The following is a 72,089-nucleotide window of genomic DNA, read 5'->3' as shown; positions in this document are numbered from 1 at the left end:
AAAGAACACAAATTTGTTTGCGAGCAAATAATGCCGAAATTTCTTTATAACATAAATCATTCCTAACCCCTCTCGTTCGGTGGTTGTATAGTTCTTTTCCGCATTATTTAACTGTCGGCTTGCGTAACAAACTGGAAAATCCATTGTTCTGTCTCCAGGTTGAGCCAAAATACTCCCAATTGCATATGCAGATGCATCAATGTGAACATGGAATATCTTTTCCCAATCCGGTGCTTTAAGTACAGGTGCTGATACAAGGTTTTTCTTTAGCTTTTGGAATGAAGTTTCACACTTCTCAATCCAATCGAAATTGACTAACAATCGATACAGAGGTTGTGCAATGACTGCATACATATATATGAATCTTCGATAATACCCGCAGTGTCCCATGAAGGATTGTACTTGTTTCGCATTAGTAGGTCTGGGTAGGTCTACGATGACTTTGATTTTGTCTAGGTCAGTGGTTATGCCATTTCTGGAGACAATGTGTCCTAAGATGCGGCCTTGCCTAACCATGAAAATGGACTTTTCTGGGTTAAGACAGATTCGATATGTTCTGCATTTTTCAAATACCTTTTGCAAATGGTCAATATGTTCCTCTCGTAGACGAGAGTGTACAAAGATCATCCATGTATATTTCTAAGAATATTCTCAGGTATTCTTTGAACGCATGCGTCATTAACCTTTGAAAGGTGGCTGGGACATTAGTTAAGCCAAAACGCATAACTCGATACACATAAATTCCCCATTCTGTGGCAAACACTGTTTTGTGTTGATCATCTATTGCAATTGCCAGTTGGTTGTATCCTGAAAACCCATCTAGAAAGGAATAAGCCCGTTTCTCGGCCACCCTCTCTAGTACATGTTCTGTGATCGGCAAGGGATAATTATCCCTTATGGTGGCTGCATTTTCCTTTTTGAGGTTTACACACACTCGCAGTTTTCCATTCTTTTTGGGGACTACCACAATGGGTGACACCCAATCTGTATGTTCGATTTCATAGATGAATTCAGCATCCATCAGCTTGTCAATCTCCTCTGTGATTCGTTTAGCAAATGTGTCATTATATGTATAAGGACGTTGTTTGCTAGGTTTGGCATCTGATTTCAAAGGAATTATTTGTTGGCATATCGATGGATCAACTCCTTTGAGGTCTTTGTAGGACCATGCAAACACATCTTTATACTTCTTGAGAAGTTGTGTTAGCCGTTCTTCTTCTTCGGGCTCTAAATCAGTTGCTAGATAAACCGACTGGGGATTTTCTTCTGGTTCACCGAGGTCTATCCTTTTTGCATTTTCCGGCCCATCATAAGATTCCTGGTTTGTTCTTTCCCTGACTGGTGGTGTCATTATGATTTTTCTATCCTGGATGGTAAATTTCCGATAGTGTGATGGTACATTCATGTTTCCTTTTTCTGACTCCCCCTTACCATCACTTTCTCCCTCAGTAGTCCATTCCTCTCGTAAAGACCGTTTCAGTTCTCGGTATTTCTTTTTACGCTCCAGTTTAGTCCACTCTGGGTCTTTTGTTGTTTCTTTTTTTTATTTTTTGGATTTTTGTGATTTTGTTTCGGTTTTAGCTTTTTGTACTTGTTTTATTTCCTCTCGCGTTCTTTCCCTTCGAATTTTTGAGAATTTTCCAGATATTTAATCTTTTACACAATCCTCTGCTTTGACAAGCATTAGATAGTGAGTTTTATCTTTTATCCTGGGCATCAGGTTCTCTCTCATTTTGTTTTCTGCTCGTTTTCTCCTATAGCGTTCCTGGCGTCTAGGGTATTGATTCGCAAAATCATAAAACTTGATATTCTCTGTTTTCTCCCCATGCTCACTTGAGTTGTCTAAACACTCATTATCTACATCGTTATTTACCTCCAGATACTTAGAGGAGTTATAAAACTCTTCTTGTTCGCTGGTTCTACCATCTCATCTCCTCCTGGTATAAGCCTTACCATGTAATAGGGTAGCACATCATAGCCATCCTTATTGCAAAATTTTATTGTTGGATTATCTGTAATGGTACAGACATCCAATGTTGCTAGTATGTGTTCCCATTCTAGAGGTTCCAAGGCATCTTCAGGAAAAGGTTCCGGAATATAATTCTTGTCTTCAATCACTCTTTCTAAGACGCATTCCTCTCTTTTTAAGCTCCCACAATGTGAAGCTCCGCACATCCATAGCTCTTTTTGTTGTCCTAACCATGCTGGGAGTTTCGATCCTACGAGACTGTAGCTGAATCAAACTCTTCCACTGGTGTCTGGTTCACATCCTTGTAACTATGGTCTTTCAGGTGTATTTTGGTTGTTGTCTCGCCATGTTTGAGATATATGTGGTCGTAACCCCAATCCTGGACCATCTTCAATTGTCTCATGAATGGTCTTCCCAAGATGATCTCATAATTGTTCTTTTTGTCGAAATCGACTATTGCAAATGTATGCTCATACTCGATTCCGCATGAAGTGACAATCACTTTTTCTAAGAGTCCTAGAGGCTTTTCCATGAACCCATCTGCCAATTGCAATTTCATTCTGGTAGCTCTTAAAGCTGGTTTTCCGCATTTTTTCTAGATTTCCTTGGTGGCGATAGCAACTCCTGCTCCACTCTCAAGAATAGCCTTGGAAACTACTCCTTGGAATTCTACTGGTAGCGTGGTGTTCCCATCTTCTCCCTCGCAATACTCTCCAACCTTGTTTAAAGGTACTAGCCTAGTGTTTAGTTGAGACCTGTCCAATTCTCTAATCCCTTCTTGAATCTTTGAGGTGGGGTCTTTCACTCCAATTTTTTCTAGGCATTTTCCTACTGTGGTCCACATGTTTGGTCGTAACCTCAGGAGTTCGGCTAATGTGATTGTGCATGCCACCGGGGTGGACAATAACTCAATCAACCCTTGTGAATCCATCACTCTGTTAGAAGAAAGTCTTTGAGATGGTATTTCTCTCACCTCAGACTTGGCTTCATACTCTCCTAGGTAAGAGGGTAGAGTTTTTAGCAAGTCTAGTTGGTTGTGCCCCGAGCTAATTAATCCTTGGTCTCCCCATTGTGAATGTATATCAAAGTTCATTTGTGATCTTGCCTCAAATTCTTCAATAGGAGGTAAGATCTCATTTTTCTCTTTTCTCGTGTTGTTCATGTGGGAACTTGCTCTGTTAGCTTCGTTGGCCTCACGGATTTGCTTCCACAGATCATCTAGACCGTTTCAGTCCTTACCCATTTCTACCAATGTTTTAGGCTGGAACTCCTCACTTGCCTCATCTGTTGTATTTGGCACTATGATAGGCTCTCCCCTAGACTCAGAAGCATTCGTGAGTCTTTCCTTCGTTTCTACTTGTTCCTCTAAAGTTGGTTTGATAAGGGTTGGAGCTGGTACTTCATGCCCATCTACAAGTTTACCAAGAGGGTTTTCTATCAAAGATTGAGCTGTTTCAATCATCTTTCTACACATTTCAAACCTTTGTTTTTCTATTTCGGCATATGGATAAGTCATCCATATTTGATCTTGGGTTTGGTTTTTTTTGAGTCTGGCTTCGTAAGCTTTTAGAAGTGCATCTAACTGCTCATTTACCTTGTCTACCACCCAGTACTAATCCTCCTGATCCTGCACTTTTGGGTTCTGCTATTTCCTTGGGTGCTATGGTTGCCGTGGTGTGTGAGCTTAGGCTAGCTAGATCCTCTAACCGCTCTAATCTATCCTTTGTGTGTTTTAACTCCTCGGATATAGCAGTTTGCTCTCGTTCTTTCCTGGCTTTCATACGCACTTTTCTAGCTTTCCACGTGCTTCTCTGATTTTTCGTTTCTTAACTTGGGGCATCGGTTTTTGACTCTTCAATTATGGGTTCGTTCGTCATTATTTGCGCTTGGGATCGCGTCATTGCCTGAATAGGTATGATTGTCTCATTTTCTGACCCTCCACTGGAAGGCACTGCTTCTAGCATGTTCAAGGTAGTTTTTGCTCCTTTGCTCGGGTTCTTAGGGCAATCAAGAATCAAATGAGTAACTCCACACTTGGTGCAATATGCGTTGACTCTAATGATTTCATCATGAGGACAGTCTCTTAGCCAATGGTCTCCACCACACTTGTAGCAGGGTCCTTTAGGCTGTGGAGGTGCTCCTTGAGCTCCTCTTTGTTGGTATGCATGTCTCTGCCCGCCCATGCCTTCGTTGACTATGAACAACAATGTTCGTTCATCCAAGTTATATCTTCCTTCTCCTGCTACCTGCGCAGCTTTTGGTGGTCCTGCACCTCCCATCGTGCTCCATGGTTCTCGTGTTGAGGGTTCTTCAAGTGGATAATAGACAGGATTTGCAGCATATCCATTGGGATCTTCATAATATGCATGTATAGGCACCAAAGACTTCTCTTCTGATTTGGTTACTGTTGGTGTATCTTATGCCAACTGGTCGTAATCCTGGTAGGGGTGGTTGTTGCCCCAACATTGGTTGTGGTCTTTCTATACCTATAGGTCCTGGTAGGTTGCCTGCTTGATACCTAGGCATCAGTGGAACTTGAGGAGATGCCACGTGAGCTTGGGGAGCATAAGGTCTCTCTCTCACATATCCCTTGTTATAATAACATTCCTTCGTCCCATGGTTTGTCCATTTTTGTTCAATAGCACACCACTTGGGCTATTTAGCTTGGGGTTTGGCGTACAAGTTAATCTTTTTTAGCACTTCCTCTACAAGCTGCTTCTGGTTTACAGCTACTTCTCCTTTCGGTGCTGTCTAAGAAGACTCGCTTCCACTTTCTTGTGAGGATGAGTCGTTGTCAAGATCCTTGAACTCACCCTCTTAGTAGACCGCACAATTGTCTACAAGGTAAAGAGCCTCTTTAGTTAACTCATTCAACGTTGTGCTCCTCTTCATATGTAAGTCCTTCTGGAGATCTGCATTCCTTAGTCCTTGGATAAATATAAGCATAAGTCTGGACTGAGTTGGCAGTTCTTCCACAGTGCAGAACTTAACATATCTTTTTAGTTGTAGGGCTACTTTTCGCACAGATTCCCCATCTTTCTGTTTGAATTTATGGATTTGGGAGACGGTATTATGAGCTATCCTCCTTTGTGATAATTCCTCGATAAACTCGTCAAACACCTCCTCCATAGACTCAAAGTCTCTACGCTCCACAGATTCAAGCCAAGTAGCAGCATCATCCTCTAGGGTTAGTCCAAACCCTGCAATGGGTAGGGAAGTCTAACACCTCTTTAGCTCTAATTACTCGCACAAAGGCTACTACATGATCTCTAGGATCCCTGTTTCCCGTGTATTTCTTGTTTACCCATTTTTGCACTTGAGAAGGTCTAATTCTACGATGGTCTACAAATCTCATAATTGGATCTTCTCGTCCCAATCTATATACCTCCTCTGGTCTTCTGTAGTAGGCTGGTTCCTCTTCCAGTGGTGCTCCTAAGCCATAATTTCTAACAGTTCTTGCAAGAGATGGTTCATCTCTTCGAACTCGTTCTATGGGTGGTCTCTCAGGCTCTGTTGACCCTTGAGTTTTTGGCTTACTCTCTCCTTGATACCGCGAATAGAGTGGTGGTTCTTGTAAATCCCTTAGCCCTCGTGCGGCTTGATAACCATCTCGATTTTTGTCTTGCTCTAATGTTGCACTTTGTCGAAGCCATGCCTGCAATGATGGCTGAGTTGCTGGTTGGTTTTGGTTGTTGAATGTCTGCGGTCGGGTGGAATGTGAGGTCACATCATACTCCTCTGAAAAGGGATTTGTCGACTTGCTAGGGGTGTAGGTGGCTCTTGGCACTTCATCGGGGGCATATGTTGATGCTCCTGGAACTGTTGCCTTTTCTACCTCCTCTGGGAGAATACGTTGGTATTCTCTTCCGTATCTATCAACCAAAACTATATCCTTCCCCATAGCAATTTCATAAGAGAATAAGTAAAGAACCACCCTGTCTTTGCTTAACTCATTTGGGTATGGTTCTTTGCAGCGAAAGTAAGAGACTATTCTCCCGCTCTCATGCTTGTAAATTTCCACATTCTCATTATAAGTTGAAACCCTGGTTGTTTTCTTATCGTACATAAAAATAGCTCCAGGTCGATCAATGTTTGGAGGCGGTTCTTGAGTTTCTGAAACCATTTTCCCCTTTGCCATGTTATCTCCATATATATTGTAATCCTCAAGGTTACTAACTATCAGATAGTGGTTCCCCTTTTCGTCTCGGAATCTATCTCCATCACCATAAACTCGAATTATCTCTAGTCTCTGAGCCGGTCTTTCTTCAATACAAATACACTTACATCCTCGATAGTCAGAATAAACTAGGGCTCCCCTCGAGTTTGTTCCTTCTAAGAAGATCACGATGAACTTGGAATCATTCAAAGGATTAAGGGAGGTGCTTCCTCCTGGCATTGGTCCGTCATAAGTGAAACCTCCTGGCTATTGACTACCCATCATGAAGAAAGATTTGTCTGATGAAGTGTCAGTATCACTACCCTCCTCAATAATCGGTGCTAGTGGATCTAGCCTTGCCTGAGTTACACTCTCCTCGGTGGACACTAAGCTACCTTGGTCACCTGCCACCTTTTGGTCTCTAAAATGTATCTTCCTGATTTTAAATTCATCAAACTTATCAATGCAACTTATCACAATTCCAACCACTCACCTGGCAAAGGATCAGTCTCCGCACAACTTCTTGCTTTGCCGCTGAATATACCTATACACAAGCGTTTAATTTCGGCAATATAATCAAATCATTTAGCCGCTAAAGGTGCTCTTAGTAATGATTGGTATAAATGGAGAGTTAAACTTAATTAATTCCTATATTTTATACACTGTTGATGTTATAGATTAGGTCTACTAATCTGGAACAGTACTTCCCTCGGCTATCGGTCAATTTTCCTGGAAGGTCTGAATTCAGTCTTTGCTTCGTCAAAAGGTTAAACAAGGTCCAAATTCGCTTTTGAAAGAATTTCTGGAACCCTTAAGCCAAATGGAACCTTACTGTATAAGCTCAATCAAATTTTCTCTTCACTAAGCCCCAGTAGACATCCTACGCGTTGTCGAGAAATTTGCGGTCTTGCCAGGAAAGCACCGGGCTTATGGCTGTGAGAGTTTGTGAGAGAACTCAACAAAAACTATATGAAGGAGTTAAACCATAGATGCCATGAAGACTAGGGTTTGGAAAGAAGTGCAATCAAAGAAGACCCACTCTTTCTCTCTTGCACTCACACACACAAAGAAAGAACACAAAAGAGAATGTCAAAACAACACAAAGATGAAAACATCAAGGCTATGGTCATATCGTATCAAAGGTAGTATGAAAGGGTTAATAGATGAGTTAATGGCATTCAATCTTGGCTGACCAAATATATATGTTTTGTCTAGTGATGGGGATTAATTGTGTATACAAATCCTCTTGGTTCATAACAAGATAACTACGCTTACATCAAAAGAAAAGTTATAGTCTATAAGAGGTAGGATGATGGGATCTGGTAAAAGAAGTATTTCATTGAGCCTTTCTGGGCCAAAGAGAAACACTATACGTTGTTGAAAGTGTATTTTACGGCTAATCCATACGTTAATTCTAATAGATCGTACAGAGTGAAAGCGATAGAAATTATCATCATGTGGGTTATTCATCTAGGATAGTATGTGAGAAATGTAGATATGAGAGAAGTGAAGAGATGAAAATTTTCCCTTCCAAGCCCTATTCTTGCATGTAGGCAATAAGGATACTGCGGGGAGAGATGTACCTGTAGCAAAGAGAACCTAAAATTTATAGAGAGGATGAAGTACTAAGAGTGAGAGAGATAGGTTTGGTTAAGGAGATGAGATTATATAAATATAAATATAAATATAAATATATATATATATATATATATATATATATATATATATATATATAGGATTAGAGATGAAAAAGAAAACAACAAGAAATCAAGAAAACATCAATGTAGAACACATCTTACTTGACAAACCCTTCGGCACCATTATTGATGGAGAGAGAAGAAGAGTGGATAATTCCACTTTGATTGATACACCGAGTGCAAGACCTTCTTTAATTAGAGTTCATCTTCCAAGGTTAGCTTGTTGCAAGAATGGTTAGTCTTCCTCTAGGAGAAAGTGTAAGCTTGGGCTTATGTTAATGGCTAAGTACAATTAGGCATTACTACTCACTCCCTCAAGAATTCCTCTCATCAATGGCTTGAATGCTTGAGTTGTTTTCAAGAAAGAAGAGGTCCCCTTTTATAGGTGAAGAGAACCCCCAAGGGTTTACACAAGAAGAGAGGAGCCAGTGTGAATAGAAACTGAAAAAGTTAGAAATGAGTTGTCCCTGCATGATGTGGGCAGACTGGGGTCCAGTATTTTGATCGTATCTCCTCAACCATGGCTCCAAATAAAAAAGTAAAAATATGGGCAAAAATTTTAGCTCATTAGCTACGATTTTTATTTTAAAATCGTTTTCCAATTCGGATTGAGACCTTGTGTTAAAAAATCCTCAAAATAGGATCCATTTCTGGCAGCAAAAGTCTTCCTGTGGTCCCCTTAGCCTAGAATTTCATTTGATTCCAAAGGACACCTCATGCCATATGAAAGCATGACATTGCTCCTTGACAAAGTTTTGTAATCATGCTTGCAATCATGCATTAAAATAAGTGTATCTTTGAAATCATATCACCTAGTGTCCCACTAGGATTTGATTCCCTCCTAGTAGCTATTTAGAAAGAAATATAAGAAAAATACATTAATATATATATATATATATATATATATATATTGGAGTTTACCCTAGATATAGCACTCAAGCTACTGTACCCGTGGCTCGAATACCATTAATTGCAAGGAATAGAAGAGAGGGTCGTTCAACACCAAAATAGCACCGGCTCCTGTCAAGCTTCTAATAGCTCAATAGTGGTTAAGTCGTAGGCAAGCCCTGTAGGACTCCACTATAACGACCATAGCTCTCAACGGTGATGCCCCGTTAACTGCACAAAGGCGGGCGCACTGCAAGGCTAAAAAATCCCTATTCTACTTACTCACAGGCAATTAATAATACCAACCATTTAAAGCTAGCTTGAGGACCTCCCTTCTTGAGCAAGAAAAGAGAAACCTTGTGCTCTGATACCAATGTAACATTTAATGGCCTAAAAACTTGTGTGTAGCGGAAATTAGCATGAACATAGTGGACATTTCATTAGAATAGATTCCTAATGAGAATTACAAGAGTGCTTGGGTGGAGAGAGCAGCAAAAATCATAACACCTAGTTAGATAGCATGAACAATACTTTCAAAAGAGAGAGAAATTAAGCTATTGACAACAGTTGAGGACCGGATTTGCATGGAGCCGGTCCCCCCTCCAAAAGGCTTTGTATTATGGTTTCTCCCATCAAGAGAGACATTGTACAATACAATTCTTTGTGTTCCTTCAAGACTAGCTAGTGCAATGAAGATGAAAGCTTCATGCACTAAGCAAAACACTTAGCAAACACAACATAACTTATCTCCGGTCTCAAACCCAAGACCTCACACACCTTCAAAGATGGTGAGAGCTAGCAGGGTATGAGAGTAGATTGAGAGGAAGAAGGAGTATTCTTACGAGAAAGATGTACATCTCCTCACATAATCACTCATATTAGCATAGCTTAGCTTAGTAATTAGCATGGTAGAGGAGATGAGCATGCATTGAAGCTTGGCTCTTGGTTGGGTTTGCATCACAAAGCCAAGAGTTGTTGGTGTAGGCCTCCCTTCTCACAAGCTTGGAGTAGGTGGTAAGCTTTCCATTAAAGCTTGAGAAGGAGAGAGAGTCTTCTTTACTTCACACATGAGATTGTGTGAGTGTGTGTGTGATAATGCCTTGCAAAAATCACCCCCCTCTCTCTCTTGGGCGACCTCCCTATGGCTAGCCAATGACAATTAAGCAGCATTAGTGATAGCATTCTGACATGTGTCCCCCTTTCCCCTTTTGTGAGAGCTTTAGGTAATTTAATAATTCAACTAAAACTCTCATTAGACCCCTTTGCCTCCTGGCCAATAGGAATCAGGCAAGCCATTAGGCTATTGAATGCTCATTGGACCCCTTGGGTGACTGTCCAATAGTCTTCTAGAGGACTTAATTCTCATTGGTTCTTTTATTAAGTGTTTTTAAATTAATTAAACTAGATTTACTCTAGCCTAATTCTCATTGGTCCACCTCCAAGGCCATCCAATAGGAATTGGGTACACCTTGTGGGCATCTGGCCTAGGGAGCTGACATGTGTCCCTCATTCCCTTTGTGTAAAGGGAGCTTGTGTGTGTGTGTGTGTGTGTGTGTGTGTGTGTGTGTGTGTGTGTGACTTTCTCTCTCATCCCCTACAAGCTAGGCTCGCCCCCTCCTATGTAGGGATTTGAAAAGACTTTTGGGACACACACAAAGCATCCAATTCCCCCCATGGTTGACCTTTGGACACAACCTTTGAATTTTGGAACCTTAGCATTTTGAAAGTCTTAATGGGCTGAACCTTAGGGTCTTTTTAGCCCATTGTTGCACATGGATCTTTTGCGGATGGCCCCCCCTTTGGATCCCTATTTTCCCTCCTTTGGATGCCTACTGTGGCCGGTCTGCTAGCTTAACCAATATTCTAGCTTTTTCTCCCCTAGCACTTCCCCATATTAAATTATCACTTTAAAATGAGAAAATCATTTAGGAGAACTAGATATTGATTATTATGACAGCTTGTTGTTTATAGCTTGTTTATTGTGTATAGAGGCCAATTTACAGAAGAAACTCTGCTAGATTTTTCCCAGGAGTACGCAGTTTGGCAGACATGGCATCTTCTCAAAGTGAAACTCTTTACAACATAAAGAAGCTGCATGGCACAAACTTTCCATTCTAGAAGAAGCAGATTTGACAGGTTTTGGTGCAGAAAAAACAAGTGAAGCCATTGAAGCTGAAAGGGGAGAGACCAGAAGGTATGGCTAAAGATGAGTGGGAAAAGCTTGACGAGTTAGCTTCCACAATGATGTTGACACTGGCAAAAAATGTTTACTTCAACATAGTAGAAGACACTACAGCGTATGGCGTATGGCAAAAGCTATGTGGTATGTATGAGAAACAAAGTGCTGCTTCTCAGATTTACTGGCTCAAGAAATTGGTGGATTTGAAAATGAAGGAAGGGACAGCCATGTCAAACCATCTCAATGAATTTCACACAATTTTTAGACAGTTACAGCACAGGATATAGTCTTTCCAAATTCAGTGAAGGCTATGTTTCTCTTAATCACTTTGCCAGACAATTGGGATACTTTTCGCACGGCATTAAGTAATTCTATCGTGCCAGAGGGTCTTACAAGTGCCAATGTAGAAGGCAGCTTGCTTATAGAGGACATGAACATGAAGAACATTGACAAAGGCAAAGGCAATGGTGATTTGGTCGTTCGAGGGAGACAACAATCTAAAGAGAAGAAGGGTAAGAAGGCACAAAACCGAAGTAAGTCTCGTGACTCAAAGTGACATAGAATGCTACCATTGTGGCAAGAAGGGTCACATGAAGAGAGACTGTACGAAGTGGAAACAAGAAAAAGGCAAAACAAAGAGTTCTGAGCAAGATGAAAAGAAGAGTTCAGTGAAGATTGAAGAGGTGAATGTCACAGGATCTGATTCAGACAGTGATTCTAGTATAGCAGCTCGTGACATCTTCCTCACAAGCAATTTTGATTCTGTTTTCTTGACTGCAGAGGATGAACATGCTATGAGTGATTGGATTATCAACTCAGGGGCATCTTTACATGTTTCTCCTCACAAAAAGTGGTTTACATCATATGTGGCTACTAAAGATTATGTCAGACTTGGCAAGGAGCAAGTTTGTGACATACTTGGAGTGGGAGATGTGCAGTTGAAGTTTCAGAATGGCTCTTCTTTATGGCTCAAGAATGTCATACATGTTCCAGCAATCCGAAAGAGCTTGATCAATACAAGGAAGTTGGATGATGCGGGTTATGTGACAGTTTTTGGGAACAACGCTTGGAAGATCTCCAAAGGTTCGATATTGTAGCACATGGCAGCAAGTCAGGAACTCTATACACTTTACACGTTTTAGAGGTTAAAAACCATGTAATTAATGTGATTGAGCAGCCAAGTGTGTCAGTGTGGCATCGTAGGCTGGGACATATGTCAAAAAGAGGAATGGAAATACTTTCTCATTATGGTTATTTGCCTGGATTTTCATTTCAAGATTTTGAGTTTTGTGAGCATTTTGTTTATGGTAAGCAAACACAGGAACCACACAGATCAAAGAGGAATCGTAGAGACGAACGGTTAGCTCTTGTGCACAGTGATCTATGCGGACCAATGCCTAGTTTGTCACTAGGGGGAGCAACGTAGTTTTGTACCTTTATAGACGACTATTCTCGCAGAGTATGGGTTTACTTCTTGAAGCACAAAGATGAGGTGCTCAAGGTCTTTAAGACATTCTTACAACTTGTGGAGAATCAGAGTGGTCAGAAGCTGAGATGCTTAAGGACAGACAATGGTGGAGAGTACGTTTCCAAGGCTTTCCAAGACTTTTGTGAAGCAAAAGGGATAAAGCGGGAGCTTACTGCACCATACAATCCTTCACAAAATGGAGTTGCAGAACGTATGAATAGGACCATACAAGAGAAGGTCACAAGCATGTTGTCAAATGCTCAGTTGCCTTATGGATTTTGGGCGGAAGCAGTGGCTACAGCAGTCCATTTGATCAATAGGTCTCCTAATAGGGTTTTGGATAAGAGTGAAGTGCTCGAGATGCTATGGACAGGCAAGGCACCTTCGTATAAGCATCTCAGAGTCTTTGGTTGTGAAGCTTATAGCCATATTTCTAAGGATTTTAGGAATAAGTTAGAACCAAAGAGCAGGAAGTGTATATTTCTTGGCTACGGAGAATCGGGCGAGATGGGTTACTAGCTTTGGGATCCTGAGTCCAGAAAAGGTATTTGTAGCAAATGATGTGCATTTCAATGAAGCCAAGTTTTACGCTAAACTAAGCAACCAAGATTGCCCACAGTCTGAGGTGGAAAAGGTTGAAATGGATACGGTGTCATATGCGTCTGCATGTGGGAGTTTGATATATGCAATGATTGGTACACGTCCATATATTGCATTTGCAGTGGGAGTGGTTAGCAGATATATGTCGAATCCTGGCAAGAAACATTGGGAGGCAGTGAAAGATATCATGAGATACTTAAAACATACAAAGAGTATGCGCATATGCTATGGTAGTCAGGATTTGAGTGTCAGAGGATACACTGACTCAGATTATGCAGGAGACTTGGATAAGAGCAGATCTACATCAGGCTATGTCTTTACATTGATTGGAGGTGCCATATCATGGCGATCTCAATTACAAGATTGTATTACACAATCTACTACAGAAGCTGAGTATGTTGTAGCAAATGAGGCATGCAAAGAAGCTATTTGGCTTGGTAGCAGACTTGAGAATCAAAGTAGATATGCTAGAGTTATATTGTGATAGTCAAAGTGCTATACAATTGGCAAAGAATCCAGTGTTCCATTCGAAGACTAAGCATATTGATGTGAAATATCACTTCATTAGGGAAGTACTTGAAGACAAGCAGATACAATTGATAAAGATCCACACCAAGGACAATCCTACTGATCTACTCACAAAGGGACTTCCAGGAGAGGGTTTTGTGCATTGTCGTGAGTTATTGGGCATTGGATAGATGGCAGCCATGTAAATCTTTGTACATTTATGTTCAGCCTGTTTTGTTGTTTTTGCCCTAATAATCAATTTTGATGTGATTTTTGAGTTTTTATTTCAAGAAAACTTGATCAGAGCAATGTCCCACTGATGCACAGTGTCACTGATCACTTTTATACAAAAATGGTCTCTCGAGAACATGGATCGCTATCCATATTCCTCCACAGAATCTGCTCAAACTTTCGAGATTACTTCTAGAGAGTCTGCTCATGTCCTTGATCAACCTTTTGGATTTGGATCACTTTATAGGTCTCTACCATCAAATTTTCTGAATTTTAGAGTTATGGTCGTTTCGGCCAAAATATGGTTTTCACCCTTTTCTTCTCTGATCTTTTAGCCCAAATTTGATGGTAGTAGTTTCTACTTATCCTACTCCTAAGTACTAAAATGAAACACTAAGCTGCTCCAACTTGTAATCAACTTTTCTAATGATTGGGTAATCCGATTTCAATTTCAAAACTTGCATTGTGTTCCTCTCTATTTGCTCTTTCATTCAAGTGTAAGAATTGTCAATTTTGTTGAGGTTTGGGACTACGCATTAGTGAGCCTAATCTTCAAATTTGAGTGCTTAAATCACTGTTGTTTGATGTTTTGACCTTAGAAGAGTGTTCCTAGACCATAGGGCTACCTCTCTAGATAGACTCGTTGCAGTTTTTAGGACCTTTTTCATGATGGGTTGAGAGTTTGGTACGTGGTTGGATTGCAACCAAACTTAGTAGGATAGTGCCCTAGGTGTCTTAGCACTAGAATGGTAACAGGACACTTTTATGTCCTTGGACAGTTTTGTGTCTTGTTAAGTGACCATTTTGCTTGAATTATTTGAAGAGTATGAAAATTAATTTTTAGGTGCTATATATCCACAAAGTTGCCTTATGATCTGAAAAAAACTTAGCATTTTTTTTTTAGTATTGATCTCACCATTAACCTTACTCTTGCACAACATTTTTAAACCTAAACTGTGTGAAAAAACGGGTCTTGTTTTTGGCTTTTTTTCAATTTTTGGCAACTATACCACTCTAAACTTCATGTTTGTGAAGTTTACATGGCTAGAGGTTAGTCCTTCATAGTTCTCAACATGTTTTGATGCTTGTAGAGAGAGCGAAGTGTTAAAATTGAAAGTTATGACCAATTTACAAGAATTGCATAATCCTGTTTTTTGGCGAAATTAGCACTTTTATGATTTTTTTGGTGGCTTTCTTGATATCCAAATTCAATTTTGATTGTGTAAGTGTAATGTATAACATAAAGCTAATCTTCCTTGAGTTTTGGGGGACCTAATATGCTATATAGCATAGTATATGATGATGGTTGAGTTTTTTGATTGCTGAAGAATACGATACATTTTAGAGTCACAAGTATAACTTTCTCAATATTGCTAGTTTCTTAGGCCAATTGTGTGTATTTTGTAGGTAGTAACCATATCTAATCATAGACTACAAACTTGGCTAGATATTGAGTAGTTTCCATGGGTTTCTAGAGGTCATAATGCTAAACCCAATTTTTTCATGTTTTCTGTATTTAGCACTTTATCATTGCCCCCAAGGTTCCAATTGTAAGAGATCCATTATCCTTTTGACATGCTCCATGGCTCCTTTTGAATCCAGAGGCCCAAAGGGAACTAAGAAAACATGTATATAGTATCTGTATTGAGCGTGACTATAGAAACTTTGATGATAGGTCCGCAGAATGGCAAAATGCAACTTTTTTGTACCTATTTTTTTTGCCCAAAAAAAAATTAGTGAGGTAAAAGCAACCATATGTTTTGGTCACCAACCCATTGAAGTTAACGGGGCATTTTATCTCATGTCCTACAAAAATCTCCACTCTTATTTATATGCAATCAACCGTAAGAAATTGCTGTTTTGGGCAAAATACACTGGTCCATCAACTTTGGAGGCTTGTAGTGACCAAAGGATGAGAAAAATTACAAGTTTCTCATTTTTTCCATATGTAGTAGTTATTGAACTATAAGCTCACGAAAGGATTTTTCAAAATGAGTGGATCTACTATGGTTTTGGAATTTTTTCCCAAAACCCTGAAAGCACACTTTTATGTCCTGTTAAGTTACCATTCTAGTGCTAATTAGGCCTCCTCCTAAAGTTTCGTTGCATTTCGAGTCCGTTCGAATGCCAAAATGGCTGATGACCTAGAGTGGTGAGAGAAGGACATAAGGCAAATTTTTCGATCATTGAGTGGTGGTTTGCTTGTTGAGTTGGTGTGTTTTCTTGTTAGGTTCACTTATTGAGATTGACAACATCAAAGAGTCTCCGTGCCCATCCAAGTCACTTCCCTGAGTAATGGCATTATGTTAGTGCCAAATAGCTATGCTACAGACGTCCATCGCGACGACCCGCTAACAGACTCCCATTTAAAGAACAAGGATATCAAAGTTGGTGATAAAGTCCTTATGTATGGAGTGTGTAACAAAAAGAAAAAGTTAAAATGTGTAGGAAAAAGACTATATAGAGTATGTAAAATCATTCCACAAGGTACCATTTGTGAGAAAACTCTTGATAAGGTTGAACCAATTGGATACTCAATGGGAGTAAATTCAAAAATGCTACGATCCTTTAAGCAAAGAAGTGCTACATACCATCCATCAAAAAAAGGCAGCCAAGGCACAAGTGGAGTTGAAAAAGATGCAAGCCCAAATTGAAGCTTGGAAGTGACAACAACGTGTTAGACACCAATGAGAGGCTAATCTTGGAGTTACACATGCATTCAAAGTTGAAATAGAGGACATTTCTATAGACTCTAGCCCATCTCTATAATACGCAACTAAGTTAAATGACTCCTATGGAAATATACTTTATAATGCATTATTAAACACGAGACTAATATAATTTTCTATCCTATGGAGTGTATTGTCAGCTATGAAAACCACCCTTATCCAAGAGTACCATCCAAGTCAAGGGTACAAATAAGAAGAAAACCATTGTCTTTGGAATCCTGCATGCTCCGATCATCTATGACAATAGGACCATGGTTCAAAGCTTTTGGGTCGTGTATGCTAGCACTATGGAGGGTAACATAAACCTAAGGTGCAAGTAGATGTCTGCAACTAAGTGTACTATCGATTGGGGACTGAAAGTATCACAATGTAGAAACCAACTCTCATTCCTACCGCCACTCAAGTAACGACACGTTAGCTATCACCCCCTGAGGAAATGCAAGACAACAAAACATTGCAAATCCAAGAAATTAAAGCATCCTTGCCTGTGAAACAACTCTCTAAAGCTTCAACTTCCATGGCTAAGACAAATAGTATTACACCAAGAACTCAACCCGATTTGTCAAAGGGTACAATGGGTTCCAAAGGCTCCGATAACGGCCCCTCCTACTCTTCAATCTCATTCACAAAATATCCCTCGTAAGAAATCATCCACCCAACCTAAGAATTGCAAGGTTACTTCGCGTTGGGTTCCTAAATAACTATTAGAAGCACGGGGCTACTATGATGGAAATGATCAAACCTGGGTACCTAAATGTAAGTTTTATTCTTTCTTATCGCCTACAGAACCATGTAAGTCTAATCCTATAAGTCCAAAGTCAATTGAGGATTGTGGGAAGGGAAAGATCACGGACTACTTCACACCTGTTCCAGAGCTAGTTTGGGTTCCAAAGCGAGATCAATTTATTCCACCTAGCTTAAGAAGAGGGTCACATGCAGCTTCTAGCTCCTCATGTAATTCATCCATCGACGTAGAAGCTTTCATATAGCCTCCACCTTGGGAGGTCATTATATGCAAAACCTATATATTGCATGCATGTAAGGACTATTTATAAAATCCTTTAGTTACAAGTTTTTAACAAATAAAAGAGACCCTTTTCTTATTCAATCTATATTATTTTTTTCAAGATCATTTTCTCAACACCACCCGTCTGTATGTGAAAGTGTGAGAATATATAGAATCATATAATCCCTATTATTGAACCCACATGATAGGTATTTTTTAATTGTAGTGGTCCCCTTGAGCCCTCCACCTACCACCATCAATATCCACAAAGCTACAAAAGAATCTACGCCTCCCATTGTAAATTTATTATCGGATGAAACACTTCAAGTTCATTCATAGGAAAGTACCTTACCACCCTTGCAACTTGATGAGGCACAGAAGGGGGTGGAAAACTATTGGCTAAAGTCCGCACCTATTACCAACTGGAATAATTGATTTCAAAGGGTGATGGCATCACATATGATATACCCAAGGAAGGGGGAATGTAACTTAGCATGTATCTTCCTATAAATTCCCTCTCAACCTTCCTTCCTTGGCCTTTTAACCTCTATATCTCAAGGAATATATATATATATATATATATATATATATATATATATATATATATATATATATATATATATGTATATATATATATATATATATGTATATATATATATATATATATATATTGTATATCTATATATATATACATATATACACACACGCACATATATCTATACACACACACACACACACATATATATATTTACACATATATAGGTATGTGTGTGTGTGTGTGTATATATATATATAAATATATATATATATATATATATATATATCCTTATACATAGTAGACTAGCAAAAAAAATTAAAAAATAAAGAAGAAGTAAAAGAGTGAGAGCCATCGAGCAATGAGAGCGAGACATCAAAAATTCACAAGACTCACAATGTCACATCACATACACTGAACAACCCTAGATTATGTTCACATATATGTCTAGTTTACAAAAATCGTCCACTTCTACACTTGGTGAGAGATATCCTCTTAGTATGCCAAATGTGTAGTCCTCTTTTATTCACTGAGTGGGATATTGTTACCAACTTAGTGTGCGACGAGATTTATGAGGAATTAGAATGGCTACTCCGTTTGGTGACCACGAGTGACCATGAGTAATCTCTACGCAATAGAGATGCTGCCCCACTTGCACAGGTTTACCCCATTACACAAAATGACTATACATGCATGGTAACATTCTTGATTAACATATATGCATAAGAAGATAAAGAAGAATCAATAGACAACAATGAGGATGATTTTGTTTACCTAGATGAGAGAGATAGGGGCTTAGCTTTAGGGCTGCCAGTCAATCTATACAATATTCTCTTACCTTGATCGTGTCATGTGGTGCAGATAGATATGCTAGGGTTTTATATTTTGTTTAATAAATGGTTGGTACCTTCTTGCACTGATGTTCCCCGTGGAGGTATATTGTATTGTTTGCTAATTGGTAGAGGAAGACGTTCTAGTAGCTCGAGTCTTCTGCATCATGAGGTCCTTGTTATGCTCACACTTAAATGCATCGAGGATTTACTACCAGCAACACAAAATAGGTGTTTCTTGTCCATTCGTTTTGTTTTGTTGTTTTTTCTAGCATTCATGCTTGCCTGGTTCAAGAGTAATCAATAACAAAGTATTTAACATACTCGCTTAGTATTTTGCTTTAAATTCAATATAATTTTACCTCATAATCCCTTGTCTAAGTTTATTCATCAAGGATCCCAGATGAGCTAGTTAGACTATTTACGTGATGCGGTTAAAACAACCCAGAGCATAACAATGCTATCATGAAGACTCTCACAACATGTGAAGGTCTTCTATAAGGCCACAAAGTCTTCAAGGTGTAAGCATAAGCAATTTCATTTGGTGGCCTCCACTTTACATGCGATTAAAACAGCCCAGAGCGTTAGAGTATGTACTTGCATCATTAACGAAGTAGTAGGCATATTGGATCATTTTATTGCATGGAAGTGGAGATAGTTTCTTAGAGAGTCAGCAAGATAGAGAAACAAAGAGGGATGTACCTCTTGTTACTTCGTTGTCGACCCGAATGGCTGTTTGTAGAAGGGTTGCCACAATCGGACTGCTGTTGACCAGAGGCTAGCACAAAGTCCTCTTGCAATCGGCATTGTTGTATATGCTTTTAAGCGTGCAATGCTACTGCAAGCGGGTGATCCACAGAAGCGGTCATGTAGGCGATAGCCAACACATTCAATCAAGAAAAAGCAAGCAACTGGTGGAATCAAATGGTTGAAATTGAGCCAAGCTGCTCATCTTTTGTCCTTATTTGAAAAGAAGATTTAGGCCAACCAAGTAGGAGGGGCCCAATCATTTAAAAAGAATCCTTGAGGATATTGGGGCGAGAAAGGAAAGGACAATGGAAATGGAGGCAACGAGGTGGAGCGGTAATCGACAGGTAGCAGGGAGCATTTGAGCATTGCAGGGGGTTTTACAAGATGTGCGCGAGCGACAGGTGCGCCAGGGCTTTGGCGTCGAGTAGAGGGTGTGCCAAGTTGCTGGATGAGTTAGGGAAGGGCAAGCAGAAGATTGCCCATGAGAGCAGAAACACGAGAGAGGACACCATCCGACTCGTGAGGCTTGGTAGGCAACGAACAAGCATGTAGTATTTTCTAATATGAAATTGGGGCATGCAAAGTGCAACCGGCTTTTATGTTGGGTTGGTGTAGATTGTCTAGGGTAAAGTTTCGTTCTGGATTGTTAAAGTTCGAATCTTGATAACAATTTTGGTGGCGAGAGGCTAAGACTCGAAAATTGAGATCCAAATGCCTTGGGAATCTCTTTGGAATCTAGATGATAAATGAATAAGTTGTAGCACACACCAAGTAACAAGTAAATATGTAAATATGCATAGAGCCCTCCCCTCCCCTCGTCACTAATTGACACCTCCCTAGGGAGGTGGGATCAATGGCCCACATTAGGTGTCACAAAGGGGGTGCAATCCGGGCCATCCGATCGTTGTTTGAACTAGGTGTGAACTAAGAGTGAACTCGGGAGGTATGTGGACCACACCGAATTCGGTGTGAACTCGACGTGAACTAAACATGAGCTTGGTGTGAACTTGGGAGGGTATGCACACCACACCAAATTTGGTGTGAACTCAATGTCAAGTAGGTGTGAACTAAATGTAAACTTGTCTGCAACGCCATGATCTAGAAACACACATGCCTTTCAACAGATGCACGATAGCTTAACAATTAGAACAGATTCAAGCCCCCGTTACTAGTTTATTCATTACTGCACCAGATTCCTTGGAGTCCCGTCGTTGGCTCCTAAAGACCTTGCCTGGACCTTTAAAAGGTTTGAGGATTCGATCCCGAGCTCCTAGAAGGGTTAACCAACTAAGAGCTCCCGTAACCATGCGACTCACGGACGTCGATGAACGTGGAAAGGATTTGGTTATTGAAAAAAAAAGAAGCGGGACTCCTGCTTCATCCCCATCCCCATCCCCGCATTTGACTAATACTTCATCTTCGTCGTCGCCTTCGCCTATTGTTTCTTCCTTGTCTTCGTCCCGTGCTTCATTCCCCTTCCTCTTCATTTTTTTTTGGTTTCAATGCCTTCGTCCCTTAGCATCCTTCAACCCCCGATTACCTTTAGCACTGAATTTTGCAGCCCTCTACAAAGCCTTGCTCACTAATGCTGTTGCACTAGGTCGAAACACGGCACACACACACACACAGAGGCCGTGTTCTCATGAAAGAGAGAGCCTCACGCAAGCTAATTGGGAAAAGAGAGAGAGAGAGAGAGAGAGAGAGAGAGAGAGAGAAAACCCTTTTAGATTCTACGTGAATTTGTTTTTTAGAATTGGGTAAGCCCTATTGGGATCTGTAGGCAATCCAACAGCCACAATCAACCGCGATCCCACTTCCCAAAAGGAGGTGTCAATTAGCCTAGTAATGAGGTCGCCTCCGTTCCCCTCCCCGAATTCATTCAATTGCGTAAAATAAAGACGATCACACTATGATAGCCTCTCAAGCTACGTTCTCAACTGTGGCTGAGCCGCATGGTTTTGGTCGGCATTGGCAGACGCCTGAACATGGTAAACTTATCTCACGAGAGAGAGAGAGAGAGAGAGAGAGAGAGAGAGAGAGAGAGAGAGAGTCTCAGTCGTAAATACGTCCGTGAGTCATGTCTTTGTCTGTCAAGGGAACAGCTACATTGTCAGCAGTCATAGTTTGGTGTCAGTACGATACTTTCCTAGTGCCATATGATATATGCTACAGGTGTACAAGCCTGTTCTAGTACCTATCCCAAAAGGTCTGCTCCAATGTGGAACGAAGGAAGGACGTGGGCAGTGCTCTTTCAAAGTTGCTGCCAATGATTCATTGATTTGTGCTGGACTGTTATATCTCTCTTCTAATGTATTGTCAAAGTCGCTCCGTCAGAGTGGGAGAAAGAAAGGACTTCCTGAAATAGACATGGCTGTCTCGCCTTTATCCGGGGTAGGTATGAGAAGGAAAGTGTTACAAATGTGGCATTCATGGTCATATTTACCGAGACTGTTCAACAACCGTGAGTAATTGTAATGTGTAGCGGAACTGATTGATGGTGAATGCTCATGATGAGTGCTCAATGCGTACTCAAGGTTCCTTTTACTGAATGAGAGAGTTCCTTTTACCTCATGCAAAGATTAGAGAGAGAAGAGAATGATATTGATGAAGGTTATGTGAGAGATAGAGAGAGAGAAGAAGACTAACACAGGATGGGGTCCTAAACCCCCCTCCAAGGGCCCCCCTCTCTATCGCTAGAGAGGTATTTGCTTAAGATTGCACAAATGCTGATACAATGGTCCTAGATGCTGAGATGCTGATGGGATCTTGCTATTGATGCTTAAATCTGCAAGGCTAAGGGCTAAAATACAAAAAACGCCGTCGGAATGGATGGGATCTACAAATATTGACGAAGAGGCTATGCCAGAGAATTAAAAACGTAGGCTGGTTGGATGCTTGGGCTGAAATCTGATGTCGCTAGGGCTGATTTGATACTTGGGCTGAAAACGCTAGGGATGATTGCTGATGCAAGAATGCTGATACTGAAAACGTGGTCGTGTTGATTGCAAAACATCCAAGTTGTGGTGCGGAGGGGTTGGCTGCCCCTAGGATAGTGCGGGTACTAACTTATGCTTGAGAAGTGACCCCTAGGGTCACTTATATATGGAATTAAAGCTGGATCGGGCAATGCCAATAAAAACCCTACGACTTAATTGGATGGCTAAAATGTCGCTTATTATGTCAGGTGCAGCGGAATTGTTTAAGGGTTTAGCTCGGATCTAGTACTTTGCACAAACACAAGGTTACTTTACTTCACTTGAAAAGAGAAATTGAATTGAACACAATGAACGAGAGAGACGCAAAGACAGAGAAAAAGAGACGACACTGCATGTCGGGTCCCAACCACACCCTCAAGGACCCCCTTCTCTGTTGCCAGAGCAAGTACTTTCTTTATTTCTTGCACAACTCCTGATACAATGATGCTATATGATGAGATGCTAATGGATACTTGATGCAGATGCTTGTTACTCCTGAGATACTGAAGGATTCTGCGGTAGATACAGAGGGGTACTGCGGTGGATGCTTGGTACTTGAGAGGCTAAGTATTGGACTTGGTACTTGGTACTGCGGGGTACTTTGGTAAGTGGGTGCTAAGAACACAGAGGTCCTGATGATCCTTACGTTGAGCTAGGCAAGAGCCAAGCTAAAACGCAAGGGGTGCTAGATGTTGGGGTAGTGCGTAGACGACTACGACGATGAGGTACTTGTGCTGCGGGGCTAATGGATGCTGCTGGAGATACTTGGTACCGCGACGACGACAAGGCTATGGTTGAATGCTGAAAATGCTAGGGATGTTGCTAGGGATCTACGAATGCTGCTGTAAAGTGCAACGGAATTGAATGTTGAACTTTGCTCTAGATGAGTGCTCCGAACTGTGCTCAAGGGTTCCTTTTACTTACGGAAGGGAGAGCCTTGTTCCTTTAGTGAGAGAGTGCAATGGACACAAACAAAGTGGTGAACACTGTGAATGAAGGTGCATGAGACTGAGAGATAGAGAGAGAAGAATACGACTCCAGAATGTTGTCAAACCCTACTCCGAAGGCCACACTCTCTATGGCGAGAGCGGTCTACTATTGATTGCACAAATCTCTACAATGCTTGGACTTGCCGACGATGTCGACGACGACGAGACGGGCTGAAATCTAAAAATGCTAAGGGATGAAATCTGTGAATCTTTATCTGCTGAATTCTAACTCTATGTCGGTGACGATGATGCGACGACGGCGCGCTGAAAACGCAGATGCGGAAATCTGTGTTTTCCGGGCTGAGTCTGCAAACTTCGTGGGATCTGACAGCGTGGCGAGGATCTGCTGCGGGAAGGTGAGATTTGCGAGGTTTGGGGTTTCTACTGCGGAAACTGACTGCTAAAAATTGAAAACGTTGAGTCTAGGGCTGATTCCGTCGCGAAGATCTGCAAAAACGCTGAGGTGTCTCGCAGATGCAAAAACACTAGGGTTGAAAATGATCTTGAGGAAAAGTCTGCTATCTGCTGAGGGAATCTGCTAATGTTGGGCTGATCTGCTGTTCTTGTGATCGTCGAGGCTGATCTGCCATGCAAAAACGCCAAGGTTGTCCTGTGGATGCAAAACGCTAGCCTTGCTGCAGTGTTGCAAAAAGGCTAGGCCTTGTTGGGGGGGTCCTGCTGAGAAGGTGCCTGTTGAACCGAAGCTCCTGCTGCCTCTTTTGCCAGAAAGTGCTAGTGCTAGGTTTCTATATATACAAACTTAGGAAAATTGCCCTACCTAGTTTCCAACAAAAGTCACTTAAAAATAATAAGTGAAAAATGTCAAAAATAGGGAAAATAGGTCTATACACTGTAAAAATGCTCCTGATGGGTTCTGATGGAAATCTAATGGTCATGCTGTGTGCAACCAGAGGATATGCATCTACTCTTAGTGTCTGGACATGCACGGTCTACGAACAGACTCACAAAAGTGTTAGATCACTTCCTATTCTAGACTGAATGAACTGAATTGAACCCTTGGCATGAAGTAGCTTGTCCACATACACATAGGGTTAGATGTGTCACGTGACATCCCCTCCTTTTCAAAGTGAGGTACTGGTACCGAACTGTATGGCGTCGAGGGAGATCGCCAATAACATCGAGAATCCTGGAAAGGACTCTTCGCCTGCCCACTCTGATGTGTGGGTCGTGCGATACTTGAACTTCATAAAGGTCTGCAACACTTTCTTCTTTGGGCCGCTCCGAAAGCGACACAAAGTCTTCTGTGGCTCCTTCAATGCTTCAACTTCGTCGATAGTCATGCGTCTACCTTCTTAAAGAATCTCCGAGGCTGAAAATTCCCGAAACTACTTTTAACACAAAAACATAAACATACCCATTCTATGTAAAGTGATTGGAAAAATACTATTCCTTCGAAAAAACTATGCATGCAATGTAGATGAACAAAGTAACGGAGTGCCAAATCATTCATCAATGGGGTCGAATCTTGACTTTCTGATCTAAATCATTCAACTGTGGCAAATCACAATGGATATGCCGATGCTTGATGCTTAATCTTTCTTGTGCTCTTTCTACGACTGTGTCGTGCCAAGGAAGAGACATGGAATGTGACGTCCTTGAATGCAAACTTTTCATGAGAAATCTGCATACATTCGTGCTCATTCATGAGTGAATCTTGCTCAACGTACAATATGTCATGCCTGTGAAAAGGGATCACATAAGGACGGTGACTAAAATACAGGAAACGATCACGAATGAAACACTCGAACAATGCGTGCTGACTAATCATGCGAACACATGATACTTCCTGAGAGGGTTCTTTGGACCTAGGCTCGAGAGCCAAGATCGGTTCTTCCTGAGGGATCGAAACTTCCTGAGGGGGTTCTTTGGACCTCGACTCGAGAGCCAAGATCGGTTCTTCGTGATTGACCGAATCTGCAATGAGGTTAGCTTCACTAGAAAAAGCATCAACCAAACCATCATTCTTGTGAACAATCACATCGTGACCCTGCAATTCATCATGCTTGTGAAAAATCACATCTTGATCATCATGCTTGTCATTGTCATTCAAATTATCATGCTTATTATTATCATTCACATCATCATGCAAATCATGTGCGTCATGCTTGGGAGAAGAAGAGACGGAGAGAGTCTCCTTTTCTCGAATCTGTTGCATCTGTGCGTGGACTTGAGAAAATAGTTGCAACATCTCTTTCATGTGTCGGTCGTTCATTGCTTTTCTTCCTTTGTTCTCGCAATCCATTGTTGCTTTTCTTTCTTTGGCTTCCAAGCGTCCTTGCTCGTACTTACGCTCGATGGCTGCCAATCTTTCTTCGCGTTCACGTGCTATGGATGCCATTCGTTCTTCGAATTTACATTCTATGGTTGCCATTCTTTCGTCGCTTTCTAGCTTACTGTCCATCATCATCTTGTCGAAAGCCTCCATAGGAGTTAGTACAATCCTTGGCGTAGATGGGGAAGGGGGAGGGTCGGAAAAAACTCCTGGTGGGAAAAACTCTTCTTCGCCACTCCGATGCTCACCACGTCCATGCGAAGTATCCATTCCGCTTTGGGTGAGGACCATCCATTGAAGTCTTGGGTTCTTAAGTTCACGCGGAACTTGGGTTCACGTGGAACTTGGGTTCTTGAGGGTCTTGAGTCTTGATGTTCTTCTTACGCTTGCTATCTGTGTTAGAGAAGAATTTTCTCTTTACCCGAGCTCTGCTCTTTTCCGCGGGCACACCCCTTGGCGGCCTTTCGCTCACACGAGGGTCTCTTTTTCCCACTTCACGTCGATTGGCCGGCCGCTAAGTGCACGGTCCGCTCTCAATGAGTGAAAAGAGGCACAAGGGGAGGTTGGACAAACCCTTCTTTCTTGTGTTTCCTATCACTCTTCAATACATGATTAGGAATCGACATGCTCAAGTGGACTTGGGTTACGTGCGACCGCAACAAGCAAATTTTTTTTTGTGGTTCTTTCCTTGAGTGATACAGAACACTGCCAAAGCTCTGATACCAATGTAAGGTGCAATGGAAGTGAATGTTGAACTTTGCTCAAGATGAGTGCTGCGAACTGTGCTCAAGGGTTCGTTTTACTTACGGAAGGGAGAGCTTTCCGTTCCTTTAGTGAGAGAGTGCAATGGACACAAACAAAGTGGTGAACACTGTGAATAAAGGTGCATGAGACTGAGAGATAGAGAGAGAAGAATACAACACGAGAATGTTGTCAAACCCTCCTCTGAAGGTCCCACTCTCGATGGCGAGAGCGGTCTACTATTGATTGCACAAATCTCTACAATGCTTGGACTTGCCGACGATGTCGACGACGACGAGACAGGCTGAAATGCGAAAATGCTAAGGGCTGAAATCTGCAAATCTTTATCTGCTGAATTCTGACTCTATGTCGGTGACGATGATGCGACGACAACGCGTTGAAAACACTGAAATCTGCGTTTTCCGGGCTGAATCTGCAAACTTCGCGGGATCTGACCGTGTGGCGAGGATCTGCTACTGCGGGAAGGTGAGATTTGCGAGGTTTGGGGGTTCTATTGTGGAAACTGACTGTTGATAACTGAAAACGCTGCGTCTAGGGCTGATTCTGTCGCGAAGATCTGCAAAAACACTGAGGTGTCTTGCAGATGCAAAAACGCAAGGGCTGAAAATGATCTTGCAGGGAAATCTGCTATCTGTTGAGGGAATCTCCTGACGTTGGGCTGATCTGCTGTTCTTGTGATCGCCGAGGCTGATCTGCCATGCAAAAACGCCAAGGCAGTCTTGTGGATGCAAAACGCTAGCCTTGTTGTAGTGTTGCAAAAACGCTAGGCCTTGTTGGGGGCTCCTGCTGAGAAGGTGCCTGTTGAACCGAAGCTCCTGTTGCCTCTTCTGCCAGAAAGTGCTAGCGCTGTCACGTGACACATCCAACCCTATGTGTCCGTGGATAAGCTACAACATGATCAGGGTTCAGTTAGTCCAGTCAGTCTAGATTAGAAGTGAACTGGCACTTTTGTGAGTCTATTCGTAGACCGTGCATGCCCAATCACGTAGTATAGATGCATATCCTCTGGTTGCACACAACATGATCATCAGTATTCTCTTCAGAATCCATCAAATTCCATCAAGGGAATTTTTCCTATTTTTGGCATTTTTCACTTATTAATTTAAGTAACAAAAGTAGGTAGGGCAATTTCGCTAAGTTTGTATATAAGCAAACTAGAGCTAGCACTATTTGGCAGAAGAGGCAACAGGAGCCAAGCTCAGCAGGCAACTTCTCAATAGAACCTTGGCGGTTTCCCCCTCCAAGCAAGAACCCCCATGCTAGCGTTTTCTGCATCGGCCACCCTCTAGGTGTTTTCAAGATATACTTATCGCCAGCAAGTTCAGACACTAGTGCTTGCATCAGCATCGTCTTTCATCGCCGGAAGTCACAGAGAAGCTAGCGTTTTTGGAAAGACCAGCATCCCTAGCGTTTTTGGATTACATTATCCCTAGCATTTTTGGTTTACAACAGCCCAACGTTTTTGGTTTCAGCCTCAGCCTTGCAGATCCGGCACATGCAATGATTTGTAGCCCTAAAGACCAACAAGAATCAACTTTAAAAAGGTTGTAGATTCAGCCCTAGAAAGACCTCAGTTTTCAGCCTTGAAGATCATCACTTTTCAGCCCTAAACCTGCAGATTTTCAGCGACAAAGACCCACAAAAAACAGCCCCCCAAATCAGCGTTTTGGACTAATCGCAGATTTCAGCCCATAGTGTTTTTGGACAGCAGTAGAAAGATTGGAGATTTCAGCCCGTAGGTCGACTTCGTCATCCCCGTCGTCATCGTCGACATAGCCTAGACTTGCATCAATCTCATGCATACCATTTGTACTAGATTCTGCAATCATAAGTAGACCACTCTCGCCGACGAGAGTGGGGCCTTCGGAGGAGGGTTTTACAATGTCTCTGGTGTCGTATCTCTCTTCTCTCTCTATCTCTCTCTATCTCTCAGTCTCTTACACTTGCACGCACAGTGTCCATTCACTTTGTTTGTGATCATAGCATTCTCTCATTAAGAACGGAAGGCTCTATCTCCCATAAGAACAAAAGGAACTTTGAGCACAGTTCGGAGCACTCAGCTTGAGCAAAGCGCAAACAATCATTCCGCTGCACCTAACATTGGTATGAGAGCTTTGGCAGTGTTCTGTATCACTCAAGGAAAGAACCACAAGAATCACAAGAATTTTTTTGCTTGTTGCGGTCGCACGAACCCAAGTTCGCTTGGGCGTGTCGATTTCTAATCGTGTTTTTGAAGAGTGACAGGAATCCCAAGAAAGAAGGGCTTGTCCAGCCTCCCCTTGTGTCTCTTTTCACTCATTGAGAGCGGACCGTGCACTTAGCGGCAGACCAATCGACGTGAGGTGGGAAAAAGCAACCTTGGTGTGAGCGCAAGGCCGCCAAGGGGTGCACCCATGGAAAGGAGTAGAACTCGGGTGAAGAGAAGATCCTTCTCAAACGCGGTTTGCCAGCGAAAGAAAACCTCAAGAACCTCAAGAACCTCAAGAACCAAGACCCCCAAGAACCCAAGTTCCTCATGAACTTAAGAACCCAAGACCACAAGAACCCACAAGAACCCACGACTTCAGAATGGTCATCATGCGAAGCGGAATGGATACTTCGCTTGGAGGTGATGAGCATGAGAGAGGCGAAGAAGAATTTTCCCCACCAGGAGGTTCTTCTGACCCTCTCCCTTCCCCATCTACGCCAAGGATTGCACTAACTCCTATGGAGACTTTGGAGCAATTGTTTCCGAAACAGAATTTAGAACGTGAAGCAAGAAATGCAGAAAGAATGGCAGAATTTGATCGTGAATGCAAAGAAAGAAAAGCAGAATTGGAACGCAGACACGCAGAAGACAAAGCAGAAAGAGAAGTCGAAAGAAAGGCAAGACAAGAACGGCGCGATCGACAAATGCAAGAGTTCTTGCGACTCTTGTCTCAAGTGCCGGCACAGATGTAAGAGATTCAGGAGACGGAGACTCTCAGTCTCTTCTTCTCCAAAGCAGGATACACAGGATTTGCATGATTGTGTGAAGCATGATGATGATTTGATTGACCATGATAAGCATGATGATTTGAATGACAAGCATGATGATTTGGATGACAAAGATAAGCATGATGATTTGAATGATATTGCTAAGCATGATGATTTGGATGCCACTGACAAGCATGATGATTTACATGATCAAGATGTGATATCTCACAAGCATGATGAGTTGCATGAAGATGATGTGATTGTTCACAAGGATGATGTGTTAGTGGATGCTTTTGCTAGCAAAGCTAACCTCGTTGCAGATTCGATCAATCACGAAGGATCGATCTTGGCTCTCGAGCCTAGGTCCAAAGAACCCTCACAGGAAGTATTATGTGTTCGCATGATTGATACGCACGCATTGTACGAGTGTTTCATTCGTGATCGTTTCCTGTATTTTAGTCAGCGTGTTTATGTGATCTCTTTTCCTAGGCATGATATATTTTACGTTGAGCACGTTTCACTTATGACTGAGCACGGATGTATGTGGATTGTTCATGAAAAGCTGAAAAGTATGCATTCAAGGAAGTCACATTCCATGTCTCTTCTTTGGCATGACACATTCGTAGAACGAGCACATGAAAGTATGAGCATCAAGCATGGGCATTTCTGTTGTGAATTGCCGCAGTTGATTGCTCTAGATCATAAGAGAAAAATTCGATCTCATTGTTTGCGTGTATGTGGTGAACGGTTTGACATTCCGTCTATTGGTTCATTTACATTGCGTGCACAGTCTTTAGAGAAGACAAGATTTTTTCCAGTCACTTTACATGGAATAGGTATGTTCATGGTTTTGTGTTGGAAATGGTTTCAAGAATTTTCAGCCATGGAGATTCTTGAAGAGGAAGGAAGCATGACTCTCAACGAAATTGAGACATTGAAGGAGCCACAGAAGACTTTGTGTCGCTTTCGGCGCGGCCCAAAGAAGCAAGCGTTGCAGACATTTATGAAGTTCAAGTACCGCACGACCCACACATCAGAGTGGGCCGGCGAAGAGTCCCTTCCAGAATTCCGGATGCTATTGGCGATCTCCCTCGACGCCATATAATTTGGTACCAGTACCTCACTTTGAAAAGGAGGGGATGTCACGTGACACATCCAACTCTATGTGTCCGTGGACAAGCTACAGCATGATCAGGGTTCAGTCAGTCCAGTCAGTCTAGATTAGAAGTGATCTAGCACTTTTGTGAGTCTATTCGTAGACCGTGCATGCCCAGTCACTTAGTATAGATGCATATCCTCTGGTTGCACACAACATGATCATCAGTATTCCCTTCAGAGTCCATCGGATTCCATCAGGGAAATTTTCCAGTGCATTTAGCCTATTTTACCTATTTTTGGCATTTTTCACTTATTAATTTAAGTGACTTTCCAACAAAAGTAGGTAGGGCAATTTTGCTAAGTTTGTATATAAGCAAACTAGAGCTAGCACTATTTGGCAGAAGAGGCAACAGGAGCCAAGCTCAGCAGGCAACTTCTCAATAGAACCTTGGCGGTTTCCCCTCCAAGCGAGAACCGCCATGCTAGCGTTTTCTGCATCAGCCACCCTCTAGCGTTTTCAAGATCTACCCATCGCCAGCAAGTTCAGACACTAGCGCTTGCATCAGCATCGTCTTTCATTGCCGGAAGTCACAGAGAAGCTAGCGTCTTTGGAAAGACCAGCATCCCTATCATTTTTGGATTACAGCATCCCTAGCGTTTTTGGTTTCAGCCTCAGCCTTGCAGATCCGGCACATGTAGTGATTTGTAGCCCTAAAGACCAACAAGAATCAGCCCTAAAAAGGTTGCAGATTCAGCCCCAGAAAGACCTCAGTTTTCAGCCTTGAAGATCATCACTTTTCAGCCCTAAACCTGCAGATTTTCAGCGACAAAGACCTGCGAAAACAGCCCCCCAAATCAGCGTTTTGGACTAATCGCAGATTTCAGCCCATAGCGTTTTTGGACAGCAATAGAAAGATTGCAAATTTCAGCCCGTAGGTCGACTTCGTCATCCCCGTCATCATCGTCAACATAGCCTAGACTTGCATCAGTCTCATGCATACCATTTGTACCAGATTGTGCAATCATAAGTAGACCACTCTCGCCGACGAGAGTGGGGCCTTTGGAAGAGGGTTTTACAACGTCTCTGGTGTTGTATCTCTCTTCTCTCTCTATCTCTCAGTCTCATACACTTGCACGTAGAGTGTCCATTCACTTTGTTTGTGATCATAGCATTCTCTCATTAAGAACGGAAGGCTCTACCTTCCATAAGAACAAAAGGAACCTTGAGCACAGTTCGGAGCTCTCATCTTGAGCAAAGCGCAAACAATCATTCCGCTGCACCTAACATGCTAGGTTTCTATGTATACAAACTTAGCAAAATTGCCCTACCTAGTTTCCAACAAAAGTCGCTTAAAAATAATAAGAGAAAAATGTCAAAAATAGGGAAAATAGGTCTATGCACTGTACAAACTCTCCTGATGGGTTCTGATGGAAATCTGATGGTCATGCTGTGTGCAACCAGCGGATAATGGGTTCTGATGGAAATCTGATGGTCATGCTGTGTGCAACCAGAGGATATGCATCTACTCTGAGTGTCTGGACATGCACGGTCTGTGAACAGACTCACAAAAGTGCTAGATCACTTCCTATTCTAGACTGACTGAAGTGAACTGAACCCTTGTCATGAAGTAGCTTGTCCACGTACACATACGGTTAGATGTGTCACGTGACATCTCCTTCTTTTCAAAGTGAGGTACTGGTACCAAACTGTATGGCGTCGAGGGAGATCGCCAATAACATTTAGAATCCTGGAAAGGACTCTTCGCCGGCCCACCCTGATGTGTGAGTCGTGCGATACTTGAACTTCATAAAGGTCTGCAATGCTTTCTTCTTTGGGCCACGCCGAAAGCGACACAAAGTCTTCTGTGGCTCCTTCAACTTCGTCGATAGTCATGCGTCTACCTTCTTCAAGAATCTCCGAGGCTAAAAATTCTTGAAACCACTTTCAACACAAAAACATACCCATTCCATGTAAAGTGATTGGAAAAATACTATTCCTTCGAAAAAACTATACATGCAATGCAGATGAACAAAGTAACGGAGTGCCAAACCGTTCATCAAACACACGCAAACAATGGGGTCGAATCTTGACTTTCTGATCTAAATCAAATCAACTGTGGCAAATCACAATGGATATGCCGATGCTTGATGCTCAATCTTTCTTGTGCTCTTTCTACGACTGTGTCGTGCCAAGGAAGAGACATGGAATGTGACGTCCTTGAATGCTTACTTTTCAGCTTTTCATGAGAAATCCGCATACATCTGTGCTCATTCATAAGTGAATCTTGCTCAACGTACAATATGTCATGCATGTGAAAAGGGATCACATAAGGATGTTGATTATAATACAGGAAACGATCACGAATGAAACACTCGAACAATGCGTGTTGACTAATCATGCGAACACATAATACTTCCTGAGAGGGTTCTTTGGACCTAGGCTCGAGAGCCAAGATCGGTTCTTCCTGAGGGACCGAAACTTCCCGAGGAGGTTCTTTGGACCTCGACTCGAGAGCCAAGATCGGTTCTTCGTGATTGATCGAATCTGCAATGAGGTTAGCTTCACTAGAGAAAGCATCAACTAAACCATCATCCTTGTGAACAATGACATCGCGATCCTGCAATTCATCATGCTTGTGAAAAATCACATCTTGATCATCATGCAAATCATTATGCTTGTCATTGTAATTCAAATCATCATGCTTGTCATTGTCATTAAAATCATCATGCTTATCATTATCATTTAAATTATCATGCTTATTATTATCGTTCACATCATCATGCAAATCATGTGCGTCACGCTTGGGAGAAGAAGAGACGGAGAGAGTCTTCTTTTCCCGAATCTGTTGCATCTGTGCGTGGACTTGAGAAAATAGTTGCAAAATTTCTTTCATGTGTCGGTCATTCATTGCTTTTCTTCCTTTGTTCTCGCAATCCATTGTTGCTTTTCTTTCTTTGGCTTCCAAGCATGCTTGCTTGTACTTACGCTCGATGGCTGCCAATCTTTCTTCGCGTTCACGTGCTATGGATGCCATTCGTTCTTCGAATTTACATTCTATGGTTGCCATTCTTTCGTCGCTTTCTAGCTTACTGTCCATCATCATCTTGTCGAAAGCCTCCATAGGAGTTAGTGCATATGGATGCCATTCGTTCTTCGAATTTACATTCTATGGTTGCCATTCTTTCGTCGCTTTCTAGCTTACTGTCCATCATCATCTTGTCGAAAGCCTCCATAGGAGTCTGCCCTTGATCTTCGGAGTCATGACAGAAACTCAGTACGCTGAACTTTGTGTTGATGTATGCTCATGTGTGTGCGTGTGGTGTGTGTTGTGTTGGGGAGCATATGTTAGTACCTAGTTCTACACCCACTGCTGGGCACTGACGACGTTAGTGGGGATGTCGTGGTATTTAGTCAATACTATGCATGATGGAGCTGATGGTTATATCGTCTTGTGGGTGACTACCATGGGTCTATACCTTGCACTTTCCTTCAAGGGTGAATCTGGGCTTATCCTGGATTCATCTAGGTATATACAATCCTTGGCGTAGATGGGGAAGGGGGAGGATCGGAAAAAAGTCCTGGTGGGGAAAACTCTTCTTCGCCACTCCCATGCTCACCACCTCCATGCGAAGTATCCATTCCGCTTCGGGTGAGGACCATCCACTGAAGTCTTGGGTTCTCAAGTTCACGCGGAACTTGGGTTCTTGAGGGTCTTGAGTCTTGAGGTTCTTCTTTCGCTTGCAATTTGTGTTAGAAAAGAATCCTCTCGTTAGCCGAGCTCTGCTCTTTTCCGCATGCGCACCCCTTTGCGGCCTTGCGCTCACACCAAGGTTGCTTTTTCCCACCTCACGTCGATTGGCCAGCCGCTAAGTGCACGGTCCGCTCTCAATGAGTGAAAAGAGGCACAAGGGGAGGCTGGACAAGCCCTTCTTTCTTGGGTTTCTTCTCACTCTTTAAAACACGATTAGGAATCGACACGTCCAAGAGGACTTGGGTTACGTGCGACCGCAACAAGCAAAAAAAATTGTGTTGTTCTTGCGATTCTTTCGTTGAGTGATACAGAACACTGCCAAAGCTCTGATACCGATGTAAGGTGCAACGGAAGTGAATGTTGAACTTTGCTCAAGATGAGTGCTCCGAACTGTGCTCAAGGGTTCCTTTTACTTATGGAAGGGAGAGCTTTCCGTTCCTTTAGTGAGAGAGTCCAATGGACACAAACAAAGTGGTGAACACTGTGAATGAAGGTGCATGAGACTGAGAGATAGAGAGAGAAGAATACGACGCCAGAATGTTGTCAAACCCTCCTCCGAAGGTGCCACTCTATGACAAGAGCGGTCTACTATCGATTGCACAAATCTCTACAATGCTTGGACTTGCCGACGATGTCGACGACGATGAGGACGATGACGAGACGGGCTGAAATCTGAAAATGCTGAGGGCTGAAATCTGCAAATCTTTATCTGCTGAATTCTGACTCTATGTCGGTGACGATGTCGATGACGACGATGCGACAATGACGCGCTGAAAACGGAGATGCTGAAATCTCCATTTTCCGGGCTGAATCTGCAAACTTTGTGGGATCTGACCGTGCGACGAGTATCTACTAGGGAAGGTGAGATTTGTGAGGTTTGGGGGTTCTGCTGCGGAAATTGACTGCTGAAATCTGAAAACGCCGAGTCTAGGGCTGATTCCGTCGCAAAGATCTGCAAAAACACTGAGGTGTCTTGCAGATGCAAAAACGCTAGGGCTGAAAATGATCTTGCGGGGAAATCTGCTATCTGCTGAGGGAATCTGCTAACGCTGGGCTGATCTGCTGTTCTTGTGATCGCCGAGGCTGATCTGCCATGCAAAAACGCAAGGGTGTCCTGTGGATGCAAAACGCTAGCCTTGCTGCAGTGTTGCATAAACGCTAGGCCTTGTTGGGGGGGGGGTCCTGCTGAGAAGGTGCCCGTTGAACCGAAGCTCCTGCTGCCTCTTCTGCCAGAAAGTGCTAGTGCTAGGTTTCTATATATACAAGCTTAGCAAAATTGCCCTACCTAGTTTCCAACAAAAGTCACTTAAAAATAATAAGTGAAAAATGTCAAAAATAGGGAAAATAGGCCTATGCACTGTAAAAATGCTCGTGATGGGTTCTGATGGAAATCTGATGGTCATGCTGTGTGCAACCAGAGGATATGCATCTACTCTAAGTGTCTGGACATGCACGGTCTGCGAATAGACTCACAAAAGTGCCAGATCACTTGCTATTCTAGACTGACTGAACTCAACTGAACCCTTGTCATGAAGAAGCTTGTCCACGTACACATAGGGTTAGATGTGTCATGTGACAACGTGTAACAAACTGCTGACGTGTCAAAGCCCTGCAGAATGGAGCCAACTTGAAGATGTTGGTCGAGGGGCCTAAACCCTAAGAAGAACAAGCAACAGAGGAAGAAGTCCTACTAACTTATGGGGACCCCGTCCGATGAGATCCCAAGTGACATAAAGGATTAAAATAAAGCAGGACCTGCACATGCAAAAAAAATGATGATGTGGTAGATTTTTGAAAATTGCGCTGTACGAATTTCCCCCTTTTGCGTTGGCTGATGACTTTGCAGTTGTCTGGATTTTCGTAAATTATGCTGGCAGCTTTTGGCATTGCTTTTTGGACCAAAAGCTTTTGAGTTTTGAAGGCTTTTCACTGTACTGCTTTCAAGCCAAGGGCCTTTAAATATGAGGTTAGGGCTCATTCTCTGGCATGCTTCCTGGAGAAGGTGCAGAGTTTGGAGTACCGGCTTATACTGAGTTGATGCAATATAAAGAAATACCAAAAGGGGTGCCAAGGTTTGGGGCCAATACTCTCTAGGATGGAATTCCGCCACTCCATGTCGCGTATCGTCTCTCTCTCTTTCAGTTCAGTTGTTATTGAAGTGCTAAAAGTCTGTTCAGTCTATTCTTTTCTATTACGTGGTGCCAGTCTTGTGACAGTGGTATCAGAGCATCAGGTGTGTGCTTTTCTGAAAGCATACCGCTCCTACCAGGGAGGAGACAGAGCAAGATTGCACTTCCAAAATTTCATTGGAAATTTTGGTTTTGTTCTCCGACCCCGTACTTACTAGCCACTCCCACCCTTACTACATCGCGCATCAGGCGCGCGCTCCTGTCTTCACCGCTCATGTCATATAGGGCATAAGCCATCAAGATCACTTGCAAGAGAAGACTTGGCAAGCTTTCAAGAAATTTTTTTGCCCGAAGTTATGGTTTCTGACATCTTCCTTCGGAGTGCAACTTTTGGCAGAGTGGGGTATCCTGAAATGCTTGCCATGGAAACCCTAGGAGATTATAACTTGAAGTTTCTCGACATCTCCCAGTAGATGTCTCTTCACGAGCAGATGATCTTGGAGATTTAGTGCGATTGCTATCTTGGGACTACCATCGCCGCCAAAGAAACACTGTCTGTCCAAGAGCTGATGGACCATGTTGTGCTCGGCTACGACCTTATGGAATGAACCTAACCCTAATTTTTGGTGAAGGTTTCCGGATGGAAAGTCAGTCGACTTCTCGAGCTTGACTGATGTCGGTCGAGATTGCTTTTTAAGTTTGAGTTCTTTTGATCTTGTTTGGTGATCGTGTTTGGAATTTGTTTGAAATGGATGGTGTTGCTAATTGGACTATTTTCTTATTTTTAATGATTAATCTCTTTTTTAGGATATTTTATTATGTGCACTAAGAACTGTTAAAAGATTGTAGCTACAGGAACTGCCATCAAGAACGGGTAACTCTGATGTGTCATTTGATGGGTGACGGTAAACATCGCGAAGGAGTTTTTGTAAGTTCGGTGGAAAGGGCCGGGTTACGAGTGCCCCTGACGCGTCACATGATGGGTGACGGGTGCATAAGTAAGGGGGCATCCCGTAGGCTAAGGAGGAAATCCGAACTGAGTAAGAAAATACCCGTAAGAACGCAAGCACAAGAATAAAGATGGGTTCAATGAAGCTTTTTACGAAAAGCAGGAACATTCGCGGGAGGGCAAATGCTTTCCCGCGAGGAGTCCGTGTCTGCATTGCATCTGTGCCGTGTTCTGCACCCGGGGACGCCTGGAATGTGTTCGTATAGCATTATTTTCACTAACTGAGTGAGTTTTTAAAGTTTGAACAGGTTCACACTTTATTTTATAAAGTGGCCGGTCACTTCCTTTTATTAATAAAATAAAGCAAGGCTCTTCTTAAAAATAAGCCAACGTTAAAAGGCTACGCAGGGGGACTGAATCTGCGATCTCTCTCTCTCCTCTCTCTAGGGGGGCGCCAGGGTCTTGCTTTTCTGCTCTATTCTCGTCGGGTGCCAGGCCCTATAAAGTAGTAGCCAGCGTTCCAGTTTTAACACGCCGGAAGCAGCAGAGGAAGCTAGTGCTGGGATTCTGGAATAGAGGTTGGCGACGGAAATTGCAAGTGTTTGTGTGACGATTGAGTACGGAGGTCGTTTTTCCGAGCAAGGAGCGACAGGTATAAGGTGTTGATACGCATTGAGAATTGTTGCTTTGTGTGGTTTGTTTTGCAGGAATCTCCCGTCTTACGGGAAAGCCCCTCGCAGGAAGTACGGCTTCACGCCTAAGGCCCTTATGGGAAAGTACGGCTTCGCGCCTAAGTCCCTTACGGGAAGGAACGGCCTTGTGCCCAAGCCGTTTACGGGAAAGCACGACCTTCGGGTCTAAGATTACTGAACGGAGGGGTTTTCTCGGGTTCTCGTGCTTGTATAAGAATTCTCCCTGAATAAAGAATACTCTTAATGGGGGGGGACCAGCCCATCTTCTGGTCCCCAATACTGAGTCGATCTTCTCCCTTCTCTCATGTTTGCAAAGTATTATATTTTTTCAGATTTCTAAGTGCTCGTGTACGCTCTCGTTTTGTGACAGTGGTATCAGAGCTCGGACTCCTCTCTTTCTCTGCAAAGAAGGACGATTCTGGGAAGAACGGGAAGAACCATGTCGGGCCAAGGGAGAAGCGTTGAAGAGGAGCTTCAACAAGTGCAAGCCCAGCTTGTGGATTTGCAACAAATCTTACTATTGCCAGATGTCCAAAAGCTCTTGGGCGGAATGAAGAAAACAAATGGAACCGATGCAGCCAGGCATCAAGACAACACTGTTGGCGTGAGACCACAGGAGGAAAGAGAAGAAGAACGCGCCGAGGTGCACAAAGGATCTTCGGATCGGAATGAACGGCCTACACCAAGGAAAGGCCAGGAAAAAGCGCTCTCTTTGCTAGACGAGAGCAAGGACATCTCTATCTCATCCCCATCTTACTCTCCTGATTATACTTCTACTTCTCGATCATCTCGTCAGAAGAAGGAAGCCGCTACTACTACTACCCTACATCAACCTAAAGATAAGCCTCGATTCAAGAAGCATGGTCGCAAGTCTCAACATCGCATGAGAGTCTTCAAATCGGGCGACAAGGACATCAAGTTCGAAACCTACAACGGACGGAGAGACATCTCCAAAGCACTGACTGTCCTTCATCAGAGAGTTTGAAGTTGCCTTTACCAATGGGCACTTCACAGAAAGATCCAAATTACGCCATGTGGGGATGCACCTCAAGGAAACGGCAAGTAATTGGTGGTTAGCCAAGATTCTGGAAGGTTCTCAGGCCAGAACTTGGGAGAGATTCAAATCTGAATTTTATGAACAATTTCTTCCGCCTGACTTCGAGCAGGACATACGGAAGGAATGGGACTGGCTTGCCCAGAAGGAACATGAAAGAGTAACGACTTATGTGGACAAGTATTGGTCGGTTCTTCTAAAGGTCACTCCCTTCATGAAGATTGCCGACGAGGAAAAGAAACGAAAGTTCGAAGCGGGTCTTCAACCGCAGCTTCGAAAGAGTATGAAAGTGTATCCGCATGATACTCTTCAGAGGATGATGGAGTCAACAATCATTGCTGAGGATTTGCACTCAACTGGGACGCTCAGAAAAATGGAGCATAGCACTTACAGTGCAAGACAAAGAGGGGTCTACGATGACCAAGGGGGCCAAGGAAGAAAACGTCCTCCATCTAGGGACGATGATCACTCTAAGAAGCCAGAGGGCAATGGCAAGCGAACTAAGTATCTTTCTCCTACTCAACTTCAAACTTTCAGAGAGGAAGGAAGATGCTTCTACTGTGGCGAGAAAGGACATATGAAACCGGATTGCCCGCTAAAGCAGCAACGGCAAGAACAAGCCTCTACGAGGCAAGAAAAAGCAAGGAAGGAACCCGCACCGCGAAGCTCGAACTCAATTCCAGATGTTCAAGGAAACACAGAAACGGAGAAAGGGAAGCGTCAACTTCTGAAGGGCTCGGGGTCTTTGAACAACCAGCGAGTATTGATTCTTTATGATCCAGTATCCACGGATAACTTCATCTCCCTGGATACTGCGGAACGTTTGTGCCTCACACCGGCTTAGCTTGGCACACCGGTTAGCATTCGAGGGGTTGACAACCAATGCAACTCCCGTGCAAGGACAGCTCAATCTTCGGTTTGGCGAGTACAAGGACCGCGAATCATTTTTGATGGCACCCATCGAGGGATGTGATATCATCTTGGGTATGCCATGGCACTTCCACATGACACCTATCCCCGATTATGTGGAAAAGACCCTCACTTTTGATCATGGGGGTAAGAAAATAAAGATTTATGCTGATGTAGGAGATCGGCAGTTCCCAATTGTAAGTTATATCTCCATTAAGAAAGAAATGAAGAAGTGTGTTTCTGCTTACTTGATTTTTGCACGTGAGAAGGATAAAACTAGTAGGGACTCTCTCTCTAGTCTGGAAATTAAGCGTCTTCAATTTATCGAAAAGTACAAAGATTGTTTCACGGAAACACTTCCTGATGAACTCCCTCTGGTACGCCCAGAAGATCACCGCATAGATCTCGTACCGGGTAGCTCGCCTCCCAATCAACCCCCTTATCGGGTGAGTCTTGCTCAGCAAGAGGAAATTCTGAAGCAAGTCAGAGAAAGGGTTAGTACGGCCAAGTGCTTCACCCTACTGCTCTCTAGTTCTACTGGTGCAGAAGAAAGATGACACGTTTCGAAATGTGCATAGACTATAGGTCTTTAAACAAGATCACGATCAAGAATCGCTTTCCGATCCCTCGGATTGATGATATACTTGATAAGTTGCAGGGTGCAAGTGTCTTTAGTCGCATAGACTTAAAGAGTGGGTATCATCAGATACGGATCGCCTTTGAGGATGTCCATAAGACTGCTTTCTGCACAATCTTTGGACTATATGAATTTTTGGTAATGCCTTTCGGCTTGACCAATGCTCCTGCGACGTTCAATCGCATGATGGACTGCATTTTCAGCCCGTATCGAGCTTTTACGGGAGTATTCTTTGACGACATACTCATCTTTCTAAGTCAGAAGAGGAACATCGGAAGCACTTGGACTTAGTGTTTCAAGAATTGCGAAAGCATGAGTTGCATGTGAATGCAAAGAAGAGCGAGTTCTTTCTCTCAGAGATACACTATCTCGGCCATATAGTCTCTCACAATCAAGTGAGTATGGATCCTGCCAAGATCCGAGTGGTAGAAGATTAGCCTATTCCCACTACGGTACATGATGTACGTAGCTTCCTGGGACTATGTTCGTATTATCGAAGGTTTGTCCGAGGATTTACTCATGTAGCAGGACCACTTCATGATTTGACAAAGAAGAAGATTTCGTTCAGATGGGGATCGAGACAACAAGGAGCTTTTGATCGGCTCAAGTACTTGCTAAGCCATGGACCTATTCTGATAGTGCCCGACTTAAGGAAACCATTTGAGGTTCACTGCGATGCTTCAGGCGATTGCATCAGAGCAGTGCTAAACCAAGAAGGCCATGCAGTGGCCTACGAAAGCAGACGGCTTAAGGATGCGGAGTTGCATGCATCAATCTACGAAAAGGAACTCACGGCTGTGATTCACGCCTTATCCAACTGGAAGCACTATCTTCTAGGAGCGGATTTTGTGATCAAGACTGATCATCAGAGTTTGCGGTATTTTCTTACACAAAGGAATCTATATGAGAAGCAGATGAGATGGTCAAACTTTTTGTCTATGTTTCACTTCCAGATCCTTCACAGGGCTGGGAGTAAGAATGTGGTCGCGGACGCATTGTCTAGGCGGCCAAGGGTGAACGCTATCACTTCGGTGTATCACATGAATTAGAAGCACTACCGGATTTGTATCCGAATGACCCAGACTTCTCCACCATTTGGGGAAAGCTACATCGTGGAGAGAATGAGTTTCCCTATTCCATTCGGGACGGTTATCTCTACCACCATCAGGCCATATGTGTGGCGGAACCATTAAGAAAGAAGATCATGGATGAAGCACAGGCTTCGCCTTATGCGGGTCATCGGGGTATTCTCCCTACGACCTTAGCAATGGAAAGATATTTCTTTTGGCCTAGCCTTAAAGCAGACATTGATAAGTATGTCAAGGAATGCTTGGTTTGCCAAAAAGTGAAGTATGATCGGCATAAGACGCCTGGGTTGCTACAACCATTGCCTGTGCCTAATGAACCTTGGGAAAGTATTGCCATGGACTTCATCATGGACCTCCCTAGAACTCAGACTGGAAATGACGCGATTTGGACCATTGTGGACAGGTTTAGCAAGCAAGCACACTTTATACCAGTCAAGAAAATGATCAAAGCAGATCATATGGCTAGGGTCTTCGTGACACAGATCTTTAAGCATCATGGAATGCCTAAGTCTATTGTGAGTGATCGAGATCCTTACATGACAGGAAATTTTTGGCTTGCCTTGATGGATAATCTTGGTACGAAGCTGAATTTTTCATATGCCTACCATCCTCAAACGGACCGGCAAAGTGAGATAGCCAATTCCACAGTATTGGATATGTTAAAAGCTTATGTGTCAGACCGGCAATCTGATTGGGAAAAATATTTGCCTCTTGTCGAGTATGCGTATAACAATACCATACACTCATCGATAGGGAAAGCACCTTTTGAGATTCTCTATGGTAAGCCTTTGCTTCCACCTATCCTTTTAACTAAGGATAAGATCTTTGCAGCAGATGAATTTGTCCGGGATTTGGGCACAGCCTACGGGCAAGTTAGGAGAGCTATTCTACGCTCTCAGGAAAAGCATAAGAAAGCTGCAGACAAGCACAAAAGGAATCTAGACTTAACAGTCGGACAGTTAGTCTTACTCAAGTTTGAGAAGGCAGGACTTAAGAAACAAGCGTCTCATAAGGGGAAAGTGGTAAAACTTTCTACCCGTTATTTTTGGCCGTTTAAGATCACTGAGCGAGTGAATGATGTCACTTTCCGATTAGAGCTACCGCCTAATTGGAAGATCCATAATGCTTTCCATGTCAGTTTACTCCGACCGTATGTGGGACTGCCTCCGAGCCAGCCTAGTGCTGAGGAACCTCCTGAGGTTGAGGAAACAGAAGAAATACTCCAACCGCAGCAGATAGTAAGTCATCAGGAGCGGCCTCTCAAATCCGGAAAGATAACACGGAAGTATTTGGTTAAGTTTAAGAATTATTTGAATCTAGATGCTCAGTGGATGACGCAGGAGGAATTAGCAGCTTATCCCGAGATACTAGAGGTATATGTCCAAGCACTACAGTTGAGGTCAACTGTTTAGAAGCCAGAGGGATGTTGCTAATTGGACTATTTTCTTATTTTTAATGATTAATCTCTTTTTTAGGATATTTTATTATGTGCACTAAGAACTGTTAAAAGATTGTAGCTACAGGAACTGCCATCAAGAACGGGTAACTCTGATGTGTCATTTGATGGGTGATGGTAAACATCGCAAAGGAGTTTCCGTAAGTTCGGTGGAAAGGGTCGGGTTACGAGTGCCCCTGATGCGTCACATGATGGGTGACGGGTGCATCAGTAAGGGGGCATCCCGTAGGCTAAGGAGGAAATCCGAACTGAGTAAGAAAATACGCGTAAGAATGCAAGCACAAGAATAAAGATGGGTTCAATGAAGCTTTTAACGAAAAGCAGGAATATTCGCGGGAGGGCAGATGCTTTCCCGCGAGGAGTCCGTGTGTGCATTGCATCTGTGCCGTGTTCTGCACCCGGGGACGCCTGGAATGTGTTTGTATAGCATTATTTTCACTAACTGAGTGAGTTTTTAAAGTTTGAACAGGTTCACACTTTATTTTATAAAGTGGCCAGTCACTTCCTTTTATTAATAAAATAAAGCAAGGCTCTTCTTAAAAATAAGCCAGCGTTAAAAAGCTACGTAGGGGGCTGAATCTGCGATCTCTCTCTCTCCTCTCTCTAGGGGGGCGCCAGGGTCTTGCTTTTCTGCTCTATTCCCACCGGGTGCCAGGCCCTATAAAGTAGTAGCCAGCGTTCCAGTTTTAACACGCCGGAAGCAGCAGAGGAAGCTAGCGTTGGGATTCTGGAACAGAGGTTGGCGACGGAAATTGCAAGTGTTCGTGTGACGACTGAGTACGGAGGTCGTTTTTCTGAGCAAGGAGCGACAGGTATAAGGTGTTGATACGCATTGAGAATTGTTGCTTTGTGTGGTTTGTTTTGCAGGAATCTCTCGTCTTATGGGAAAGCCCCTCACGGGAAGTACGGCTTCACGCCTAAGTCCGTTACGGGAAAGTACGGCTTCACGCCTAAGTCCCTTACGGGAAGGAACGGCCTTGTGCCCAAGCCCTTTACGGGAAAGCACGACCTTCGGGTCTAAGATTACAGAACGGAGGGGTTTCCTCGGGTTCTCGTGCTTGTATAAGAATTCTCCTTGAATAAAGAATACTCTTAACGGGGGGGGGACCAGCCCATCTTCTGGTCCCCAATACTGAGTCGATCTTCTCCCTTCTCTCATGTTTGCAAAGTATTATATTTTTTCAGATTTCTAAGTGCTCGTGTACGCTCCCATTTTGTGACAGATGGTATTTGTTTTGAACCTGTTTTGGTGTCGATTTGAATTGTTTGACTCTGGTTTGATACAGGTTTCAATGATTGGTGATTTTACTCTTGGGTGGAGAAGTGAGAAATACTGTTTTGGTATTGTTTGAACCTCGGAACGACGCAGGCCGATGCCTGGGAAGCGTTTCGTTGTATGTTTGAAAACCTCGGAACGACGCAGGCCGATGCCTGGGGAGCGTTCGTTGTATGCTAGAAAACCTTCGAATGACGCAGGCCGGTGCATGGGGAGCATCTTTCAAGAACTCTCTTTCAAGAAGGGGAGATGTAACAAACTGCTGACGTGTCAAAGCCCTGAAGAATGGAGGCAACTTGCAGATGCCAGCCGAGGGGCCTAAACCCTAAGAAGAACAAGCAACATAAGAAGTTATTGGGACCCCGTCCGATGGGGCCCCAAGTGACATAAGGATTAAAATAAAGCAGGACCTGCACAAAAACTGATGACGTGGAAGATTTCCGAAAATTGCGTTGGCATGATGACGTGATAGGCTGTACGGATTTCCGCGTTTTGCGTTGGCTGATGGCGTGGCAGCTGTACGGATTTTCGTAAATTATGTTGACAGCTTTTGGCATTGCTTTTTGGACCAGAAGCGTTTGAGTTTTGAAGGCTTTTCACTGTAATTGCTTTTCAAGCCAAGGGCCTTTAAATATGAGCTTAGGGCTCATTCTCTGACATGCTTCTTGGAGAAGGTGCAGAGTTTGGAATACCGACTTGTACTGAGTTGATGCAATATAAAGAAATACCGAAAGGGGCACCAAGGTTTGGGGCCAATACTCTTTGGAATGGAATTCCGCCACTCCGTGTCGCGTGTCGTCTCTCTCTCTTTTAGTTCAGTTGTTATTGAAGTGCTAAAAGTTTGTTCAGTCTGTTCTTTTCTATTGGCACGTGGTGCCCGTCTTGTGACAGTGGTATCAGAGCATCAGGCGTGTGCTTTTCTGAAAGCATACCGCTCCTACCAAGGAGTAGACAGAGCAAGATTGCACTTCCAAAAGTTCATTGGAAATTTTGGCTTTGTGCTCCGACCTCGGACTTACTAGCCACTCCCACCCTTACTACATTGCGCATCGGGCGCGCGCTCCCGTCTTCACTGCTCATGTCTTACAGGGCATAAGCCATTAAGGTTACTTGCAAGAGAAGGATCGAAGATTTGTTTCAAGCTATTGTTTTTCTCAAAGACAGTGCCATGCAGATATTGATGTCTATAGCTACCAAGCCGCACATTTCCAAGGACTTGGCAAGCTTTCAAGAAATTTTTTTGCCCGAAGTTATGGTTTCTGACATCTTCCTTCGGAGTGCAACTTCTGGCAGAGTGGGGTATTCTAAAATGCTTGCCATGGAAACCCTAGCAGATTATAACTTGAAGTTTCTCGACATCTCCCAGTAGATGTCTCTTCACGAGCAGATGACCTTGGAGATTTAGTGCGATTGCTATCTTGGGACTACCATTGCCGCCAAAGAAGCACTGTCTGTCCAAGAGCTGATGGACCATGCTGTGCTCGGCTACGACCTTATGGAATGAACCTAACCATAATTTTTGGTGCAGGTGTCTGGATGGAAATTCAGGCCACTTTTCGAGCTCGACTGATGTCGAGATTGCTTTTTAAGTTTGTGATCTTGTTTGGTGATCCTGTTTGGAATTTGTTTGAAATGGATGGTATCTGTTTTGAACCTGTTTTGGTGCCGATTTGAATTGTTTGACTCTGGTTTCAATGATTGGTGATTTTACTCCCGGGTGGAGAAGTGAGAAATTCTGTTTTGGTATTGTTTAAACCTCGGAATGACGCAGGCCGATGCCTGGGGAGCGTTTCGTTGTATGTTTGAAAACCTCGGAACGACGCAGGCCGATGCCTGGGGAGCGTTCCGTTGTATGCTAGAAAACCTCCGAATGACGCAGGCCGATGCTTGGGGAGCGTTTTGGTTGTATGCTTGAACCTCCAAGCGACGCAGACTGCGGTCTGGGGAGCGTTTGGTTGTACAGTCCTCTGAGCTCATGGCGCGGACCTTTTTAGGTTATTTGCGGGGGTAGTGACGAGGTATTCCTAGAGTAGCTTCATACCGCAGACCGTTTGTCTTGGGGGAGTGCTCAGCGACGCTGTTTGTTGTGTCTTGTAACATGCATATGTAAGCATTTGTGTTGCATTGTGATGTGCCAATTACTGAATATTCCTAATTGGATGAGATTTCCTGGGTATGTAATTTTAGTGCATCAAGACACCCGTGGAAGATCAGTACGGTCTAGGTGTGATGGCTAATTTTACTACGTCGGAATATCAAGAGTTCCGATCTGGACGAAAGGAGAAGCTAACTCCTTGATCAAAACAGCTGAAAGGAGAAGCTAACTCCTTGATCAAAAGAGTAGAAAGGAGAAGCTAACTCCTTAATAAAAAGAGCAACCTGATTGTCCCTCGGAATGACTCTTGGAAATTTTTGAGCTAACTTGAGTTGTTTTGCAGATATGCTGTAATCGCGGACGATTACTCTCTTTCAAGAAGGAGAGATGTAACAAACTGTTGACGTGTCAAAGCCCTGAAGAATGGAGCCAACTTGAAGATGTCGGCTGAGGGGCCTAAACCTTAAGAAGAACAAGCAACAGAAGAAGAAGTGCTACCAACTTATGGGGACCCCGTCCGATGGGGCCCCAAGTGACATAAAGGATTAAAATAAAGCAGGACCTGCACACGCAAAAAAAACTGATGATGTGGTAGATTTCCGAAAATTGCGTTGGCATGATGACGTGGTAGGCTGTACGGATTTCCGCGTTTTGCGTTGGCTGATGACATGGCAGCTATACGGATTTTCGTAAATTATGCTGGCAGCTGGACCAGAAGCTTTTGAGTTTTGAAGGCTTTTCACTGTAACTGCTTTTCAAGCCAAGGGCCTTTAAATATGAGGTTAGGGCTCATTCTCTGGCATGCTTCTTGGAGAAGGTGTAGAGTTTGGAGTACCGGCTTGTACTGAGTTGATGCAATATAAAGAAATACCGAAAGAGGCGCCAAGGTTTGGGGCCAATACTCTTTGGGATGGAATTCCGCCACTCTGTGTCGCGTGTCGACTCTCTCTTTCAGTTCAGTTGTTATTGAAGTGCTAAAAGTCTGCTCAGTCTGTTCTTTTCTATTGGCACGTGGTGCCCGTCTTGTGACACAGTGACGAGGCTATGGATGGATCTGCTATCTCCAGGACGGCGATGGGGCTGAAAACTGAAAATGCTACTGACTTGAGGGCTGAAATCTGCAATCTGATGGCTGAATGCTACTATCCAACAATGCTGAGGCAGATGCCCCAAACTGCTGAAGTTGTTGGTGTTGATGGAGGCCGGAAATGCTGAGGACCTGCTGCGGGGAAGGGGCTGAATGCTGAAGCAAACACGCTGGTGGGTTGGTTCTGAAAACGCTGATGGCTGATGGGAAAAGCACTGGCTTTTGCTGGTGCAAAAACGTTGGTCGTGCTAGTGCTTCTTGAGAGGCTCTACTACTGCTCCTTTGCCTTCTACTGTCGCCCCAAGGCATGCATAAATAGGCTGGAAAATTTGGGTCGAGCAGCCTCCAAATAAGTCCCCACGATTTCTTTAAATTGCCTCAAAGTCACTTAATAAACTAAGTGTGCCATAACAGGTGGTTCATATGCGGTGGTGTGCTTATGCAGACTGACTGTGCAAGAGAGGGATGCAACTATGACTGGCCAGTGCTTTACAGACAGCCCTATGGGCACTTGCTTTCGGACCCAAACGCTTTTAGACTTAATGCTTTTCATGTGAGATGCTTTTGGTAGGCCAAGGGCCTTAAATATGTATCCAGGGCTCTCTCTATGGTATTCTACCGCGTGGAGAAGCAGAGCAGAGCCCCAAAGTTGTACCTTTGCGAATCAATAATAAAGAAATATTGAAAGGGGTGCCAATCTTTGGGGCCAATGCAGTCTGGGAGTGGAACTCCACTCCGTGTCTCTCGCGGGAATTCTCTCTCTCTATCTCTGTTACAGTTATTCAAGTTGTTTGAAGTGCTAAAGTGTTGCTGAGGGTGTAGATTAAGGTTATCTCTGTGTTTCCGTCTGATCACTTGTAGCGGACTTGGACACCCCAAGTCCGTTACTGAGGGTGTAGATTAAGATTATCTCCGTGTTTCCGTCCAATCACTTGTAACGGACTTGGACACCCCAAGTCATAAAGCTGGCATGGCACACGAGAGAATCACTTAAAATACTTCACAACTTTTATCACTCTTTCAAAATAGAGTTGACACGACCCGACGTAGTTCCGTGCCCAGAGGTATTAGCCCCGAAATCTGGCGCCCAGAGGTATTAGCCCCGAAATCTGACACCTCTTTCGGTATTTATTTTTATATTAATGCTTGAGCTAAGTCACAACTCTTGCGGGCCCTCTCTGCTTAGAAGCTCGTCAGCTAACTGAGAGAAAGAGTGGCCTTGGGTTCATATTTAAAGGCCCTTGGCCATCAAACTCAAAAGCTATTACATGAAAAGCTTGCAAACTCAAAAGCTACTGGCCCAAAAAGCAGCCAGCGTGAATTGCGGAAATCCATAGTGCTGCCACGTCAGCATGTCAGCGCAATTTGCGATCGTTTGTATAGCTGTCCATGTCAGCGTGTCTGCCACGTCATCAGCTTGTGACATCACTCGCCAGAAGTGATTACAAGACCAACTCCCATTTGTTATTCTTATATGCTGGAATCAAGGTCTTTCTGCAAGACCACTAGTGGTTGGCTGGACGGAAACCCCCCACAAGCCTAGAATCCGGAGAGCCTCACAAGGCTGGGGCACAGCCACAAAGAAACCCTCACTCAGAGATCTAGACGGGGAAACCTTGTTGATGACCTCAAAAACTTGAACAGTTTGGTGCTTCAGTAGCAGAGACAACAAATATATGATCAAGAAAGACGAAAGGATACTACAAGTTTTTTGGCATGGACAGATTCATAGAAAGCTAGGAGAAGAGAGACAAAGAAAGGAGGTGCAGATGACTAAGGTAGACACGGGTGCCTCAGATGATACAAATCTGCAGACGCAAGGATTTTATGGCTAGATTTTTTCCTCCAGATGCTCCCTCTACTTCTGCACCATTACCACCACCACCACCACCACCACCACCCTCAATGGCTTCCCTCCTGATTGTATGCCTTCATGTAGTAGGGATAGAGACTAGTTGATGAGAAAGTATTGAGGAGAATTTCCACCTCTTGATTTATCAAAACTTGTATATGTTAGGATATCCCAAAGGTTGAAATCCTGAAATATTCTTGGTGATGTCTTTGATTGTTTTTCGGATTACATCTCCATCTGGCTATGTTGTGCATTTTATCTTGGAGTTTGTGTGCCCTCAAGATGTTCATTTTACAAAAGTAATAGCGATAGGCCCTTGTATACTTAGCTGGTGAATTTACCTCCTGGACTCTTGAGGCAGAAGACAAACAAATTAAGAAAGTCCTTCTAAATTACTGCAAGCAATGTTGATCAATCTTTCTTGGCTCTTTGAATGTTAGGGACATTACTGAAATGTTGGGGACACTGGAATGCTGGTTGGCAACCCAGTGTCAAGCTGGCATTCATGCCCAGAAAAGCAGTTAATGGCAAAGAAAATCTTCCACTTGTCCAGGTAAAGCACTTTCTATTTTTTGAATTCTAAGGCAGTGTTATTAATTTGCATATAAATGATGATGAATTCTGACGATTTAGTGGACACCATGCACGTAACTGTAGGCAGCTACAAACGACACTCCATATTCAAGCAACGAAGGAAAGTTGTCAAGAGAAGTGACTGGAGCAAAGCAATTAGCTCAATATGATTCTAAACAGAAGGGAAATGAAGGTGAAGATCCTTACAGGATATTGGAAACTGGAAGAAAGGTCTATCTTGATGAGCTTGATGTGCTGACATTGCTGGATCCCCCTTCTTTTCTAATACCTAGTGATGCAAATGCCTATAATCAGGCTGCCTACCTTTGGTATGGCCTTTGAACGTATGCTTACAAGATTACTTTTGGTATGATATTGCAAATTTATTAGGAGCCTTTATGTTGTCGACATTTGATTGATTGCAACATATTCATGTCGGGGCAAGTTATATACAGAATTTATTAAGTTTTTTTTTTTGAAAAAGAAACAAATTAAAGCCCATAATTTGGAATGTTGTTGGTAAGATTTGGGTGACACAAGGGGATTTATTTATGCAGGAAGAAAATAGGAGACATTCCTGAGGAACGCAGACACTGTCTGCTTGATCTACTCACACCCAAGTAAAGAAAGCATATAGTTTTGCTAAATTTTCTAACCATGCAATTCTACTTCTTTGAATCAAGTTGTTGGTGGGTTAAGATCTAAATGGTTTTTCAAGGTCCTCACTGTCGTTGTCCGTGCTGTTTTTCATGCAGGCATGTAGCAAATATGTGGGATATAACGGGGCAAATCTATGAACTTCCAAATCGTCCGTCCTTAGAACCAGCCAATGTTCTACTCGGTACCCAAAGCGAGTTGTTCATGAAACCTGTGACATGGACTGGAAAAGCTTTCAATGGTATCAAACATCCTGATTGCGTTTTATTATCTTGCGTAACAAGTGCTCAAGCACATTTTGTTCTGATCATTCTGTACATCCGGATTTCTACCCATTGTCAGTGTCATGGCCTTTGAGTTGGTTCAGCGAGTTTCAGAAGGTAAGTTGTCACATTCAAAGCTCGATTCTTTGGTTTTCACATGAATCCTGAATGGGTTTGGAGTTGTGCAGGCATTTTTTCTTGCAACAGACGGGAGTGTATATGGCAGAGTAATTACAGGTGCTGCATGTATGTTCAAAAACGCTCTGCTTAAAGTACTCCCCCTATTTCCTCTCAGGTAGCTATTTTCTCAATCTAACATTGAGATGGCAGGAGGTTCAATGCTTAGGAGCATGACAAAATCATTGTTGCCTCTATATTTTGAGGTCCGAGAAACCAGAAAAGTCGTTGCTACTGAGGAGCCATGCAATATAGCTATAGAATATGGCGATGGGCAACTGCATCTCAAGGAAGTGCCTGACAATTTTCCAAAGCCAGGTATGTCTTTCTTGCTAAGGACCTCCATCTTGTTTTCTTTGAAACCAATGAGGTCGAAAACATTTTCAATGTGCTTAGGAAGAGTTCTTTTTGGCATTTTAGCACATGCCCTAGAGAACAAGGAGAAAGGCGTACAAATTTTTGAATTCAGTTTTTTAGTTTGTAAATCGGTCCCTTCTTGAAGGACTTCCTTTTGAACATTTTGTTTTAAAATGCCAATGTGAGCCTTCACCTTGTTTGTTTTTAAAGTTTACGTTGTGTTCTTGTCAATAGCCAAGATGAAGTTTCATGTTAGTCTGTTTTTGCAGCTAGACATCCGTGGCCCTTCAATGATGCTTCATTTGACTATTTGCGGCCGGCTGGCCCGGGGGTGATAGTGGGTCAGTGGTGGATAGAAGGCATGGATTTAGAGCAAATGCCAGAAAAACGGCTGGACTTTGTGTTGATCAGAGACTCTGGAAGCAGCTAGAAACAAGCACCATACTACTTGTCTTGGGTTAACGTTGTGAATTTGTACTGTTGGAGTTCCTTTCCCCATGGCTCATCATTGCTTCCAAGTTACGGTTGTGACTTTGCACTGTTGAGGTTCCTTTCCCCATGGCTCATCCATCATTGCTTATACTCAGTTCACAAGCTTCTGAGAATGACCTTCAGGCTGCTAAAGGTAGGAGCGACTTGATATCAGGTTTACTACAAGTATAGAACTCATAGGTGCGTCATGTAAAGCATTTGATATGCCATATCGTGTGCTAGCTTTGTGTAGAGCTATTTTGTAAGGAGGATTTATCAAGTTCTAACCATGAGCTTAGGTATTGAGGCTCATTAAATTCTTATTTAGTGTTTTTCAATAGGATCAACAAGTAGGATTTAAGAATTTGTTCTTTTGTCTTTTGCTTGTGTTTTCGAGTGGAGTCTGAATTCTAGGATAAAGGCTTTTGTGCTGCTGTATCCTTGCTGTGCTAGTTTGAAGTTGAGTACTTGCTTAAAGTTTCAATCAAGCAAGCTCAACTTACTTTGCTGAAGCCTTTCTTAAAAGCATTTTCAAGTGAATAATGATTGGTTTTTGTCTATTATTTTCTTGTGCGCCTTGCTTGTGCGTTTTTGTGAGTGTTGTAGCCCCTCTTGTTATTCATAAGTTCAGACTTGTCTGACCTTATGAAGCTATGTGATTTTTGTTCTGAACGAGTCAAACTAGAACCTAGCCTTTTGGGCCTTTGTTGTTAGAATTTCGAAATGCTTAGGAGCGGTGGCATGCAAAACATAAGAATCTCTGCATGTGGATTGTTGTGTAGCCAGGAAGGGTCGATGCTCTTTTCCTTCACAGGATATGTTTTGATTGTATGTGAACATCTAGGTTTCATGCCTCGTTGCACAAACATGAAATCAATCTGCAAAGGTGCTGTGTTTTTATTAGTGTGAGACTGCATACTTCCTAGGCACCCAGACAAGATGAAGCACTTGCATTGAGCATCATTTCCGTCACAGTTGGGGGTCGGAGGGAAGCGAATCTCAGCCATCAATTTCGCAACCATTCCTGGCCGGAATTGCAGTGTGCAGTCATTAGATGCTGGACAGCTCAGCAGGTGGAATGTCAGAGCCTTGTGGAGAGTCTGCAGACCAATGAGGGCCATCCAAATCAGCACACAGAATATTCAGAGCGCAGTGACAGGCTGCAACCAATTATCGCTTCCCAAATCAGCGTTCAGAATATATCCTGCAGCTGACACGTCAGCACTTGTAATTGCAAAGTGTGCAATCAAAACACACCAAGTCAGCGCACGTAATTGTCTGCAGAAGCCTAGGCGACTAAATCAGCAATCTGCAACCAACATCAGCACTGATTCAGCAGTCGAGCGGCATGTTTGTAGCTGCCAGCTTGTGTTGACTGTCCGAAGGTCACTGTTCACTGCTGGCCCTCCTCCCCCCGACTGTGACGGCCGGGAATGGTGTGTCAGTGACCCTTCCCAAGGAATGTGGCTCCCACCATGGCTCCGGCTCCCTGCCGGTCGCCATGTGGTCGCCTACATTCTTGGGAATGGTCACTGACAGACCATTCCCTACCCCTTAGCAACCAATTCGTTTGATCCGTATTAAGAGTATTTATTGATATATATTGAATTAATATAGTTGCATCCGTACTGTTTCGAGCTGATAGATTATTTCCCCTACCCCTTAGCAACCAATTCGATATATCCATATTAAGAGTATTTATTGATATATATTGAATTAATATAGTTATATCCGTACTGTTTCGAGCTGATAGATTTTCTCACACCCCATCAAAAGTGTTATGGACCCATTCTCAGGGAGGCTACCTAAAAATATATATACCTATCATATGGGTCCAAACGATATTTTTAATTCCCAAAAAGTCGCACTTTCTAACTATATGAAGGTGCCGCGGGAAGCGTGTACGAGCGCGAGAGCAGAGAGAGAGAGAGAGAGAGACTTTCTTTGGGTGGAGCGCATAGAGCAATGTAATCCCGTTGAAGCTCCTTATTCTTTTGTGTATTAAAGAATAAGTGTATATATGTTAAATCAGTAGATGGGTTAGTAGTAAGTGGGATGTCCGGTCAGTTGGCCTGAATCCCAACAAACTCCCATTTGAAGACCAATGCAGTCCAAGTGACCCGATATGTACAACCGTGAAGCAATTTAGTAGCTTCAACCTATACCCATCAACTCACTGCAATGTGTAAACCACTCCAAAGCTAAGTCTTTCGTCAAAGCATTTGTTGGGTTGTCGTCAGTGTGTACTTTGACCAAATCAATGAGCTTTTTGGCCAAGAAATCTCTCACAAGATGATACTTGACTTCAATGTTTTTCGATTTGGAGTGACACGGGATTCCTTGCTAATGCTAGAGCACTCTGACTATCACAATATATCATTGGAGTCTTATCAATGCCAAGATATCTGACCAAGCGAGATAACCATACAGCCTCTTTACACATGACCAAGTTTATAGAAGGGCAATTGCTAGAGACACATGTTAACATATAAGGTTGCATTTAGTGTCATTTTCATTGACAAAAACACAAAATCTTGGCTAGGTTTTGATACGTTTTTACTTTGGAAAAATTATCAAAATACCTCTATAATTTGTGGAAATACCCCTCAAATTGCAAAAATTCCCAATATACTCCATACATGAATATATTCCTGAGTAAATGGGATGGGATTCACGATCTTAAATGCAATCCAAATACAGTCAAGGCACTGCAAATGAGTCTGACACTAAAGGGCAAGGCCTATAAATGATGGATGTCTGTGAAGGAGAAGGGCATCTTACCAAATTCGTGGGTAGCCTTCCAGGATGTGTTCAAAAAAGAATTTCTGTTCACCAATGAAAAGGAAAAAAATTTGATCTGCATGTGACAAGTGCTCTATGTGTCTGCACAAGACAATGTTGAGAGTATATCTCGCACTATCATGATATTCTCAAACTGGAGGGTCTTTATGACATTCAACAAGCGCATGGGTTTATTCGTGGGTTGACACCAGAGCTTAAGAAGCATGTCAAAACTTAGGACCTTAAGACACTTGAGGAGGCTATAGTGCAAGCATATATACACGCCAATCCCGATGAGAAAGTGGCTGCATAACATCCATGTGCCTGACATTACACATGCAAATGCAAGCACACAACGTGGACACAATAAATGAAAGTTTATAGTAGCTACATCTAAGGCGTCCAAGAAACTCAAAGGGTCTAGGGATCATCTGTCTAGTGAAGAGTTTGAGAAGGCTAAAAAAGAAAAATTATGTTATGTATGTTTAAGGAGTGGACATGGCAAAAAGGATAGTCCTAAGGAAAAATATGCCGTCCAAGGTAAGGAGAAAGCAATTGTTTGGCTGATGCACCAGACATGCACCCGCACCCTCCTAGTTGGCCACACCTTGTCCAAGCCACAATTTTGATGTAATCTATCTTATTTTTCGGGAAGCTTTGTAAAAGAACTTATGTAATTATGATCCGAGAGTTGTACACTCTAAATTGTAATATTGTATCATGAGGCCAAAGCCCATACCAAATAGCTATGCTATAGACCTCCATTGCAAAGACCCGCTAACATTGGCGCCGTTGTGAAAAATTGATTCTTAGGTGGTGAGTAAGTGAGTACGTATTTAGAGCCTTCTTTTCCAAAGATTTGTCATCCATTTCATTTACACTGCGGCAATAAAGCAGCTAGACATGGGTTTAATGCTTGATAGAGATCAGAGTCGAGGGACCGGCTAGGTCTATCCTTGAGGGGCAAAGAGAGTTGTGAGTGAGATACCAAATGCATTTCATCCTTCAAATCTTCTTGATGCTTTGAGAATATTGCTCCATTTTTCATTCCGACTTTGATTTGTACCGTTTTGTTTGTTTATGTTTCTAGTTTCTTTCCATCACATAGGAGTAGGGTAAGTAGAAATAGACACCATTAAATTGGCCTAAAAAGATCAGGGCAAAAAGGGTTGAAAATCATATTTAGGCCAAAAAGACCATAACTGTGAAAATTAGAAAATTTGATAGTAAAGACATAAAAGTTGATCAAAACTCAAAAAGTGGGTGTCTAAGGGCCTCTCACAACTCATAAGAAGCAATCTGATGAGTTTCATCAGGTTTTGTGGTGGAACACGAATCACAATCCATGTCCTCTAGAAACAGACTGAAGCAAAACTGAAACCATTTGACTGATACTGATGTCAAGCAACTGAAACCAAAGTTTGGGGTCAAATTAAATCCAAGATCACACTCAAATCAAGGAAATTGAAAAAATTACCAAAAGCTAGTCAAATTGAACAAAATTTGGATATTTTTAACTTTTTGTGATCCAAATCCTAAAATATTTGAGGAATAGCTTCAACATAGCATAGACAACAAGCTGACCAAGTTTCATGTCAAAAGGATGTTAAACAAGGATTGCGATCCATGTACCTTATCAAAATTTTTGGTTGAAAATTGAGGAATGAGTAGCTAAGACTTATTTAAACACAGTTTTCAAAAGAGACACAAAAAGATTGAAGAAAGTGATCAAAAGGACCAAAATCAGTGGCTACATCAAAAAGCATCAAAGCAAACTCCAGATTCCACTTTTGCTTGACAAAACTGATCCAAATTCAAAAAGATTTTGGAGATAGGCTACAAACATCATATTCTATTAGCTGACCAAATTCCAAGTCCAGAATTGATGAAGCATGGATCGCGATTCAGGTCTACTATCTGAGATTTTGGACAAAGACCTTTCTAGATTGTAGCAGATATCATTAGAAACAATACTTTCCAAATCAAGGTTGTCAAAAGAGTCCAAAAAGTTCATCAAAAGGGCCAAAAATATTTCAAAGTGAAAACTCACAAAGTTGGACCTAGGGTATGACTTTTAGCTGATCTAATCAAGTCCAAACCACAAAAAAATATATAGTTGGTGTCAAGGTACCAAGTGCAAGCTATATGTGAAATTTCACCACATTCTATCACCGAGGTACTCAATTGCGATCCATGACTCCCTCTCACAGATTGAGACCGGAATTGTATCATAGCTAGATCTAGTTGTAAGAAGCCTAGTGGTCTTTTCAAAATTGAATTTGGACTTCATTTGAGGATTTTGCAAGCTGAAATAGGTTTTGTGCAAAAAGCGCGATTGTTTTTCCAATTCAAGAATTGTGACTAACAGAGCGGTTGTGAGCTCATAACCATTGAGTGTTTGTTGTACATATTACAAGGCCTTGAGCATCACGGCTTGAAGTGATTCCGAGCTGAAACTTGAAATACCAATTTGAAAATGACCAAAATGCAAAAATTTATAGACTATGGATCGCTATTATGTAAAGTTAGAAGAGAGACCTAGAGAGTTCAAGGACTTGGTACCAGTGGACTATAGTGGTGATTGATATGTCGATGATGAGGGAATAATTTATCTAGTTGTACAAAATCCCTACATTGTGGACAAATGAGAAATGCCAGGCATAAAAGACAAAGTTGACGTAGAGCCCGAGGATAAGCCGCCTAAGTCGGACATTCCAAATACTAAGCTAAGGCGAGTAAATGAGACAACTCGAGTCAACACAGACAACACTCACGTTGGATTGTACAAGTACGATGATGGCAAAAAAATGCTCTATTACGTACGATGAGCCCTACATTAGAGAGTTGTCAAAGCACAAGCGATTGTATGTCTTTACATATATTGAAGACATAGATACCCATGTAATCATGCTTTGTAAGTATGGGAGTAGATAGTTGATAGTAGACAGTAAAGAGCTCGAGAGATATACATACTTTGAAGGTCCACTCCATCGGTATTATGTCACTCCAAGCACGTTTAGACCTACTCTATCAGAGACAATACCAGAAACAAAAAGATTGAGTCCGGATAGAACGAAGATTGCTAACTCATTGAGTCGATAGCGGTTTTCAGTGCCGACATCGATAGGATCCTTGGGTTCTAGGGTTCCAAGGACCACATATGGGGGCAATGAAGCTCCAAACATGATCTATACAAGGAGAGTTCCAGATACCTATATAGAAGCGAGAGATGGGTGACCTGAGGAGAGAGCCATTGATAGGACTCCAACTAGAGTTCCTAGTGGGGGTTATGAGGCTAGAGATCTCCTCGTGAGAGAACTTGGAGTTGTAAAAATGATTGTTGAAACACAAGAAATATGACCATTTCAAGTAGCTAAGTGTGTTGCCAATAAGGGTACAATAGGTATGGGGATCCATATGCACATGTTTCACTCTTCAAACAAGTGTTGAGAGAAGAACAAGTGGCATATTTCCATAGAACAAGAGGGATTTGGGATGACATTGGAAGGAACAACTTAGATGTGGTTCCAACCATTGAATAGCAGAGATTTCCCAAACATAAAGCAACTTCTGCAAGAATTTTCAACGAGAATTTTTTGAGGAATTCTCTAATAGGGGAACCAAGCACAATACAGAATCCCAAATCTACACTTTCAAGCAGAAGAAGAATGAGAAAGTGAAGATTCGCTTCGCTTCGCTTTAAACAATATATAGAGAGATGTCATGTATGAGAGCTACCGCAAGACGAGAGATTTCCAGTTCTCTTCATAGAGGGCTTGAGGAACGAGACTTTAAAAAAGGACTTGTATTGAAAGCATGCACAACATTTGAGAAAGTCACTAGAGAAGCATTGTATCTAGTTGACAATTGTAAGGGCTACATAGATGTAATGAAAGATGCAAATAATGCTACCAGTACTGCCTCTTCTACTATGAGTGAATCCACAACAAAGAAAAATTTCAATTGTAAGGCCTACAGAGAGGTAACAGAAGATGCAAAGAATGCTACCATTAGTGCCTCTTCTACTATGAGTGAATCCACAACAAAACAAAATTCCAAGCCACAATTGTGCCGAATGTTGATCAAATAGTCGGAGAAGTGATCAAGAGAATGAACGAGGACAACAGATTGAACCCCAATGTATGACAACAACAACCGAGGAGATGTGATATATGTGGAGGGTATTATCCCACCCCATGGTCTAACACTCAACCCAGACCGATAGTAGCAGTAAATGCACACCATGTCTTGAAGTGGTGTGCAATTGAGAAAAAATGGACCAACCATGTAACAAATGAGTGTTTTTACAATAGAAATTATGTAAGGGAAAGGCCATATGGACCACCGGATGCGCAACCTTTTTCACTAGTTCCGAGATACCAAATAGGCCCGAGCAATGCAGCCCAAGGGGGAGACAAGCCTCAACTATTGTGAGACAACAGGGAAAAGTGACGGTGAATATCATTGGAATCTTGCCGTGCTCAAGTGGATATGAAATTGAGCCAACAATTTTTCCAAATGTGGTGACAAGAGCTCAAGCTCAAGAAGCTGCAAAAAGAAGCCTGTCAAGGAAGAGAAAAAATTGCCATTTCAAACGTAATTTGAGAGTTTATCGATAAGGACTAAAAAAAATTCATGGTAAGCCAAAAGAGAAAAAATAAAAGCAAAGAGGCTAAAAGCAAAAACTAACTTTGAAACAGAGCTGCAACAAACGAGGGAGGAGCTAAAACTTGAAAAAGAGAACAAAATTCAAACAAAAGGAGCATTGTCATAGAAAATATCATCGAGAGGTTTAGTTTTAGAGGATAAAGTTCCAAAACCTTTAGAGGCTCTGCTGCAAGCTTATGAGGCTAAACTAAAAACCAACCAGAAATTGGAAGAAAGATGGTTGACATATTCACATCGTGAGGTTGAAAAACAGAGACTAGAAATGTGTAAATGGATCATAGAGACATCTGAAGCTCTAATGGAGCCAAAAAAACACAACATCGCCAAACAAAAAGTTTTAATCCATAACAGGGACATAAAAATTGAGCACAAAACGAACGAAAATTAATGATCACATGAAGCTTGCAATTGAAACACCATTCGACACAAGGGTAGTGGATAATATCATAAACGACTGTAAGTCACAAGTAATGATGCAAATTTTAGAAGTGGAAGAGGCATGGCCACAAGAATTATGGTAGATGATACGGAATAGAAAAGTTGGTAGTGTGACTTTCAAGTGTACACCTATCATGGAGAATAAAATGGATCACGAGCTCTACCCTGGAGAGGTACAATCTCTAATACGGTGATGTAGGAACAAAAGTATCTACGGAAAGCAAACCTGGAACATTGAAGACTTTGCCGCCTTTCATAGTTGGAGGTCAAGTTAGTGCCCTCTCAATGAAAGCCAACTCCAAAGATTATGGACATCAAAATCCTTCATGAACTGACGTCAACTTCTATTCAATGTATGATAACTCTCTAGGAGCTATTACAAATTAGACCGCATCTATTGGGAAAAGTGGGTAAAAATTTGGAGAATATGGGGCTGAAAATTCATCATCAAGACATCCCCATAGATGAACACATTGGTAACTGGAAAAAGATAAACCAAAGGCAAAACGAGTGCGTATAAATAAGGTGGGTGACTATTGTGAAGGGGAAGAGGGGAATAGGAATACCATCTTGAAGATGGAACACAGAAGAGTGAAAATGATTGATATACTAGATAGCGGGACTAGAGTGGCCATTGCCACAAAAGTGATATGGGAAAAATTGGGAAGGCCAACTCTCAAAAAAACAAGAATGAAACTATAACTTGCGGATGGATATGTAGAGAGGCCAGTGTGTATGTTGGAACAAATCCTAGTGTCCTCATGCGGAATAGAATATGAGAATACCTTTGCAATAGTGGGATTTTGGCAAGAGCAACAACTTTGATGTCAAATTAGGAAGACCATTTATGCATCAACTTAAGATGGTGCAAGGTTGGACCTCTGACCATATCTACTTAAGACTCAAGAGATTAAAAAGAGAATTAACATTAAGGACCATAGCTACAAAGATGTTAGTCAAACTCCTGTACAAGAATTTGACTCCACCAGAAAGAGATACCTGTATGGATATAGACCAAAGCCACACCTTTGGATGTGTGGAGCTTCCAAATGCGAGAGCTTGGCTAGAGAAGACTACATTTTAGAGAGACCAATGGAGGACAAAGATTATATTTTAGAGCCATTTCTAGAGGATTTGTTTGAACCTTTTGGCTGGGACTAGATACTTGCTACTCTATATGTATGCGTGAATGAAGCAACCCCACCAAGATTTTGTGACAAAGAGGGCTATGATATAGCCCCCTTCCAAATGGTGAGTGTTATCTTGGAATTTGGATTTGAGACCGAGGACCTAGATACTGAGGAAACTATTGAGTGCAAACACGTAGTTGATGAAATTTCCATTAGAGATCTGAGCAACAAAAGCAAGGAAGAATTCCAAGATTCATGAGACGATGTTATCTTATAGATAGATGTAGAGGATGAGCTATCTAGTATCTCCAGAAATGAAACAAAATAAAAAAATAAAGAGATGATCTTCTACGATATCCCTAATTAGAGATCCAAAAGGGAAGAAAGGTATCAAAATAAATGAGAAAACAAAAACATATGCAAGGAAAGCCTATGCCTCTTATGAAGGAAAAAACATAGTATTTGATGCTCGTAGGAGCAAATGATTGTGACAAAGACCAAATTACACAAAAATATTTGAAACTTGCTTCAATAAAGAAAATTCCTAAGAAGCAAAGCAAGACCAAAACCAAAGACACAATTGAAACTTCATCCAAAAGGAAAAACAATGAGCACAAATGGAAATATAAAAAAATGAAGCAAACCTTGAAGGAGGTTTGGATGATGGAAACGGAGAGTGAAGAGGGGTCAGACATAGAAAAATTTGATGCACCCTCTCACTACAAAAAATACACAATCCAAGATTGGAAGATCGTAGTGTAGAAACTGATGTTGGAGCTTAAAGAACTAGAGACATCTTATGATGGACTTGAGAAAGCCAAGTGCAGAGACTTAGCCAACTTGGAGATGAACCAAATCTGGCATACATTTCCACGGACCTCACAAAGGAGGAAGAGTAGCTATTGTAGCTATACTCAAAGAGTATAGAGATGTGTTTGTATGATCATACAAAGACCTTAAGGGTGTAGATCCGAGTATTTTCAACATGCCACAAGATCAACATGCCATACCCCTTAAGAGTGATGCCAAGCCTTACAGACAACATCCCTATAAATATAACAAAACTTTTGCTAAGAAGATCAAAGAGGAGATAGATAAGCTTAAGGAAGCGGAGTTTATTTACAAGATCAAGCACAAAAATTGGGTCTCATCAATTACGGTAGTAGCCAAGAAGAACAAGAAATTATGTATACATGTGAACCTCAAACACCATGTGATTGTTGGTAGGGGATACTATCACAAACTAATATCCCCAATCACTTTTCGTGTGATCAAGTGAGTTGCACACAAAAAAGTGTACAAATTTCTTGATGGCTTTTTAGGATACAACCAGCTTGTTATGAAGCCAAAAAAATCAGCATAAAACAGTCTTTGCCATAGAATGGTGCATATTTGCTTATCGAGTGATGCCATTTGGCTTAACCAATGCACCTGCCACAGTCCAAAATCTGATGAGTCATTCATTTGAGGAATATCTAAGACAATTCTTAGAGATCTACATGGACAACTTATGCGTTCATTCTCTCTTGATAAATGAGCACATAAAGCATTTGAAGAATATTTTTGAGAAATACAAAACCTATCATACTTGCTTAAATTTAAAGAAATGTGTCTTATGGTAAGATAAGGGAAAATTCTAAGACACATTGTGTTAAAGAATGGCATTTCCATAGATTTTGAGAAGATTCAAGTGATTGTAGCTCTACCGAGATCAACAAAAGTTAGGGAGGTACAAGCCTTCATTGGGCCATTGCGATTACTATAGAAGATTCATCTATATGTATCCAATCATTGCCAAATCTCTCTACTCTCTTATCACAAAATTTGAGTGGACCTACGAATACGAGGAAGAATTCTAGTTATTGAAACAAAGATTGATGCATCAGCGTATGCTATATGATGCATTTTAGCATAGCCTAGAGAGAACAACATGGATTTTCCTTTATGTTACTCCAAACAACATCGCAAACAAGTTTATGTTCTTTGTGAATCATCAAGCACTATTATACTTGGTGAACAAACCTTGCTATACAGGACGTATTGTTTGATGGTTTATTATAATGCTTGAGTTTGACTTCAATGTAGTGGTGAAAAAAGGGACCACATATCAAAGTGCTGACCATTTGTCGAGATTGACTCATGGAAAAGCACCCATCGTAGTCAAAGATGCCTTGTCAGATTCTCATCTACTCAACATTGAGATGGTGCCAAGGTGGAGTGAACATGCCATAAATTTGCTCACCATTGGATGACTACAGATTGAAAGATAGCCATTAATCATTGAAGAAACTCAAAAACTCATGCTAATAGCTGGAAGGCTATTAAAAAAAAGAAAATATTGAGGCTATATATAGAGCCAAATGAGAGAAAAGTGTACTTGAGCCAAGGTCATGTGCAAAACATAGGAAATCACAATGGAAAAGTGCAAAATTTCAAAGATCGATAAGACTAGGTATATACTAGCATAGAATGCAGAGGAGTGTTCATGCCTACATTAGTTCGTGCAACATTTGTGCAAGTAAGGCACGTGTAGAATATGTGACACTATTTAGAGTCATGGTAGCACCTAAATGGAGCTCGTACATTGTGAATTACATAACGAAATGAATCTTACCAGAAGGGTTGAACAAAGAGAGAATGAAATCCATTCAGATCAAAGCGGAGAGTTATGTGCTGATTGAGGATCACCTCTACAAAAGAGAAAAATACGTTCAATTGCGGATGTGTGCCATATAAGGTGAATACATCTCGATCCTGAAGAAGCTCATGCTGGACAGGTAGACAGACAATTTTTTGGTGACAAAACCGCAAAAGCGATTCTTGCTGTATGAATTTGGTGGCTGACCTTGTTCATGGATGCTAAAGCATATGTAAAAAGATGTAAAAAATTCCAATGAATGAAGGTACCTATGTGGAGAGATGAAAGCCTTTACGACCTATGATAGGGATAAGGGATTTTTCCAAGTGGGGTGTAGACTTTGTTCGACTGATAGCACCTCTTGCATATCGTACACATGCTCAATATATTATAGTGGCCATAAACTATCTGACCAAATGGCTCGTAGAAAAATCTACAAAGAAAAACAATTTGAAAATGATAGTGGAGTTCTTGTATGAGAATATCTTCACAAGATATGGGCTACCGATTGAGATAGTTAGTGACAGAGGGACTCACTTCATCAATGAAGTGATATAATTCTTGTTGGATGAGTTCATGGAAAAATCAGCATCTTATCACCCTCAAGCTAATGGACAAGCAGAGAGCACAAAAAAAATCCTATGCACAGTGCTCATAAAGATAATGAGTAAATCAAGAGGAGATTGGGAACAAAAGCTCTATTTAGCTCTTTGGGCATATTGAGTAGCTTACAAAATAGCAATTGGGACTACACCTTTCAATCTGGTGTTTGGACTTAATGAGCATATTGCCGATGGAATTCTTGACATGCTTTGAGTAGCCAAAGACTTAAAGTGGATAGGTCACAAGCTATCATAAAGGTTAGATATTCATGAGAAGCTAGACACGCTTATGAGGTGTTGTAGATATCTATGCACAAAAAGACACATGGAGGAGTTTCACGATCAACATGTAATCAAAAAGGAGTTTAAGAAGGGTGACTATGTATTAGTTTACACCTTAAAACAACACTCCAAAAAGTTTAAAAAGCAAGAAAAAGGCCATTCGCGATTCATGAAATATCCTCAAGTGGAGCCATAAAACTTGCAACATTAGAGGGAGAAGAGATGCCCAAGTAAATTAGTAGTTGTAGTCTCCACCAACCACATATACAAAGTACAAGTGGTACTAAAGAAGCAGACAATAAAAATCACAAAAATGGTACTTAAACGACCAAAAAACAAAGAAAGAGCGTGACATCTTCAAATCCTTTTGTTCAAACAACATACAACATACTATAGATGGAGCCTAGACATTAAAAAGGCTAAACAATCCATTCAACACCCACATCTTGCACAACATATTGTTATTGCACAAACCTTTATCCGAGATGATTCATAATAGGAAGAAGGAAGTAGCAATAGTAGTAGCAGCCTATTGCACGAACATTGAACGAAAGTGTTTTTTTTTGCTTTAATTTTTACTTTTTATTTTCTTTTCATCTAGTTTTACCTCTTATCAAGCATAATAATGAGCTGTATTTATAGATTTTTTAAAATCATGATGTCTAGATTGAGAGTATGTATATAAGAGTGCACAAAATAGTTTTGGCTAATTTTTGGCCAAATAATAATAACATTTAGTAATTTTCTTTACATTTTAGCTAATAAGGATAAAGAATTAATAAAATTAACTAGGGGAGCCAAAATTGAGTTCTAAAAGCAAACATTGGATCAACAAAGCAAGAGCTTCAACATATCAAGTTTGGAAAGATTTGGTATAAGTCAAAAATTTTGGCCAACTGACATCATGTCAAATTCGCAGAATCGAGGGCAAACAATGATCAAATGTCCAAATGAAAAATTGTTTGAGCTACGGATGATATGCCATGAGCAATCAAGGCAAGGAAGGTAAGAGTGCATCATGAGATTTCGGTAAGTCGGACATATATAGGAAAATTAGGGCAAATTAGACCTCCTTTGCATTTGCTAGAGCTAGGGAGAAAGAGAGCTTTGCTTTTGCGACCTAGAGTGCACGAGTGCACTTGGGCTTTCTACAAGAACGTGGATCTTCCACTTGGCACCAGATTTGACGAGTATGATCTACTAACCTCCCTTGACAAATGTATGCAAGCCACACAGCACAAAAAGCACCAGATTAGCCACACCAATCAAATCAAGTATGGGATTTGTGCAAAATTTTTGAGGATGGTAGAGGGGGTAAAACTACTATAATTTCAAATTTTTTTGGCCAATAGACTCCTCAAGCCAAGAGCTTCTAGCACATGCAATCACTGTGTGATTTAATGGTGGAACATAATTCACGATCCATGTTCCCCAACCTCAAAATGTAAAAAGTTTTTCTCTTGCAGTATGCCCTATACAATGCATATCAGCAACAGCTTTTGCAATCACAATTCAAAAATTTTCTCAGACATGGATCATGATCCACGTCCCCCAACATGCCAGAATGAGACCAAAAGTTTTCCATAGCTAGATCAAGGTTTGGGAAAGTCAACCCTCAAGTTTGGGCAAAAATGGATATCATTAGATCACAAAACCCTAACTTCTCAGAATTTCTGTCGACAAATGGTCATTTTGAAATAGGACTAGGAAAAAGTAACACAAACCCCAAAAGTTGATGACCAAAGGCTTAAGGAGCATGCCTAGATGCTTCCCCACAAGTCTAAAAGGACATTTTAAAGAAAAATCTGACAAATCTGCTAACTTTGCACTCTATTCACTGAACAGGAACTATGCAAGTTTGGTGAAAATTGGAGTATAAACATGGATCGTGATCCATAACCCCCAGGTAGTACAGAATTGGCAAATTTTGGGTCCCAAGTGTATGGAAGTGTCAAATTCATCAAGTAAGGAAAGAATTCTGCAAGATTGGTCAAAAATTCAAGAGATTTGCAACTTCAGAGTGTCAAGGTGCCAAAGTTAGGGTTTTAGAAAAGAAAAACCATATAGTGGAGTCATGAACATATGGTATGCTCAAAGTGTCAAAGTGCAACCAAGAATTTCTTGAATTTTTTTTGAAACTTGCTAACAAGGTCAGGAAGGTGAACTTGAGTTAGATGGTAGTGAAAATAATTTGATAGGTAGACATGAAGATGTTAACCAACATCCAATCATCGAATCAATAAAAACCGACACCTATTAACCACTAGAGTGCATCAAAGTGGGACCCAAGAAATAGATATGGTCAAAGTCAAGAAAATAAGGCCATAAACTCAAAAATTGGGTTAACTTTGTGAATACAAATCCGAATTGGAAAAGATTCCACCAGTGTGCTAGGATAGGTTATGGGAACATGCCCACCAATTCTTAGCCCAAAATGTGACCCAAGATGGATTGCAATCCATGTACATTTTCTAGAATTCAGGACCACGACCAGGCCATCATGAACCACATGCTATTCAAATTCTAACCCTGAATTTTCAAGTCATATGAACATCAAAAACTTTGTAAGTATACCAAAATTCTCTAAGTCTAAGGAAAATTGACAAAATTTGTCTTAGAAACCAAATCAGTGATCTAGATCGCAAAAGTTTTCACCCATAGCATCCCTTGATCATGCTAAATCAGATGGTGCAAAGATCACTCTAAAATGTGTTCCAACATGAATTGTGATCCATGTACCTCTGACTTAGAATTAACCTAAATCACTTTGCCCTAGTGTCTATAGGTGTTCTAGACTAATTGGTGAAGTTTTGTCAAATTTGGATCTTTTTTGCTCAAGTTATGCTTATTTTTCATTTTCCTCATTTTTCCTTTTATGGTCAAGTTTATGTTAGAATGACTTTGTTGACAACCTTTTGATTAACTTTTGGACACTAAACAACTGAAATTATGGTAGCAAGATGCCATGCTAGCGTGCACAAAAGGAGTTGGAAGCTTCGCATGAGATCATTGACATCTCATCAAATGAAAAGACACACATCATAGATGCGGAGTTGGAGTAAATTTTGGGCAATATCTTCATTGGAAAATTCCAGGTGGCTATTGGAATTAAGATTAAAGCCATCATTTTTCCAATGGAGCTCTAAACACTCCATTAGAAGCCAGAGGTGCTAGATAGTGCAAGATGTTTACAATCAGACATCTTTTTTAGACTATCACCATGAGGGACAGACTTTTAGCGAGCCCATGAATTGATGAGCAGGGCACACTATAATGGAGAATCCACCTTGCCAGATAAAGATGGAGCCACGGTCCAAGTGAAAATAACAAGTGACCTTATTTGTCAAGCGCTCCATCTATCAGCATGCAGCCGAAACCTGTTGTTGCTGAAGACCAAAGCCATAGATATGAAAAAGCTTTCATTAAGTAGCAAGGGCACAAATTAACCTACAAAGATTTGATTTATTCATAGGAGATAGAGCTGCCATTAAGATTGATCTCTCAGTATGTGAACTTATAAAAGACACCTCGCTATACAAAGGCCTTACTACATGTAGCAATGGTTATAGCTATTGGGTTGGCAAAAAAGGGTCATCAAATGTGACCTTGGTAGTTATATCCTTTGAATCTAGTCGAAGTCAACTTGAAGAGCACTGACAAGAACAAAGCTTACATGAATTCCACGCCAATGTTGATGTGGATTTCCTACCAAGCCCTAGGTATAATAGAGATTTATCGGAGATGGAATCTCAATTGAACCTCCTACACAAAGCCAAGCATGCAATTAAAGCTATGGGAAGCTCTTCCACAACACCCACAAAGAGAAGAACATGTAGCACATGATTTAGAGAACCAATACTTGATAGCAAAGCTACAAAATTAGATTTCAAGCTTCAAGGTGAAATCTGAACAAAAGAGGATGTTCCATCGGAATATCAATCATCCGGAGAGGAAGAGGTAGAGGTTCCTCTTATAAAAAAGAAACCATAGCAGGCTGAACAAATCCCAAGATCTTAGGTACAATGCTCTATGGAGGAAGCTCAACAACTAAGAGAAGAAAGACTGGCACATTGGGCTTAGGAAAAGAAGAAAGTCAAAGAAGCACAAGTATCTTCTCCATTCAAAACCGATGATGCCGAGCTAGATGCACGGTTCAAGAAGCTCAAGAAAGAAAGAAGACATAAAGCTTAAACAAAAGTTGGACTAGTAAGCTCCTCATGACAGCGAATCCACAAGGTGCTAAAAAGGAAAGCTGAACAAAGGGAAGAAGAGGAATCTAAGAGACAAAGGACAACCGGATTAGATTCACCTCTAGACTCTCCTCGAAGACAACAACCCCATCATCAGAAGACTGCTCAAGACACTAGAAAAACAAAAGATGTAGAGGAAACGGAGTAAAAGATCTCTGCAAAACAAACATCTCCACCTTCTTCTGCTTAACAAAGAAGAGAATCTCAAGCTAAAAAGGAGGATCAAGACTGCTTGAAGGAAGAACAACAACATCTAGAAATGCAACACCAATTACAAACAAAAGCAAAGACCTCCCAGAGAAGAGAGAACCAAGTAAAAGGGGATGTCCCTCCTCCAAACCAAGCAAATGAGGCGGCAACAAAGCAAATTTTATAGGGGTTTGATCTTAAAGAGCATCTTGAGATGATTGAGCTACACTTTAAATGTCAAAAAGTGATAACACAAATTTGAATTCAAGATGCAAAAGATGTTAAAGCCGCCCCGCATAAGGAAAAACAAGAGATAAAGTAGCTAAAACATGTTACCATATACATGTGGTAGTGATGTGTGTGAACACACTAGAACCGCCGGGGCATTTTTTCCCTCTTTAGGAGGTTTTTCCCCCCGAGCATTGTATATAAGCCCATCACTCTAGGGCTATCTATCTTTCCATTGCACACTAAGTAACACACTCTCAATTGTGTGCCTTGAGCTTCCTTCGTCTTCTCCAAGCTGTGTGCGTTTCTTTGCAACCCTAATTCCAACAATTGGTATCCGAGCAGGTTGCGTCCTCCCGAGCTTAGTCGTCAGCTGCTCCAGCACACGCCTGCTTACTTTCTCCGATTTCAGTGAGGTTTGGCTAGCGTCCACAGGTTGAAAAATATTTTGGGACAGGTCGTAGAGCTTATTCTGCTCAGATTTCTGATTTGGGCTCATTTTGGCCTCCGTTTCCACTACAGGCAGGTCTGCAGAGGCAATTTCGTCATTTTGTGCAGAATTTCTGTCAGTGCCGATTTTTGAATAACAGGTGCTTTATAGTCTTCTATGGTTTGTGCTATATAGCAAGTATTGTTCCTGCTCCATTTCTCCTATTATCGGGCAGCTTTCACATCAGGTGCAAGATTTACCATGGTTGACAACAACACAGATGTCTTCAAGATGTTTGTTGCTAAGGACAGGTTGGATGGGGACAATTACCCTATGTGGGCTTATATGATGCAACACGTTCTTGTGCAAAGGGTGTCTAGAATATTGTGTAGGGCATTGATGTACGTCCTGGTTCTGAGGATGTAGGCGATGTTGAGGATGTTGCAGGTCTTGCTGCAAGGATTGCTGCTATTAGAGTTGTTTTGCCTACAACAAAACAAGCTCGTTGGGATGTAAAGGATGCACAGGCTCATGCATTGATTCCCTTGTTTGTGAAGCGCACCATTGTTCCTCACATCCGTTCAACAAACAGGCTTGGGATATTTTGGCTGGTCTTTATGCAAGTCGCAATGAGGCTAAAACTGCTTTGCTGCGTAAAGTGTTGGAGTCGGAGATTATGCATGAAGAAGATGATATGGACACTTTCCTTGTAGGTGTCAAGGATATCAATGAGCAACTTATTTCTGTAGGTGAAGTCATTTCAGACAGTTTCCTTGTGCAGACTATTCCTGCTGCCTTACCAAATTCTTACCAGACTTTTGCTAGTACTTGGAGACTTATGACCCAAGGAAATCCAGAAGTTGTCAAGTTTGATGCATTATGCACATTGGTGTTGCAAGAGTTAGTTTCCAAAAAAAAAAAGGACTAGAAAGCGTGTAGTTGAACAGGCTTTTATTGCTTCTCAAAGAAAGGGTAGTAACAACAATGCAACCACTTTTATGGTCCTGCTGTGAGTGGAAAAACTTCTGTTCCTAATGCTTCTGCTGGCAACACTTCGTCTGGCAATTTTGGTGATAAGGGCAAAAAGAAGATGCGTTGCCATTATTGTAAAGATAATGATCACTTAATCAAGTCGTGTCCTAAGTTGAAGGCCAAAGAGGCTAAGAAGAAAGAGGGTGGTTCCGCTACAAATGCTGGTTCCACTACAAATGCAGCCATTGTTGAGTCTTCTGTGAAGGGAGACTGTGATGTTGATGTTGATGCAGAATGGGCTTTTAGCGCATAGTGCACTTACAATCCTGCTGTCCATGATGCATGCTTGTCAGTTTGCTGAAGATTCACATGTGTGGTATTTCGACAGTGGTGCTACAAAGCACATTACCTCACATCGTGAATTGTTCACCTCTCTCGAGTCTGTCCCTCATGAGAATTCAGTCATTTGTGCCAACAATGCTTCTTATCCGGTTCAGGGAGTTGGAAAGATTGTGCTTACTGGTGCAAATGGTAGTTCCTTCATACTTGTTGATGCACTTTATGTACTTGGGATCAAGAAGAATCTCTTGTCTATCCGCACTTGCTAGACTTGGACTTGTAGTCAAATTTGTGGATGACAGATGTACAGTTCATGATCTTAGTTTTGGTGATGAAATTGTAGCATCTGGCCTTTTGTGTCGTGGGGCCGTATAAGCTCACTTTGTATGACAAGTGTGGACAAAATTTTGCAAATTCTGTTGCAGATTCAAGGGCTATTTCAGATGCAAAGCTTTTCCATGAACGTTTTGGTCATCTGAATTTTACCAGTTTGCTGCATTTGCAGAAATCTGATATGGTTGCTTCTTTGCCACCCCTTGAAGCACTTGTCAAACATGTTTGTGAAGGCTATATTTTGGGTGGGTAAAATGTAGCGTTCTAAGTTTCCAAAGGATGGTTCAATTAGGGCCACATGCAGGTTGCAGCTTGTGCTAGTGATGTTTGTGGGCCCATGCAAACTCCGTCCTTAGGCAATTACCTGTACTTCGTGACTTTCATTGATGATTACTCCAGGCATGCATGGATATTTCCACTTAAAGCAAAGTCCAAACTTTTTATGTGCTTCAAACAATTTCTGGCTATGGCTAAAAATGTATCGAAATGTACTATGGGCACCCTCCATTCTGATCGAGTGTGGAAGTATATGTCTCATGAATTTAATGCATTTTTGGCTAGTCGTAGGATAAAACACCAATATACAGTGCCTTATACACCTCAGCAAAATGGTGTTGCTGAGAGGAAAAATAGGTCACTTACAGAAATGGCACGATGTATGGTCAAAAGTCAAGCTTTGCCGCATTCTTTTTGGCTTGGGGCCATCATGTGTGCCACT

General features: G+C 41.9%; 1 protein-coding gene across 2 annotated transcripts; it reads left to right on the top strand.

Moving 5' to 3' along the window:
• Positions 1-21,349: 21,349 nt before the first annotated feature.
• Positions 21,350-52,462, top strand: LOC147432314 (WD repeat protein). 2 transcript variants are annotated; one of them, XM_086492276.1, is made up of 11 exons: positions 21,350-21,533; positions 50,034-50,146; positions 50,251-50,495; positions 50,724-50,786; positions 50,922-51,064; positions 51,166-51,203; positions 51,275-51,323; positions 51,417-51,581; positions 51,890-51,957; positions 52,051-52,105; positions 52,167-52,462. In XM_086492276.1, the coding sequence occupies exons 1-11, from the start codon at positions 21,455-21,457 to the stop codon at positions 52,220-52,222; spliced, it is 1,074 nt and encodes a 357-aa protein (XP_086348402.1). In that variant the 5' UTR covers positions 21,350-21,454; the 3' UTR covers positions 52,223-52,462. The 2 variants fall into 2 exon arrangements, with proteins under 2 accessions (XP_086348402.1, XP_086348401.1); XM_086492275.1 differs by lacking the exon at positions 50,724-50,786 and having other exon boundaries at positions 21,360-21,533; positions 51,890-52,462.
• Positions 52,463-72,089: the final 19,627 nt, after the last annotated feature.

Source organism: Adiantum capillus-veneris, chromosome 20 (assembly GCF_014529385.1).
Source record: "Adiantum capillus-veneris isolate H3 chromosome 20, ASM1452938v2, whole genome shotgun sequence".
NCBI lineage: Eukaryota > Viridiplantae > Streptophyta > Polypodiopsida > Polypodiales > Pteridaceae > Adiantum > Adiantum capillus-veneris.
The sequence above is the reverse complement of the archived record's forward strand: the minus strand, read 5'-3'. Positions and strand labels throughout refer to the sequence as shown.

What these genes read in the sequence shown, in the direction of transcription:
- LOC147432314 (XM_086492276.1), top strand. Translation starts at nt 21,455, where the DNA reads ATGATAGCCTCTCAAGCTACGTTCTCAACTGTGGCTGAGCCGCATGGT. An exon ending in AAAATCTTCCACTTGTCCAG is followed by an intron (nt 50,147 to 50,250) that starts GTAAAGCACTTT and finishes ACGTAACTGTAG; the next exon opens with GCAGCTACAAACGACACTCC. An exon ending in CGGCTGGCCCGGGGGTGATA is followed by an intron (nt 51,958 to 52,050) that starts GTGGGTCAGTGG and finishes GGAAGCAGCTAG; the next exon opens with AAACAAGCACCATACTACTT.